The sequence below is a fragment of the Boleophthalmus pectinirostris genome, unplaced genomic scaffold, assembly GCF_026225935.1.
Source record: "Boleophthalmus pectinirostris isolate CB_2022bp ecotype Guang Dong unplaced genomic scaffold, ASM2622593v1 HiC_scaffold_2, whole genome shotgun sequence".
Taxonomy (NCBI): domain Eukaryota; kingdom Metazoa; phylum Chordata; class Actinopteri; order Gobiiformes; family Gobiidae; genus Boleophthalmus; species Boleophthalmus pectinirostris.
Window position 1 is genome coordinate 31,265,607 of NW_026571152.1, and position 72,089 is coordinate 31,337,695.

At 37.5% G+C, this 72,089-nt stretch overlaps 1 protein-coding gene across 1 annotated transcript; it reads left to right on the plus strand.

The window, feature by feature from the left end:
- Positions 1-35,095: 35,095 nt before the first annotated feature.
- lrrc4ca (leucine rich repeat containing 4C, genome duplicate a) lies at positions 35,096-37,033 on the plus strand. Its single transcript, XM_055155621.1, has one exon. It carries the CDS (start codon positions 35,096-35,098, stop codon positions 37,031-37,033), a length of 1,938 nt encoding a protein of 645 aa, XP_055011596.1.
- Positions 37,034-72,089: the final 35,056 nt, after the last annotated feature.

Sequence of the window (72,089 nt, forward strand, 5' to 3'; positions counted from 1 at the left end):
ATATATATATATATATATTATATATATTATATATTAGTGCTGTCATGCGATTAAAAAAAATTGAGAGATTAATTAATTATGATCTGTAATTAATTAATCTAATTAATCTCATTTTAATCTCACCTAAAAATTGCTGAGAAAAGCCTTCAATTTGAGGTATTTTTATTTTAAATTCATTATTACATTATTGTGGCAGATCAAAAGACTGATATAGATTTAAAAAAAAGTGACTTTATAAAGTCATTTATTGTTTAACAAATCTCTCTAAATTGGCTGTTGAGCCCAAGTCTCCATGAATAAGAAACTGTTTGCTGTAAAGTAAAGACGAGGAAATCTGAACATAATAACTTTTGTCTACTTAAAGACAATAAAACGTCCAGTCTTTCCTTAACCATATTAAAAATATTATTGATAGAGAAATGCTTTATATATGAGATCACTGGTTTTAGTCCTGGTTTAGACCTGGTTTAGACCTGCTTTAGTCCTACTTTAGTCCTAGTTTAGTCCTGGAATGGATTAATCCTGGTTTTAGTCCTGGTGTTAGTTCTGGTTTATTCCTGGTTTAGTCCTGGTTTAGACCTGGTTTAGACCTGGTTTTAGTTCTGGTTTTAGTTCTGGTTTAGTCCTGGTTTAGTCCTGGTTTAGACCTGGTTTAGACCTGGTTTTAGTTCTGGTTTTAGTTCTGGTTTAGTTCTGGTTTAGTCCTGGTTTAGTCCTGGTTTAGACCTGGTTTAGACCTGGTTTTAGTTCTGGTTTTAGTTCTGGTTTAGTCCTGGTTTAGTCCTGGTTTAGACCTGGTTTAGACCTGGTTTAGTCCTGGTTAAGTCCTGGACTGGATTAGTCCTGGTTTTAGTCTTGGTGTTAGTTCTGGTTTAGAGGCGCACAGGAGGAAACGCGGTTTACGCCGCGTACGCGAGAAAACACGATCCACACGCGGCTCACGGGAGCACGTCGGTGTCCGCGCAGTAACTACGGAAGGAAACATGGTCCGCGCGTTCTCAGGTTAATGATGATGATGAAGGTGTATGTTTGTGTGCGTGTCCCCTCATGTGGCAGGTCACTATAGGACAGTAGTGCAGACATCATCAGCCTATGCAGGTTGTTTTCACCAGTGACATTTAAGTTGTAGGCGATTTTATATTTGTTATTTTCTTTTATATTTCACTTCGGGAGAAGAATTTCCAAGACATGAGTGTGTTTTTACCTGTGCACTGCTGCCTCTGTTCTACTGGCTCTACGACCTCGTCCATTGTGTGACTGACGCCGCCAGCGTGAACATGACGTTTATATCGCTCTTACTGCGCACGTTTTGTGTGGGTTTCCAGCAATGAGTGGAATTACCGAAATTACCGAAATAAAAAAATGTATAAATGTGTTTTTGTGTGTGTGTGTGTGTGTGTTGTCCCAACAACACATAAAAACAGGTTTTATAATAAAGCAACTCGCATACAGAAACATAAATAAGCAACTCGCATACAGAAACAGTAAAGTTAGAGATTAAAAATGAGATTAACTCGATTAAAAAACATAACGCGCTAAATATGACTGTAATTAATTAATCGCAATTAATGCGATAATTTGACACCCCTATATATATATATATATATATATATATATATATATATATATATATATATATATATATATATATATATATATATATATATATATATATATATATATATATATATATATATAGATTTATATATATATATATATATATATATATATATATATATGATTTGGATTTGGGCTTTGGGCAAATGGGGGGATTCAGTACAGGCCCATAACCATTGACCTTAGTCCCAATTTGAACCCTCTTTAAGATTAGCAGTACAATTCGGTTTGGTTTGATCACCATGACGATAAAAAAAGGTTTAATGTCATACTGTGAAACATTCCAGACAAAGCCTTTGATTGAACCTCCACTAGAAAAGTTACACAACGCACCTTTAAATCTAGTTTGTTTTGAGTTTTCAGATGTTCTTTAAAACTTTTTTGCAGGCATTTTCTACATCTAGCATAAAATAAAGAGAAAGTCTTAGGGACAGAATGACAGCAACATTTGTGTTTCTTTCCCAGATGCGTTTCTTATTTCAATGAAACATCAATACAAATTACAGTTATAACATGGCTTTAACAAATAATGTGTATAGGGTCCTTTAACAATAAAATCACATCAGGAGGCTTTTTACAATCAATGAGAGTAATATACATTAAGCATACACGCTCAATACAGCTGTTATTTTAAAATAAAGATGAACAGCGCGAGCAGCCGAACCCTGAGCAATCACTCCGCAAACTCCCTGGAGACCAACAGCTCTGTGGAGCCTGATCCCGCTATGCCGCGATTCAACAAACCCCAAAACTACACAAATCATTAAAATCCTATTATCATTTTAACATGGAAGTATCATGAAGCTTAAATCTTTCATTCATGGTGATTTTTAACCAAATACAAACCTGCGGAATAAAGAGAAAGTCTTAGGGACAGAATGACGGCAACACTTGTGTTTCTTTCCCAGATGCGCCTAAGGGAGACAGGAAGTACATATTTGGGTGCACCACATGATGATACAGTATTGATATCGTGGGCTGCTGTATCGATATATATTGCCAAGAGTAATTTTTTGTATATTTTACTAAATTATTTTGGTTCAGTGCTACGGTTTTGTTCTTTGTTTAGAGGAAGGAAACTTGTTTATGCGACACATTTGACATTTTCACTGTTTTGATGATTAAAATGTTTGTGTTTCATATTCACTTTGCACAGGAAGTGGTTTAACAAAGACTTTTATTATCACAGCCAAGATAGAGACTTTTTTTTTTTTTTTTTTTTTTTTATCATATTGAATCAGTTTGAAATACATCATATTGAATCATGTTGAACCGAAAGCTCACTGTATCGTATCGTGGCCCATGTGTTGAGATACGTGTTGAATATGTAGTTTGATAAGTTTTTAAAAAATGGTTAATTCATTTGGTATTACATGGTTAAAATTACAGTTTGATAAATAAATATATTCAGATTGAATTCATTACAAGACTACAATAGGTTAGTGTTTAAAATGCTCTATATTATAGCTGAATTTGTTATTTAAAACCAGAAAAAGGATTAATTATTTAGTTAGCTAGTCAGAGAGAAAACATCGCGAGTTGTAACAGAAAATGATGGATGATGATGATGAATGATTTGACACTGGCAGTATTTTTTCTGAAGTTATCGCTCGGACGTTTTTTTCATTGTAGTTGTAGCTGAACCCACAACAGCATGTATCGTATCGGTAACTTCTTAATGATACCCAGCCTTATTGGTAACTGTTGAGCATTCTGCCACTAGAGATACATGTAGAACACCCCCCTGCATCATGTCACTGCAAAATATCAGTACTTACCCATAAATTCTGTATCACAAAACAATAGTCACTTAGCACAACATGTGTTTACAACATGCCTGCGGAAATAATCACTGTCAGAAATAGGGTCAGTGTGGGAGAACAATGACGCTCTATTGTGGCCCTGGGTCCAGTAAAAACGCCTCATACTGTGGCCTTATTTTACGATCATAAAGAGCAATTATTGGCTGTAATGACTCCCCGTAGATGGCTCTCTATGCCATTACCCCCTAACAATAACACCTACCTGCCGTTAAACTGCTATTTTCTTTTCATCGCACAAAGAAAACAAGATTTCTCGAGATGGTAGAAGCCAAAGATAGATTTGTGCTTGTGCGCCATGACCTGAAGAATCATAAAAAAATACTCAACATAAAAAGAGCCACCGCTTTTCAAGGCTTACATCTAATCAGGCTGTGGATTCTGTATGCCATGTGACAGTGCAGATGCATTATAAAGAAGTTTGTGATGCGTAAAAATAAGCAAAGTTATGGCCCTTAGCGGTGTTCTGCGGGATTTTGGCACCTCCACTGATGTTGCAGAAACGGGCCAGGCATTGAGCTCTTTTTTTATTTTTCTTTATTAGTGATGTAGAAGACAAGACAGATGCAGATGACAAGAAAACAGACACCACACAAATGAAAAACAGTATGATATAAAACTAAATACAATACAACACAGCATAAATTAAAAATCGCATTACAAACAGATGGACTGAAGATCACATTCAAAGACTGACACATTCTTGAGGAGTTGTGTGTTTGTGTGTATGTGTGGAGCATAAAGTATAAATATAAATGAACATTTCTAACCCTGGCTCTCATTGACTTACTTTGGAATATTGTTGCCCCTCTTTCTGTAACTGCTGCTATGAGCCTTGGTCTTAAAATGTTCCTACTAACCTGCTCTACATGATCCTGGAGTTTTTATTTCGCTATTTGGTCCATTAAAATGCTATTCATAACATAGAGTCACTCTCCAAATTCTTCTTTATACAGTTCTTTTTATAGAGGGGTAGGGGTATTGGACTTGGCAATGACTTTATGCAAGAAATTCGTGAGAAAACAAAATAAAAGTGAAAAGAAATTATGTTTATATTCAATTCTAAAAGCAGTTTGTAAGTGGACCAAACCGAAAGGCAAAGACAAGATATAAAAATGAGTTTAAATGTAATAAAGTCAAAAACAGATGTAATTTAACAAAGGCTCAAATTAGACAAATCATTAACAAAAAGCCGAGCCCAACTGGTGTAACTTAAATTAAACTGAACAGAACAAAACAAAACAAACCCAACCCGACAAAGAACGAGGTGTTTAAATACATAAAGGCTAACTTAAACTGAACACAAGATTAACTAAACAATTAACTAAAACTACTAACTTAATCAAAGTAACAAGACGGCAAATATAATACAGAAAATAATAAGCAGGGATGTAAAAATAACCAAAATATTATGATATTGTATCGTCAAAAGTCTCACAATAGTATCATGGGCTGTCACAATCTATCAAATTACAAGTTTCTTCTCTTAAATGCATTGTTTTACAGTAGCAACAGCTTAAAAACTTAGGAAACTACATATCCCATGATTCATTTTAGTGCAGACAACATGAAGAGATATGTTTTTTACTTGAATTCTTGGAATTATGACGGAAATAATTCGCACCAAAATCTTGTCAAGATATTTTAAAAGCAAAAAAGTGTCCTATCTACAATTATATAAGCCTCTTTAAAATATCACAATAAATATCGTACTGTGAGATGCATATTGTAATAATATCATACTATGAGATTTGGATATGGTTACATTCCTAATAATAAGTGAAAATAAAGTAACCTTAAACAAACTAGACAAGTAAAAGTAACTAAATAGTGCTCCCCCTTCGTTCGGCGCGGATGGTCTCTGCCAAGGGTCCTATGTCTGGTCACTCAAATAAACAAAAACAAAAGTAAATGTAATTATAAGTAAATAATTCAGACTTATATTACCTAAAATGTGTGCACCCAAATGAAAATATCAGTCTAAATAAAATAATTAAATTAAACTATGTGTGCTGTAATTAACTTAGTGTAAATTAAATTAAATGAAAAAAATATTAACACTGTGGAGTAGTGGCAGAGGTATCCACCACACAGTGCTTTTTTTTTTTTTTTTTTCTTTCTGAATTGCTAGAAAAGATGTTGCTGGATACATGCACACAGATTTCAGCCTCTGGTGTAAACATTGGTGGTACTACTCATGCATGGGAGAGGTACACGGCCGTCCTGGTGGTTGGGTGACAGTCTGTGGCAGTGTGAGGGACTTGTGAGTTGAAACCACTGTTCCTCCAGGCTGACGGTGCAGTTTGACCGGGTGGGCCATATGCTCTCTTCATTTGTGACTCATTTGGCAATATGCGCCGGATGTGAGAGGAGCACGAACCACCGAACCCATGACTACACACAACACAGTGATAAGAATCAGTCGACTGCAGTTACACTTTTAGAATATGTTATGGTTTAAAGGTTATGTATTACACTTTTTGTGTTATAATGTTGTTTCCTTATCACAAACAGACCTGGAGTTGTGTTTTGCTTCATTCACACACATTCAACACAGTAATCCTGCATATTTAGGCTGAGCAACAGAAAGCATTCTTTTCCAACTCATGATGTCATGTGGTAATATAGGAAGAGCTCCATACACCTTCGCTATAAACATTTGGATAAATTCAGCCCTAGAATTGACCATCTCTGTGAGCTGTTAACTTGAAAACTACCAGTGTGTTTGTGGCCATTCCAGCTTTCAAACCCTGAAAAAACTAAGCAAGGCTGGGTCTGGTTAGTATTTGGATGAGAGACCACTGGGAATTCCAGGTTCCACAGGGCCAGTCGCCAGTCGCCAAAACTGTCATTGTGTCCTTAGGCAAAGCACTTCACGCACATTGTCTAGTATGTCTAAGTGGTGTGTGCATGAGTGATGGTAGTGGTCGGAGGGGCTGATGGCATCGATTGGCAGCCTCACTTCCGTCAGTCTTCCCCAGGGCGGCTGTGGCTAGTAGTAGTAGTAGTTTACCACCACCGGCTTTGGAGTGAATGAATAATGCTCCGTAAAGCCTCTTTGAGTGTCCAGAATAGTGCTACATAAAACCAATGCATTATTATTACTCTTCTATCAAACAGAAAGCACACTGTTCCACCTTGTGATGTCATGTGGTAATACACTGTGCTTTTACTCTTTTTACATCTTCACTATAAACATTTGGATAATTTCAGATGTGGAATTGCCAATTTCTACTGAACAAAAGGTGGCTGTTAACTTGAACTACACTACATCACATGACATCACAAGGTGGAACAGAGCATTTTGAGCTTTGGAGATGAAGACAGACTAATAAACCAGGATTACATGAGTAAATGAAACAAAACACGACCCTGTGTATGTTTTTGAGGAGGTGAGCGTATTATAACATGACTTAAACTCACACGAATTCTGAACATCCTAACTATTCACAGTGATTAGTTTATATGAGCTTTTCACAGCTTTCAACGACCAATGTGGAGTTTTGACATGACAGTAATAACAACTAGCATGCTAACACACACTTGTTGATTGCTAGATTGATTATTAGATGCAGGTAGCACACAGTAAACGTTATTTTGACCTCAAAAGCTGCTAAAACAATGCATCTGTACTGGGGCAAGATATATTTTGCTCGAAACTTAAGGGAAAAAAAGTCACGTACAGGACTTTTTTTAATAAACACCTCACTGAGCAGTTTTCTGTAGTGCTAGATCTTGTTTTGTTTTAATACCATTACTTTGGATGACTTTTTGCTTGCTTGAATCCTCCATCAAGGTAGCTGCATATTTCCCCACACAGAGTAGATTTATATACAGGTGATATCTTAAGGTTTATATCAGATTTTCCCTGCTCGAGTGTTTACAATGCATCATGTGTTGTGTATTGCCAAGATACAAATCAAATATTTCATTCCTGTTTCATTTTACCCATTTCTGCAGATTCTTGGTATGTTTCGGTTGCTTTTCCAAGAAGGAAATTTGTCACTTGGGCAGCCTGGCGGGAGCTTTGATCTTGATCAGGATTGGGATGATGGATAAGCCTATCATGCATGTCTGAAGTGCATATTGGAAACATGTTTATACAGAGAACCACACATGAGGGAAAACATACAAATACAAATACAAACACCGTGCTGATACTGTATTACAGATTTGTAGGGCCTATATTCATTAATTGTGTTATTAATCTGTGAAATTAATTAATTTAGATTATAATGATTTGTGTAGGATAACAGCAGAATAGAGAAATTAGTGAGTGAGTTAGCTGAGATTTTGTGTTTTTTAGTATATGATAAAAGTCATATTAAACTAATGACTGATGATGAATAAATACATTGCCTCCTTGTACTTTTTACCTCTGCCAAGGAGGTTATGTTTTTGCCGGCGTTTGTCTGTTTGTTTGTTTGTTTGTTTGTCTGTTAGCAACATAACTCAAAAAGTTATGGACCGATTTTGATGAAATTTTCAGGATTAGTTGGAAATGTGAAAAGGAAGAACTGATTTCATTTTGGGGTGATCTGGAAGAAATCCTGGATTCTGGATCACTTTGAATTTTAGTTAACATTGTGGTAAATGGGGCCAAAAATTTTGTTTCTCAATATCTCGGTTAATTATTGACCAAACCCCATGAAATTTGACTCAGGGATGGACAATGGGATCCTCTTTCATATTCCAAAGGCTGATCCGGATCTGATCCAGAAGACTGATTTTATCGCAATTTATATAAAAAATGGGGGTAGTCCTTGGCGGAGGTCTGCGCTCTCTGACTGCTTTTCTAGTTTCTCAATAACTTAGACTCAGACAAACTTTATCGATTCACAATGGGAATTATTTGGACAAGGTAACTCACACATCCCAATATAACATGAGTGACAGTAGCTCAGGTGGTAAGAGCGTTTGTCCACTGATCAGAAGGTTGGAGGTAACTCTCGACGTAAACATCGTTGGTTGAACGGTCAGATCCACTGACCCACAGGTTGACGATCCCAACTCCCACAGATGAATGCTGTTGTTGTGTTCTTGGGGAAAATTCTTAACCCACCTTGCCCCTAGTGTCTGTGTACACTGCTGTATGAATGGATGAATGGTTCTTTGTTGTAAAGAGCTTTGAGTGCCTTTAAGGTGGAAAAGCGCTTTATAAAAATATACCCATTTACATAATAACAATGGGCAAAGATATGAATGGTAATAATACATTCAAAATAAACAGCAAAAATGTGTTGTACTATATATATTCTTATACTATGTATCTTTTTATAGTATGTATTTTTATACTATATATCTTTCTATGTATTGGTTGTTGGGATTTGTATTATTTATATCTTGTATTATATTTGAACATCCTTCTCAAGTTTGCCATGATGAAGACCGAAGGGCCAAAATGAGTTGGCGTGATTTTAACTTTGTCTGTCATGTGGTATTAAAGGCTTTTAATTATTTTGTGCTTTTTGAGTGCCTCTGAGAGGTCAAAAGGACAATTCTGCACAATTGTTGTATATCCAAGAAGCACTCCTGCCCCCAAAGCTTTGCATAGTAAGAGACTGGTGTCAGTAAGTCATATTTATATAAATGTATACACTACCAGTCAAACATTTTAGAACACCCACATTTTTCCAGTTATCTATTGCAATTCAAATTGTGCAAGTCCAATGAAGAGCTTGAAATGGTGCAAAGGTAAGTTCTGAACAGCCAGAGGTTAAAAATATATATAGTATATATATAAAAGATAACAAAACACAAGTCCAAGCTCTGCCAAAACTACCTCAAGAAAAAAGAACCAGCACAGTCTCAAGACTTAAGCCCCATCGCATGAACTGAACAGAAGCATGAATGAAGTGAAAGCCAAGCAACCTACAAGTGCCACACATTTATAGGAACTTCTGCAACAGATTTGGGAAGAACTTTCTGATTTCTATTGTAGAAAGAATGAGCCACGAGTGTGTTCAATTGTTATATCTGCCAAAGGTGGACACTTTCATGAATCAAAAGTTCAGAATATGTTTTGATCAACAGTAAACAGTAAAAATCTGGGGGGAAAAAAAATGTGATGTTCTAAAACTTCTGACCTGTAGTGTGTGTACAACAAAATGAAAATAAATAAAACTATAGAAATATGCTAATACAAATATATCTCAGTTGTATACAAGAGATCATAAGGAGAAAGGAGAAATAAGCAGTTGTTGGAAGCGTCTTGTGAATGCAGTTTGGCTCAGATAGTTTTCAGAGCTTGTGCCACGCCCCTTCACCCTCTCTTTAGTCAACCACGAACTTCTTTATTCATCTACATCCCTTCGGATCTGTTTACATGACAACCGCTCTAAAAAAGCATTGTATTTTAAATAGCTTCGGTTTGAAACAACTGTTCCACTGAGCTGACACTGCAGTCTGTCTCTGCCACATTACGCCCTCATCATTTCTAACTCCGCTATGCTGAATTACACCGAGCATTTACGATCAATACATCACAGAGGAATCAGCCGGTGAGTGTGTGGCTTCTTGAAAACTGGGTTTGGCTTTGAAAACACATCTGAAAGTGAGAATTGTCAGAGCTCTTTAAAACGCTAAATGGCCTTCATTTGATTTGACTGGATGAATAGTTGTTTTGTGATCGGCCGTCTTCAAAGCTCTTTTCATGTGATTTTCTCTTATTTTATCCAGCCTTTATATCACGCTCAGTCAGCCAGAAGATTAGCTCACTGTGTCAGTTACATTCAGCTGATATCGTAGAAGGAATTTCGTTTTTGATCTGAACCTATTTGTGTTTTTAGAAATTACTTTATATTTTTACCCTCACAAATGACTTATTTACAATCTATTTCCTTTCCAGCGCTTTTGCTTTCTTCAAACTGAGAATAAAGTGTCTTTTGAAGATACTATTTATGTCACAAATTGTCACGATTAGTTTTGTTTTTCCCTTCAAAAGATTTAAAACGCAACTCAGTGTTTTTGGTTAGAAGTTACAAGTTACAAATCCACACACTAGATTTAATAAAGAGCGAACAAAGAAAGACTTAATAGAAGAAAAGAAGAGTTCATTTGCAAAAACAGATGCCACGCCAAGTCCCTTTTTAAAAAGTGATCAGAGGCTTGCGGTTTAATCTTTGTATAGCAATGTTTTCTAAAGGCAGTTGTTTTAGTGTTCTGAAAATATTATTCCATCCCTTCTTGATAAAATCCACTATATTCACGGATAATATCTGTAAAAGATGGTAACAAAAAGAAAGATTTTGGACACTTTTTGGCAAGTTTTCAAAGTGAGATATTTGTTTTTGCTATTGAACTCAACTTCAAGTCGTTTATTTAAATGATTCAGTTTTAGTATCTACTTGATTAATATCCTAACTCCAAACTCTCACCGCTTAATTAAGAAGTCATTGATTCTAAATAATCTATGTGTTTATAATGAATTAAGTGATACCCTGATCTCTAATTTAAATGGCCCATATTTTGTTACTTTTCTAAATCTATGTTATAATGTTTCCTCTTCAAAACATACCCGGGGTTGTGTTTTGTTTCATTCACACATGTTTAAAACACAAACTGCATATTTACGCATTTAGAGTTCTTCTCTCAAACAGAAAATGATCTCCTCTACTTTGTTATGTCATGTGGTAATACAGGAAGTGCTCCACTATGTTTTTAAACTCCATACACCTTCACTAGAATAATTTGAGAGATGTGTGGATGGCGGTTACAGCCCCGGCTAAACCGCAGGTTGGACGGATGACATGATTTGAGCAGGTGGCGGTTTTACTCTACTTTCCATTCTTTCAATATGCAATAATGTGTTTAATGAAGCTTTGCACATTTGTTTACATATTACAGAAACAAAATTTAAAACCACATGGCTCATTTGCATAAATTATTAGAGGTGGAAAAAAAAAAAAAAGCAGCTCACTCCTTGTGTCCTGATGCGGTTAACTTCTGTCAGACCTAAAAATGACAAGGTGGAATATATGTTCTTTCTGTGACAAAGGGATCCACTAATGATGAGTCTGTTCTGTGCTTCTATCGTGTTGGAGATGGTTCATGTTCAACCTTTTCATGATGATTACGCATAGACCGTATAGTGTTGTGGTGGTGAATTACTTGGCGGCGCATAGACCTCGACGCAGATACATGAATCAGAAACGACGGCGGCAGTGTGCGCTGAGTCGACGCAGAACTATACTTCGCCCTTAACTGCTCAAATAAAAAACTGGGAACTCGGCGATCAATCTGTGGATGGCGGATGGGTGCGGTTTTGAAAATTGGTCACAAACCATGAATGCAATCAAAAATAGCCCATCTGCGCATCTTTACTGTGAACAAGGTTGCACAGAGCATTTTGAGCTTTGGAGATGTAAACAGACTAATAACACAAGATTACTCAAATGTGTGAATGAAACAAAACATAACTCTGGATAATGTTGGGTATGTTTTTGATGAAGTAAAAACATTGTAACATCTACAAATCACAAGAGTCAGTTTTGTGAAATATCGGACCTTTAAACCAAACCACCAGAGGTCTCCAAACTCTCAAATACTAGTAAGTCGTGTTGGGATGTATTTGGCATTCCACATCAGCCTCCTGCTTTTTCTTACTCAGTGTCTTTTGAGGCTAACCTTGAGTGCAGCTCATGGCAGCTCTGATACATCAATCAGAGCATCCTGCATCGGTGTCCTTGGATGTTTCGACAGGGAACAGTTGTCAAATTAGTAATGGAGACAGTAGGTCACGTTTCACATATGTGGAAATGTGTAACACGTGTTGTAAACTTGTGAGGCTCGGTCGCGCTTGGATTTACTCTACGTTGTCCACTTTGAATTAATTTGTGTACAAATTTTGCTGTGCAGATAAATTTACCTCACCTTGCTTTCAGCTTTTGCTCAAAATGTGTGCTCAGGTCGCCTACTATAATTAAGAACCACTACTATTTAGCACTATGGTTTTGGCTTTGCTCAATACGCAGAGTGGTTATCCTATGAATAAATGTATGCAAGTTTGAACCCTTCTTTCTCCAGTTCTTTCTGCCGTTGTGCTTTTCAGCCAGACACTGTACAGTCCTTGATATTAGAATTGTGTTTTAGGATGTAATTTATTGTGAATTATTGCAGCCAATGGTAAATATTTCATAGCTATATTAGTGCATACGTAACTGTGCAAATAAAGGAATTAGTCCTCTGCATTTGACCCAATCTCCAGTGCTGCTGTCTTGGTTGTACTATACACAAAGACAATCAAATAAATATACCAATAAAATAATTAAATAAATAAATTCATAGAAATTCAACAGTCTTTTTTTTCCTTTTTTTTATTTTTTTTTTATTTTTATCTCATATTGCACCTACAATGTATACAAAATAGCTTATACCAGGGGTCATCAAAGTAAGGCCTGTGGACCAACTCCGGCCCTTTTTTTTTAAATAATTTTTTTAATTTTTTATTTATTTTATTTTTTTGGCAAATAATAACATCTGCATCTTGTAGTTTGTTGATTTTTTCAATAAAAAAATATATTTATATGAAGTATTTATATTTAAAATAATTCTATGACATATTTACATTTGCCTCCGAGTTTTAGTCACCTGACAAGCTCGAGATCAAACAGTGACAGCCAACGCACCTTCTGAGTTCTGTAGTGCAGTTAAAGACAGCAAAATGGTGAGTGTTAAAGTACAAAAGGTTGACAGAGAGTACCGAGTTTTCAAATAACAGTGGACAAACGATTATTTTTTTGTTCAGTGTAAGGATCGTGCAGTTTGTCTGAAATGTAAAGAAAGTGTGGCTGTATATAACCTGCATCATCAGGGTCATACAATTCTGTTATACTCCCGACCCGACCCCGGCCTCCCATCACAGTCAGGAGCGATAATATGGCCCCCAGAGAAAAAAAAAAAAAAAAAGTTTGGTGACCCTTGGTTTATACTGTGGAACATTTCAAGCCCTAACATCTCCATGCAGACAAGCAGGTAGCAGCCCCCCTTCCACCCAACAAGAAAAACTACAGTGCATGATTAAACAAGTTAAAAAGTTTTGGTGCATAACTTTGCTTTATTAAACATAAATAAAAGTATGTGTCTATAAAAAAGCAGTTCATCTCTCCTACAAATCTTGCACCAGTCAAAAGCTCAATATGAATGTGAGAGGACTCTATGCCAGGGGAATCATTCATACAATATACTGGAACAGATTTCAATTTAAATGCATTTTCTGATTTATAGCCCTCTTATTAGTCTGTCAGGCTTATGGTCCTGTCACAGACTGTGGTGCATGGGAGCCGTGGTTCACACCTCTGCCTGACCTCTGGCCCGGGGTCAGCTGGGAGTGACGGATGCTCGCCGTGACCTCCAGCGATACCACGGTGACGCCAGCATTATGAACGCACCCCCTCCACCCCACATCCTTGAAGAGTAGTTAGCAGCCATTTTCTGCCCCGAGCTATTCTGTAAGGCTCGAGAGTGATCTTTTTTTTTTTTTTTTCTTCTTTTTTTTAATACCTCTTGTCCTCCATCATAAGCTCTCAACATCAGCAGACAGCTCTCTCCCGCTACAAAAACTCAAATCTTAAAAAGTTAAAATTACTTGCGTTAAAATTACTCGAATTATGTTACCCTAATTTGAATAAATTTCACATGACAACGCACAAGCCCTTTTGTACTTAAAATGGAAAAATACATCTTGTTACATTAAAGATAAGAAAAACAACTACCTTTTGTCCTTAAAATTAGAAACACGATCTTATGATGTTTGAATCAAGAAAGGAAGACTGATAGATCATTTTACTTGTCAAGTCAAATCTACACAAATCAAGTAAATATTTGAATAATTATGAATTTGTGAATCCAAAGCCTGATCCCATAAGATCTCAGAAGCTAAATAGGACAGGGCCTTAGATGGGAGACTGCTGGGAAAATCAGGTGTCACAAGGGGGCGCCAGTGGGAAAAAACCCCCCAAAAAAACAACTTTTGTTGTGTCCTTAGGTAAGACACTTCATCCACATTGCCTTTTATGAAAGTGGTGTGTGCGAGTGTGGGTCAGAGGGGCCGATGGCGCAGACTGGCAGCCTCACTTCCGTCCGGCAGCTGTGGCCACAATAGTATCTTACCATCTCCAGAGTGTGGAGTGAATGAATAATGCAGAAAAGTGTAAAGCAACTTTGAGCCTCTGGAAAAGCGCTTTGTAAGACTAATGCATTACTATTATTAATTTCCCTAGATATTTTCTTTTTACAGTGCAGATTTCATGGTGAGGGAGGGTCCTGGCAGCACGTGAAGATGTCTCCTGTTAGAAATCAGTTCACTTTACATGTTCTTTCTTTCTTTCACATAATGGTGCACAGATACGATCTCGCTTTTGTAGAAATAACTTTTTCCTTGTAGCTGGCAGGTATATGACCTTGCTTACACACACAAAGAGAAGATATAGTATTGTAGAGAAAAAAGGACTTTACCACTACCAGAGAAACTTTGAGAAATAATTATTATCGCAATAAAAATCTGCAGTTCATAGCACTCAAGTTGAATTGGTGAGGCCCACTGTATTTGGTTGAGTGGTCCATTGTAGAACTGGTTTCAGAGGTTTAGAAATTTCTCCAGTTTCCATCTGAAAATCTGAAGGTCCATTCTCAATCTGAAGAAAATGCTAGAATTCCGACTCTCATGAGCTAAATAATTTTGGCATCTCTTATTCACAAATAAACAAGTGTGTTTTACAGTGTGGAGTAGGCACTGCATGCACAGTGAGTGTACTCATACTAGTTGATAAGAACTGGTGTTTTTGGATGTAGATAAACATTTCACACCTGCAGTCATTCTATTTATGGTTTGTGGTACAGGGCTGCGCCAAATATTGAACTTTTCCCAACTTTAAATTACTTGTTTTTATTTTGTTTGCACTGGGTTGAAGTTTCTGCCAGCACCGTTGCCAACTTTTCAAAACTGAACATAAACAGTAAAAATACAGGTATGAGTCTCACCACAATATATGTGCCTGTAAACTCTCTAATCAGTATGCCAGTCCATGCACGTGTGGAATAAGATCACTTTAAGATCACAGTTTTTTTCTCAAATAACTCAGGCTGTATGGAAGTGTAAAAGTGTCAAAAACAAAAACAACAAAAATATGTAAATAAACTACTCTATGAGGGGCTGGAGGATTTGCCACTTTCTTGTCTCTTGAAGATATAATTGCTCAGATATAAATCTCTTCTCTTGCTTCAAATCACTGTTTAAATTCCCAGATCTGATCTGTAACTTGACCTTTTGAGTCATCTTCTTGTCTCTATGGCGATAAAGAGGTTTAAGTGCCATAATGTTGAACATTCAAGGCCATGACATCTCTAGACACAAGCAGGTGGCGAACCCTTCACCTGAAAAAAAAAGTTACATAGTTATACCTTTAAAACAAATCAGACTATAAAAGCTACTGGCAGCCTCATTTATGGCATGTAGCCCACATTGTGTTTACAGTTTATTATATATTCAAGAGAAGCTAAAACTGAGCTCAAGAAGGAGTATGTAACAAAAAAACAGTTATACCGTAAACAAATATTTAGATGTAAAATAAACTCTAACTACTTCTCTTATTGGAGAAGTGTTTTACTGGGAATTCAGTAAATTCCTCTATATAGTGTCTTTTTCACTTGTTTCTTTCCTTTTGTTGTACATAATAGAGACTAAGATCAGCTGAAGTTCCCTCACCTGGGCACATTTTGTGCTCTTTATCCTCGTGTCTGAAGCCCATTAGTGTTTTTGTCTATTTGAACCATGCACTCTCCTGACACATCTCCACAGTGCATTATGGCACAACAAAGGCCTTAAACCTCTCCTCTTTTATCCAGCCTCCACATAGTGACACCGACCTCACACTGAGCTCTGAGCTGATTAGACTAAATAACAGGAAACACATTGTGTTGTTTTGATTACACACAATAAAATGGTGGGCTCTGCAAACAGTGAGAATTTCTGCAGTGATTATTCCAATTATCAAGGAGTGAGAGAAGACTCTGACTTACAGGAACTGTAGATTATCAGTAAATATTTTTTTTCAGCAGCATAAAATGTGTTTTTGAAGACAATCAGCCATAACATTATGACCACTGGCAGGTTAAAGGTACTGGTTAAACAGCACAAGAATCACATCAATGCCAAATATTGAACACACGCAGCAAGTTTCCTGGCAAACAAAAGGAGGATCTCATTCTCTTTGCGAACAAAGCATAATCACGTAAAAGATCTTTTCAAAGGTAATCAGGAAAGTCAACATTTGTTTACTCTATTTGGGTAAATTATTGCAGCCTATGGTACAGGGTACAATGGTATTTCATAGCTTTGTCAGAACATGCTCTCCTGTGCCAGTAGGGAAATTAGTTTTATGCATTTGACCCAACCTTCAGTCTGGACTGGACTATATCCAGAAAAAAAATTCCCTCTGGTCTATGGCTGGAACATTAAGGACAGTGGTAAGAAAGTGAAGTTACTACAACTTAAATTTCAGAGTTCATATCAATCTGTTGGAAAAGCACCAGAATCCACATTTCCAATTTAAATAACCCATGACAACTGACCACCCCACAAACCCCATGAACCTGATACACAGCTTCTCATGAGTCAACTTTATTTATATGCATTCTATCACGCCAAATATTTGAACAGATGGTTTGACAAAAATGGGGCTTGCAAATGCGCTGCTTCATGCCCTAATTAATATGCATACAGGGTTTTTGCTGGTTAAAATCTGTGTTTGCTGGATGCATCAAATTCACCGGGGCATCTTGTTAGGGATGAGGCGAGCATGCAGTGAGTGAGAGGATGTCAGGGTTTGGGCATAGGGAGCAGCTGTCAGTTTGTCTCTCTTGGCCATTGCACAGATTCAAAGTACTTGGCACGTCTGTCTCACTTGGCTGCGCCCAACAAAAGACGCTGGGAAAGAGCTGCAGCTAGACCATCAACAACGCTGCCCGAGCTTGCAACATTCCCCCAAAATATGTCGTTTTATATGGGAGCATCCATCTGTAAAACTAACACGGACTGATGTTTTAACAGTTTTTGGCGGTAGATTTGGGAGGAGGTCTCTGCTCTGTACTCTCGAAGCATGCTCGCAATCAGGAATTTGCCTTTTTTTTTCCAGTGTGGAGATGGCAGAAGTTGAGGTAGCATTTGAAAATCAGTTTTGAAAAAGGTTAAAGATGCACTGTGCTGGTTTTCTGGTCTGTTATAATGTTTTTTCCTCAGCAAAAATAAATCTGGGGTTATGTTTTGTTTCGTTCACACATGTTTAACACACAAATTGTACATATTTAGACTGTTTTTCTCTCAAACTGAAAACATTTAGTTCCACCACATGTGATATGGTAATACAGGAAGTGATCCATTGTGTTTTTAAACTACAAACACCTTTTCACTGCAAAAAGCAATCTCAGTAAAATAACTTTTTACTTTATTTTAGCTGATTTGACTTGACAAGTAAAATGATCTACCAATGGAATAAGTGACTTTTTTCTTAATTCAAGCAATATTTGATTTAGTTTCTTCTATTGTAAGTGCACTGAGTTGTTGTTGTTCTTATTTTAAGTGTAGCAAGATGTATTTTCATATTTTTAGTAAAAAAAAAAAAAAAAGGCTTGTTCCACTGGCAGACAATTTTACTTGTCAAATGAAATTGACTGAAATCATAATAAAACTTTCTTAGTTGAAGTGATCTTAACTTGGATAGATTTTGTTTTGTTTTTTGTGGTGTTGGTGGTAGATTTGAGAGGAGGTTTCTGCTTTGTACTCCGTATGCAACTTTGCAACCGGGATTTGCCTTTTTCTAGTTTGGAGATGGTAGAAGCTGAGGTAGTGATTTAAAATGTATTTTGGTAAAGTGTTGAAGGTCCACTGCCCAAAATGTCTGGTACCTGCTTGTTGAGATGTTATTGTTTTGCCTGGATTGTTTCACTGTATGATATTAAGCAAATCCATCTAGAATGTATTCATTGTGGGTGTTTGTACAGCTCAAAAATACAGTAATTCCTTCTGTGAATAAGGGCGACTCATAATGGAGCAGAAGGAGGAGCTGTTTCACTGAAAGTTACTTAGTTCTGCTTTAACATAATGTGGCCATAAAAAAGCTGATTTAGGAAGTCCAACAGGTGAGCTGTGCTGTTAAACAAGTCCCTCTCAAATTACTTTAAAGAACAAGCCGGCATTAGCCAGCTGTTTTTCACACACTCAGGCCATCGAGAAACTTGTGGGCCTGTTCCTGCATACACAGTGTTACATTACTGGTATGTTTCAGTAGGAGAGGCAACAGTGGTATTAGTGTTTTTTGAAAGCAGCACACTTAAGTAATACAGATAGAATGTAGAATACACCCGAGGAAATAATTCCATTGGTTGCATTGAACCTCCAGAAGTAATTTCAAAATAACTAATTTTCTCCAGTTAAGTGTCTGAATAGTGTTTATTACCTCCTTTAAATTAATTCACTGTGGACCTTTTCAGGGCATTTAGTCGGCGGCATATATCGAGAAAATTGCATCTAAAAGACAAAAGATGCCAAGCGTGGAAATGTGTTTAATTACAAATTTAGCAGCAAACTCGCTGAGTCACACAGTTTCAGTTAATATCCTCACATACTGTTGCTAACAAGGCGGGTGCTATAGAATAAAGACTGGCTGTAAATACATGAATATCCGCCTATTTACTATTCATATGCAAACAATAGGGAGGTAGCAGGAGCCCTTGGGACTGAGCTTTAGTCATGCACTGCAGGTACACGCATATATATCAGACCTATTTAGTCTTATATATTTAGTAAATTACACAAGCTGAGAGTTATGATTGGGTCCAAAAATACCGTCCCAGTGGATGTAGGAACGCACACAGTGTGAAAGCAAACTAGTGTACTCCACGTGTGTGTGCTGTGTATGAGCAAGTATCTGTGAAGTAAACTATGAGATGTCAACGACACCTGCAATGGAGTATAAAACTAGGTATTATATATATATATATATATATATATATATATATATATATATATATATATATATATATATATATATATATATATATATTATTTTTTTTTTTTTTTTAGTTACACTGTTTTAAATGGCCAAGGTGAATGCATTCAGAGCTTTAATATTATTATAGTTTTTGCATTATTTCGACAAGGATATGCAGACCACATTTTAAAGGGCCCATATTATGCTACTTTCTCATATGTGATAATGTTTCCTCATCAAAAACATACCCAGGATGTGTTTTGTTTTGTTCACATGTTTAACACACAAACCCTACATATTTAGCCCGTTCTTCTCAAAAAAAAAAAAAAAAAAGTCGTGTCATGTGGTAATACAGAAAGTGCTCCCATGTGTTTTTAAGCTGCATACACCTTCACTAGAATAAATTTTAGCCCTGGAAATGGCAATCTCTACTGAACAAGAGATAAACAGTAGCTGTTAACTTGAAAACAATCACTTAATGACATCACGAGGTGGATGTCAGGAGCATTTTCAGCTTTGGAGATGCCAAGTCTGGTTTTACGTCGTTTCACTTCATGTAAACCGTCTGACCTTGCAGCCTTAGATTTCATTGGCTCAATGGTAGGCAGGTACTTTTTATCATTTAACCAATTGCTGCTATTTGGTCGTGACGTATGTAACGCGCCACTAACTGGGCAAACTGGTATATTAAGCTTTTCCCAAATCCTGTAGGATGAAGGGCAATAACGTCTTTAACCTTGATAAATTAACCAAACATTCTCTTTATTCTGGCTTTAAATCTTCGATCTCGGGAATCGGTGACAGCACTGAATATTATGGCTCTTTGCTGATTGACTGGTGCCCGAACGTGCACTTCTGGGGATTTTGCAAACCATCTATTGTATTTGGATTTCTGACCTAGTTGCTGGAGAGAAATGAAATTGAGCGGAGGCACTAGGTGGCACCAGCCTGGCTAGTCAAGTCTAGTCCAAAAGATGAATGGATCAACACTTAATAACCTTGTTTGGTAGTTTACACAAGATGTTTCTGTCTCTTTTTTGTCATTCTTTTGAGTTTTAATTACATTCAAATTCTATACTTTCTAATTTCATAAAACTCTACAATTCTTATTTTATTCTATTTTTTTTTTAACTATATTTCCTTCATTCCACATATAATGAAAGTTGTAATAGCATCAATGGATCAGTTTGAAGTTTTTGCACTTTTGATGAGCACACATTAACGCCAAGCTGTGAAATCCATAATGTAAAGGGCACAGTGTAGCTATAAGACTGTGCAAAGATTTTGGACTAAACACAGAATTCTCGTTGCATCTGTTAGTATTGGCTGAAGCACTCGGAATACTGCAAAAAACATTTATCTTTCTGATGGCATTTTCTTGTCCATTGTCTTAGCATTCATACAGTGGTTTATATTTGGAGCTGCTACAAGATTGCACTGGCATTATCCAGAAGTGACCTGATTTGATTTAGATCTCATTAATCTTTCCCTCTCCAGCTTTCAGTCCATCTTCATTTCTGCGCGCTTGCCTGCTCCAACTGCGCCTCTCAAAGCTCAGACCTCCATGCCGACCTCTGTCTATCACACGTAGCGCCGTCTGCCCGTCTCCCTCTCCTGCTGTCCTCTGTGCCTCGTCAATAGCCCAGCACCAGCCATCATCTTCACTGAAAGTTCATCATTAGCAACCGCTCAAGCATTAAGGTCTAGAAGCAGCAGCAAGGCCCATCTCACTCTCTACACCTGACAAATTATGTAGTAGTAGTAGTAGTAGTAGTTGTAGTCATAGTAGTCATAGTAGCAGTAGTCGTAATAGTCATAGTAGTTGTAGTAGTAGTAGTAGTAGTAGTAGTAGTAATAGTAGTAGTAGTAGTTGTAGTCATAGTAGTAGTAGTAGTTGTAGTAGTTGTAGTAGTAATAGTTGTAGTCATAGTAATCTTAGTAGTAGTAGTAGTTGTAGTAGTTGTAGTAGTAATAGTTGTAGTCATAGTAATCGTAGTAGTAGTACTAGTAGTAGTAGTAGTAGTAGTAGTCGTCGTAGTAGTCGTTGTAGTAGTCTTCGTATTCATAGTCGTAGTCGTAGTAGTAGTAGTAGTCAGTAGTAGTAGTAGTCGTAGTCGTAGTAGTATTAGTCATAGTAGTAATCGTAGTAGTAGGAGTAGTCGTAGTAGTCATAGTAGTTGTAGTAGTCGTAGTAGTTGTAGTAGTTGTAGTAGTAGTAGTAGTAATAGTTGTAGTCATAGTAGTCGTAGTAGTAGTAGTAGTAGTAGTAGTAGTCATAGGCATAGTAGTTTTAGTAGTCGTAGTAGTCGTAGTAGTAGTCGTAGTAGTAGTAGTAGTAGTAGTCGTAGTAGTAGTAGCAGCAGCAGTAGTAGTAGTAGTAGTAGTAGTAGTAGTAGTAGTAGTAGTAGTAGTAGTAGATTAAATTAGTTTATTTGTCATTTTTACGTTACATAACAATGGAATTGTGCTTCACACAGCCACCACAATTTAGTGCAACAATAAAAGTAATATAGAACCCAATCAGACTCTGATTTAACAGCCTCACTGCTGTTGGCAGGAAGCTCTGGAGAATTAGGAGCAGTAGTTCTGTAGACCAACTTTGGCTGTGGTGAAGTGTGGCACTAAAAAATGTTGTCAGTAGAGTATAGTAGTGTGTACCTTTCTGGAATACCTCGTGAATACCTCAGCACTGGCCGTCATCTTTAACATCCTGAGTAACCAGTCAAGCGTTCGCTTCTCTTAGGAAGTGCCCCACAAGGCCCATCTCACCCGCCAAATTAAGTCATAGTATAGTAGTATTTAGTGTAGTAGTAGTAGTAGTAGTAGTAGTAGTAGTAATAGTATTAGCAGCTGTAGTCGTAGTAGTTCTAAATTAAATCAAACTAGATCAGATTAGTTGTAATTTTTATGTTAGATAAAAATAAAATTGTGTTTCATACAGACGTCACAATTCTGTGCAATAACAGTAGATAATAAAAGTCATATAGAATCCAATCAGACCTGATTTAACAGCCTCACTGCTGTTGGCACAAAGCTGCAGAGAATTAGTAGTAGTAGTAGCAGTAGTTCTGTAGACCAACTTTGGCCGTGGACATGGCGACGAATCAAAGCGTTGCACTAAAAATGCTGTCAGTAGACTGTAGTATTAAATGTAAATGCAGTAAATGTGTACTGTGTAACGTACCTGCAATGTTCCACAGTACAGTATTAAATGTATCCACACCTCGTGAGTACATCATTGGTAATCACTTTAGCATTCACTTCTAGAAAAGAGTGCATACCACATCTCACTCACATCTCACTCTCTCCATCCATCAGTCATATAAAGACATAGTATAGTAGTATTTAGCATACAGTAGCAGAATTAATAGTAGTAGTAGTAGTAGTAGTAGCAGCAGTAGTAGTAGTAGTAGTAGTAGTAGTAGTAGTAGTAGTAGTAGTGATTGTCGCAGTATAATAGAATGTCATAAAATATTTCATAAATATTTCATATACACGTTCATGTTCAATACATTACAGATTTGTATGTGGTTAGATGAGCCCTATTTAACTTCTCTTCTGGAAAGTGCTTCATGGAGATGTCATTGCTTTGCCCGGAAAGTTCCACAGTACAGCATTTATTGTATCCGCACCACACAAATATTCCAACACGAATCAAATCAAATCAAATCAAACTTTATTTATAAAGCGCTTTTCATACAAAAACGTAACACAAAGTGCTTTACAGTGATTAAAAACAATCCCGCATTTCCATCCACCCACCCACTTATCCAACCCCCACACCTGCCCAACTCCACACAACCAAACAACCCAGACACGCACACCCACTCGCGCACACACACACACACACACACACACACACACACACACACACACACACACACGCCCTAAGATAGTAAAATACATAAAATCCCCTATAGTAAAATGTGAGGCTGAATACAGGCGAACCAGTTGAGAAAGCACCATCAGAGGAGCCGTCTACATCAGGAGCAGAGAGACGTCCACCACCACCAGGAACCACCACAGGAGCCAGGGGAGAGATGAAGCCCAAGCACCAACTCTCCACCAGGAGCCCACGGGACAGAACCCGGCAGCCACAGCCGACCTCCGCTCCCGATGCAGAGGCTCCTACAGAGGAAACACTGGAAATCCTAAAAAATATGCCTAAAATAAATAAATATACTAAAATGTGTACAATAGAAACAGGTAAAAGTATAGAATTTAATCAAAAGCTAAGCTAAAAAGGTGGGTCTTGAGCCTGCTCTTAAAAACATGAATGTTCTCTGCAGCCCTGAGCTCCTCCGGCAGGCAGTTCCATAGACGGCACGAGCCATCACATTCACTGAAAGTTCATCATTAGTAACCAGTCAAGCATTAACTTCTCTTCATTCACTCTTCTCACCTGCCAAATGAAGTCATAGTAGTAGTATTTATTTTTGGCAGGATATTATATTATATTTTAGTCTAATAGGATGCCATAGATACATATTGATGTGTCTTTATAAAGATCATTTAAATTGTTGTTATAATTGTAGATTTTAATTGTAGTTAAATGTGGATTGTGTAATGTTTCTGCTGGAAGATTGTCCATGGATATTTCTTTGCTTTGCCTAGAAAGTTCAAACCTGGTTCATCAGCGGGTTTCACTTCGTGGAAACCTGACCTCACAGCATTACGATTCGTTCGCTTGACGGTAGGAGGGTACTTTTTTATCATTTAACCAATCACTGCTATTTGGTCGTGACATATGTAATGTGCCGCTAAAGCTTTTCCCAAATCCGGTAGGAAGAAGGGCAATAACGTCTTTCCCCTTGGTGAAATTCACCAAACATTCTCTTTATTCCGGCTTTAAATATTCGATCTCGGGAATCATTGACAACACTGTATATATGGCTCTTCGCTGATTGACTGGTGCCTGAACTTGCACTTCCAGGTTTTTTTGCGACTCGTCTATTGTATTTTGATTCCTGACCTAGTTGCTGGAGAGAAATGAAATTGAGCGGAGGCACTAGGTGGCTAGGAAAAGTTCCACAGTACAGCATTTATTATACCCACACCTCGTGAAAGCCCCAACAGCGGCTATCATTTCAACCCGAATCATTAGTAACCAGTCGAGCATTAACTTCTAGGAGAGAGTAGCCATGAAGTCCCATCTCGCTCTCCTCACCTGCCAAATGAAGTCATGAATCCAGCCGGTAACAAGGTTTGACATGAGATGCTTGCTGACCGCAGAATGGGGGCAGGGGAAACGTGCGTCGTGCCAAGAGCTGCTGGTGGCGTCACTAGAACTATTTTTGGGGTCCGGATTTTGAATTTTCTGTAGCCTTGTTCAATAATTAAAGTAGCCTTCCCGCTCGGTTTATAACGCGAAAAATACGATACGTGGGTTTAAGGAGGAGTGGAAAACGCAGCGCTGTGAAATGTTCAGCTGCAATACCACTTTGTTAAGATTAAAGTTTCAACTATCCTAAATATTTAAAGGACGTTTGAGGTTTTAACCATATAACAGTGTTCCCTTATTTTTCATGTAATCTAATTTATATTCATAACATTTTAGGTGATTAGTGTGCTTGATTAATCTTGTATTGTCTTGCATTCGAGGCTTGAGTGCTCAGATAATTCCTGTTTTCAGCCCCCATCTCAGACCACTGCTCTGTGTTTAGTAGCTTTTATTTTTTTTAAAATTCGGACTCCTTGTCACATAGTCATTTAACAGTAAAAAAACAAGTTAATGAAAATCTGCTAACAAACAAAATCTGTTTAGTGAAATGCCGCTTGACCTATCAATTTTGCAGCTCTGAACAGAAAGACAAAGGAACTGTTTCTGTCATTAAGCCGCTCTGTTTTAATTTGCACATTTTCAGCTGCAATATTTATCTTAAAATAAGTCATAAAATGGGAGCTGACATCACCGTAAATGTCATCTAAACAAAGAGCTGTGCAGATGTCGGCGCCTCCAGTGGATAGTCGCAGATCATGCTTGTGTGTAGTGGATAAAAAAATAAAATAAAATAAATACTACGCAGCTCTATCAAACCGTATGCATATCACAGTGTAAGGAAATTAAATTGGAGAATGAAGTAAGTATAGAGCAGTGGGAGTACGCTGGTGGTGGTGAAAACTGAAGTTGATTTGTAAAATGTCAGCTTGAAAATAAGTGATTAGAGTTTGCTCGAACTGTGCAAATCTGCAACAGCAACTTTATTCATAACACACTTTAAAAACAATACAGTTTGACCAAAGTGCTACAGAGCATAATGAAATAAGAAGCAATAAAAACAATAAAACAACATATGAATAAAAACAGAATGTAATAAAAATAACGAATAAAATGTCAACATCTCAAACTGTGTCAAAAGCCAAAGTGAACAAGCGCGTTTTAATAAGATATTTAAAAACAGATACAGAAGTGGTAAAGGCAGCTCATTTCGCAGTTTTAGAGCAGCCACCGCAAAGCCTCTGTCCCCTCACTCCAAATAAAAACATATTTTGAACACGACCGAGCTTGTAATGTAAAAACTTACTGTGATAAAATATAAAGGAGTCAAAAAGATCGAGGCAAGATCTGTTGAAATTAGAATAAAAGTTTCTTAATGGTTACATGGTTAAGCTCATTTCGACACACGTGGCGTCTTTGTCAGGGCATATCGATCGACAAAAGCTTTTCCATTACAAGCTTTGTCATCTTCACTATATGTTGAGATTTTGAGCCTTGAGGTACACCTGCTGTGGACTTCTATTAAGAAACCCTGAAGTTCTCACTTTTTTTCTCACAGTTTTTTTTTTTTCACTCCAAGTACACTCTGAGTGGGTAAATGGTGAAGGGAAACAACTATAATATGGTTAAAAGCTCTGAGAAGTGGCTTTTGTATAATTGGCCCATTTGAAAATCTAAATTCAGTTCACAGAGCACATTTTCAAATTCCAGGTATTTCACATTTAGGACACAGCAGCATGGACTGCTAAAATTAGACAACACATTTCAGAACAGTAATGGTCAATCCATGTAGACACAAATATATTTTTTGTTTTGCTAATTGTTATTATTCAAAGTGTGGTTTGCATAACACTGTAATTTGGCATTTCATTGACGCCTTTTGTGTTTTTGTTTTCTTGTTTTGATTTGAGAATAAATGTCAAAAAAAAAAAAAAAAAACATTCAAAAATCAAAATAATGTTGAAGGGTGATGTTTTAAGAATGATCCTGTATGCAGTTGTGTGTATTAACAGTAACTAATGAAAGATTTCTAGAATACATGTTGGTAGTACATGTTCAAATACAAATATTATTTATTCTTTAAAGGTGTTATTCGCTATCTACATCTCCAGAGGTTAAATTGCCCTGTTCCACCTTGTGATGTCATGTTGTGATCAGGGGTGTAGTGGGAGTGGTACACGGGGATAGGCTGTCCACCCATTTCTCCCAATGTGAAATATTTAAAAAAACAGGACTAAACCAGGTCTAAACCAGGACTAATCCAAGTCCTGGTTTAGACTTGGATAAGTCCTAGTTTGGACCTGGTTTAGTCCTGGTTTAGACCTGGTTTAGTCCTGGTTTAGTCCTGGTTTAGTCCTGGTTTAGTCCTGGTTCAGTCATTACTGGTTTTGTCCTGGTTTAAGTCCTGGTGTTGTCCTGGTACAGTCCTGGTTCAATTCTAGTTTAGTCCTGGTTTTGACCTGGTTTAGTCCTGGTTCAGTCCTGTTTCAGTTCTGTTTCAGTCCTGGTTCAGTCCTGGTTCAGTCCTGGTTTAGTCCTCCTGGTTCAGTCCTGGTACAGTACTGGTTCAATTTTGGTTTAGTCGTGGTTTAGTCCTCCTGGTTTATTCCTTCTGGTTTAGTCCTTCTGGTTTAGTCCTGGTTCAGTCCTGGTTGAGTAATTTTTGTTCAGTAGAGAATGACAATGCCATGTCTGAAATTATGCAGTGAAGGTGCATGGAGTTTAAAAACACAATAGAGCACTACCTTTAGCATCACATGACATTTTCTGTTTGAGAGAAGAGCTCATCACGAGGAAACAACATTATAACAGATCAGAAAATAGCGTAATATTGGCTCTGTAATGCGAATAGTCGTAAATGAAGGATATTCTTGTTAGTTATGTCATTTAGGTTACCATGCCACTCACTGTAATTGTAAAAAAAGAGAGAAAAAATAAACCCAATCCTGTCTTAATCCACCGTAAATTATTCATTATGTAATCTCACAGCGCTATATGCCAGCAAGGATAGTGCGTAAAAAAAAAAATCTGTACGTATCTGGGTTATGTCTGAAGCTTTACATTTTCAATTTACAGCACTTCCTTTCTTTTGCCTCAGTGAAAGCCAAAGCCAGATATTCCATCAACTATAATTTCACTTTGATATAGTATGCACATGTTCTTGTTAAAAATGCATTATCCTGGAGTGGTTTAACATACATGCGGACTTGTACAGTGTGAATATTACATGTATCAGCCCAGTTCATTTAAAAACATAAGGAGAGGCAGTTGACCCTTAGCTCCGGGAGTCAAGGACAGACTCGTGATAGATCATGAATAATGGCTTCGGAGGGTGACGCCGAGAATTAGTTTTGGAGATTTTGTTTCTATCGCCGCCAAAGTTTGTCCCTGTTATCTTCCCCTGCTTTAATGGCACATTCTCCCGAGGCTTATGGGAAACAAAGTGAAGAATGGCCAAGCTGATGTACTGTTACTAAGTCCTGATGTCTGGAGGATTGTGCCACTCAAGTTCCTTTGGAGACGCATTTGTTCTATTGGGGCTTTAAGAATGGCCTATTTAAAACCATTATAGTGTATATAGGCTTGCATACAAATGGATGTATATAAGCAGAGCCAGAGTTGTTACTATATTTCATCGCAAACACATTAATTTCTTTATTTCAGTACTGACTCTCTCATGAATCATTTAAAACACATGTAATTTAGGTATTATATGAACTGATTATTTGATTCATTATTAGGATTTCATGAAATATCTCATAAATATTGTGGCATTGTATTATAATAAAATACAGTATATAACTTCTCTGGTGCCATGACTTGTAAGTAAGTAAGTTTATTTACATAGCGCTTTTCACAGACATTTGTCACGAAGATGCTTTACATACTTATTCACTATATACCCGGTGGTACTATTGTAGCCACAGCTGCCCTGGGGGAGGCTGACAGAAGTGCGGCTGCCATGACCATTAGCACCATCGGTCAATCTGACCACCACCATCACTCACGCACACCACTTTCATACTAGGCAATGTGGGTGAAGTGCCTTGCCTAAGCACACAAGATTTTTTTTTTTTTTTTTTTTTTTTTAATGACAAGCGCCCCCCTGTGCCACCTAATTTTCCCAGTGCTCTCCCATCCAAGTACTGACCAGATCCAGCTTTTGCTTCTATGATATGATGGGATTATTATTTTATTTTATTTTTTTTATCTGGAATGTTCCACAGTATGGCGTTATTTAAATATGGGCTATTATTTATTTATTTATTTTTTTTGCTCAAACATACTTTAAAAACATGTATTTTTACACCTGCTTTTGTGTTTTGTGCCATCCTGTGGAACATTCCAGACAAAGTAATGGCATCTCCATGGAGATAAGTAGAAGAAATAGTGCATATCTTTTTTTTTTTTTTTTTTTTGTTTCTATCATTGCCACTTTTCTTTCCTATATCATGGACCAGTGACACATGATGTTACTGTTACATTAATTTGTTTTTTTTTTCTCAGTTGCCATGTTTACACATTCAGGTAACTTGGATTTTTTATTTTTTTTTTTTGTATAATTATATTTTTGCACGTTTCTTATGAATTTATCCTGGTAATTTAGTTCTTGTCTCCTTTTGTAATTCCCAAATTAAAATCACCTATCTCTCTTTGTAGTCTCTTGTCCCTCTAATCTGGGTCACGCATTAATTATTTTTGCACAAGATACAGTCAGTGGTTTAAAAAGGAAAATCTCATGCATCCTTTTCTTAATTTCATTTCCTTATCTTTTTATTCTATCCCATTCTTTTAGTACATTATGCAAATCCACTTAAGCCGAGTTCTTTGTCTCTTAGAAAGTAGTGTTGTTTTTTTTTGTCTATTACGAACCAACATTTTGTGCATCTGCGCATTGAGTTTTCTTGCTGATTCATTGTTTATACCTTGGCCTTCAAGGGATTTATCAGTTAAGAGCAAAGAGAGGAAAAAGATACAGCCTGTCCTTATCTGAGAAGCGGTAATTCACAAATGTAAAATGGGCTGTTGTCTATTATAATGAAGTGTACGCTCGCTATAGAAATACATAATACATAAACATAATACATAAGAGAAAATACTGTATCCTCTACGAAGATCCACTGTGCTATTTTACTTTCTTATTTTAATTCAAAGCAAATTAAAGGTGTCATGTTGCGTGGTGACTGTTAGTGCCATGTGTGATCCCTGTCATGTTCTCTGGTCTTGAATGGAAAGACACATTTTTCCTGCTCCCTCGGGCTGTCAGCTCTCGGAATTTAAATTTTCTAATTGAAGAATTAATGGAGTCAGTAATCAAGCAATTAATCCGTAGTTACAGTAATAGCATGCACGTTCTTTCTTAAGAGCTTTTTGTTGCAGATTAGTATGAGCACAGAATAGAAAGTCACATTTTTTGTTCATATTTTCCCGTCTTCAGGGGTTAGAAGTGAAGTGCATGCAGTAGGCTGTGTGCATTACAATGACAGTGGATTTATTTCATAGTTGAGACAAAAATGTAAATATTTCATAAATATTGTGGTATAGTTTTGAAGTTAAATGTGCTATGTAACTTTTTTGGTGTTACAGCTTGTAATGTTATGTTTTGCCTGAAATGTTACACAGTATAGCATTACTTAAACAATTTTTTACTATGAGCTCCACAGATTTGATCTGTAACTTGGTGAATTGGTGTCACCTGCTTTTGTGTTCTTGCCATATTATGGGACATTTCAAGCAAAGTAATGTTATCTCCATGGAGACAATTAGAAGAAAAGCTATATACACTTAAAATAAATAACTACTACTACTACTACTACTACTACTACTACTACTACTACTACTACTACTAATAATAATAATAATAATAATAATAATAATAATAATAATATAATAATATAATTATTATTATTATTATTATTATTATTATTATTATTATTATTTATTTATTTTTTTTATTATAAAAAAATGATGTAACATGCTATTTTGCTTTGAAGATTTAGATTTATTTCTGCTAATATTTTCTAAATAATTTTAATCTATCTACCATTTCCCTTGGCATTATTAAAGTCATATCTTATTTTATTATTCTGCTGTAGGTGTCTGCTATAATAATATATTATAAATCAAATGGAACAATTACAAAGAAATTGCAAGGTAAAAGAAGAATTTCCATATTTCAGTACGGACAGCTCCTATACCACTCATCCCTGCTTTCTGTTTATGGTCAGTTCATCATCTATGCATAAAAAAGTCACATCATCCACATAAAGACAGGGAAGGGCATCTGACATAATAGCCTGCAGATTCATTGTACTGTACATACATCTTAGAAACAAATACTATCACTGCAGCAATATTGTTTTGAAGTGTACTGTAGGAAATACTTATCTTTTTCTAGCACCATGGACAGCTCCAGTTTTTTTTCAGTTCACCATTTTCATATATAATTTTACATTTTTGACCTGATTGTCTCCATGGAGCTGCTGATGCTTTCCCTTAAAAGTTCCACAGTATGGCATTAAACATGTCTGTATCCATGGAAACAAGCAGATGACACTAACAGGCAAAGTTACAGGTTAGAAATGTGAAGAGGCGACCCTGCTTACATGCTTTTCTGTGTATTTTTGAGCATAAACACATTTAATTATTAATTGTATAAATGCAACATACATAAGTCTAATGCCATACTGTGGGACATTCAAGGCAAAGTAATGTTACACCAGAAATGTTACACAGTGCAGCTTTAAAATTAACCACAAGATCTTCAAAAGTATCACTTCAGTGTACCCTCAAAAATAAATAAATAAAAGTATGTTGTTTATGGAAATACGGGAAGGGCACCCAGCTTAAAAACCCTACACAATAATTGTACAGACAAATAAACAGACACAATATAAGCAACAATATGCTTTTGTTTGAAGTAAACTTGCAAAAGAAAAGATAAAAGAAAGTTTATTTTGGATAATTCTGCTGTTTAATCATCAAATGCATTCCCCAGAGTGCACCTGCTGTTAAGAGCTTGTGTGAGTTCTTCTTCTTCTATTTTTATATTTTTTCATTTTTGTGTCAAAGTTCTTTTAGTGGCACCGCAAACAAGAGAGTTTACCCGTCGTTTTTTTCTCCATGTTCCGACTGTAGCTGTAGAAGCAAGGGCCACGTTAAGTTCACTGTACTTTCTTTCATGTTCACATTGATTTGCTCACTCTGCTCTACTTTTCCTCCCACATCCACAAACATTCAGGTCAGGTAGATTAGAGATTCTATAAATGTTTCTCTCAGCTCCGAGTGAGTGCAGGATTCACCGAAGACCCAGGCCTGTCTCTTACACAGACAAAATGGCCACCTTTCAAGCTCGGTACTGTAATGGATTTAAAAGAGGCAAGTCAGGTCAGAAAGAAAGTTTGTTTAGATGTGGGATGCGGATTTTACTATGAACAGTTATTGGACGGTTTCCATTGTGACAGCAGTGACTTCTGAATTGTACTCTTTTTGTTTTTGTGTGTCTCTGTATGCATGTGCGTGCGTGTGAATAGATTGTAGTTTAGAAAATAGACTACTGACTGCTTAGCAAAAAAAAAAAAAAAATCATATCTTTTTTTTACTTGCGAAAGTGTTGCTTATGCACGTGAAGATGAATAGTACACAAAATGTTCCTCTTGTCTTGTCGTGTCTTTATGTCAGCATACTTGTTATCGGGAGAATGTGGTTGCTAAGACTTGACTCCATAGCCAGATGAACAGTTACATGAAAGAAGTTTAATAACATCAGGATGTTCCATGTTACATCTTCGTGAGCGGCCCAGGGAGGTCGAGACGAAAGAAAACCAACAGTACTTATAGTTTTATGATAATGAGTAGAATGGACGTGTGTACACATGAAACCTTGGTACAGAGAATATACATAGAAGACAAAAGTACATATAGGAAACTCATGGCTGCTGTATCTGCTCCAGTGTAACGGAGGCATGGAGATGTCTGTAGTATATCACTTAACGGAACATTGTAAGCTCCAGTTAAACATAGCGGTAAATTGTAACATACAGCTGGAGAAGAAGTTTCATGCTTACAATACTTAAAGGTGCACTATGTAACTTCTTTGCCCGGAATGTTCCAGGGTATGGCATTAAACATATATCTCTTGCATTTTAAGTTCTTGGGTTCTTTTTAAGGACAATACAGTAAAATGTATTTACCTTGTTGACATGTTTCGGCTGCAAGCCATCTTCAGAACTGTCCCCGGTGTTGGTGGTGACGTGTCATGTATCAGCTGTTGTTATTTCCTGTAGGCGTGGTCAGCCTGATTGACCTGGGAGGTGACTCAGACTGACCACGCGTTCCATTGCCCAGTGTTCTCTGGAGGAGGGTGTCCCAGGTGTGTGAAAGGAGGAACGTTCCGTCATCACAATCAATGCTGTCCGTGCCTTGTTTCCTGATTTCAATGGCCTCCCTGATCCAGCGACTGAACTTATTGTTTTCCAAAGATCAATGACCCATCTCAATCCATAATGTGGTTATTTCTTGGTCCGATATGGATTTAAGGTTTACCTGTTCTGCCTTGTCTTCTTTTTTTTGGTGTGTTCTGGTGAGTCTCCTTGATGTTTTCCTTTCACATTCCTTTTGGTGGTCCTTATTTGGATGTGAAATTCTCGACCCGTTTCCCCTATATATGACTTATTGCATGATTTGCATTGGATTTTTTTTTTTTTTTATATGGTGTTGCATTTTTGTTCTTGTGGGACTTTATCTTTGGGGTGTACTAGCTGTTGGCCGAGTTTTGTAAATGCCTTTAAAAAAATTTGAATTTAAATGTATTTATTTGGAGGATAAGCCCCTTGAGATGTGTCACCATCTCGTTTTCAAGGGGGTCCCAAAAGATCCCAAGAAGTTAAAACACGTAAGAAGACAACATGAATATCTTTGGCTTTATATTTCTTGCATTTGTTCAATTGCAGGTGTTTTAAAGCTCAAAAATACCTAGCTCCATTTTGATGGCCATGTTTATTTCAATACTGTGGAATAATCAATGCAAAACAATAAAATCTCTAAGAAGACAAGCAGGTGGCGGACCCTCTACTAGAAAAGTTACACAATCCACATTTAAGTTAGAGCAATCTATTTTGTATTATACTGTATTTATTATGTTATTTAAAATGTGTAAACGACTCCTTTAATCCAAGTCCATAAACGTTCATATTTATTCTAGCTTTTGAGACTTTACCTCTTTCTTCCACAATGCTGCAACAATTAACACAGTCCAACGGTTTCACAGAAGAAAACCATACAGATCTATAACATTTTGATTAGCTGTCAGCAGGGATTTAGCTTTTAAATACCTTCTACAAAATGACTATATTTCTCCTCACCTGTCATCACAGTCATTGCAACTACCTGCGTTTAAACACTGCACCTTATATTGCATAGACAAGTAGAAAAAAAAAATCATTGCAGACAGAGTTAATCACTAAAGGCCTATCAATCACCGCTAAGGGGAGTCATAACATCATCTCTCCTGTGCGCGGTAAATCTTAATCAAAGTTGACGTTGTTTGTATTCCAACAGTTTCCCGGGGCCCCATACGTGTTCCAAAACAAATTCCCCACTTCCATTTGGACTTGCTCTACAATCTTCTCACATACGTGCCTTTGAGGAACCGTCGCTGTAATCAGGCATTTCCAGATTTCGCGACTCGATTGAAGGGGTGGTGGGTGGCGAGCGGGCCTATTATTTATGTCCCCAAGTCTCTAATATAAATCACACTGTGCCAGTCAAAACAGCTTTCCTTTTCCGTCCCTTCTTCTCGCTCCTACAGAGATATAGCAGAGGAGTAGCTAGTTTTATTGTGATTTTGTTTTATACCACTGAGATGGGAGCGCGCGAGGAGGACAGTGTTGCCCGAAAACAAGAATTGATGTTCGGCACTACATCAAGGTTGTGATTGTGTGTGTGGGTGCCAGTGTGTGATTATTAGTGGCCAGCACACGGAGTACGGAGAAGTAAAGCAGCTGTTTGGACACTGGAAGGTCTTAGAGATAACAGTTTAATGTGTGTCCACAGGTGTGAGAAACAAAACAAGTAACTTCAGTCAAACACAAGAAAATACTGGCTTGGTTTTGTAGTACACTTTAAAAATGTGATAAGCTTCTCACTGCAGAGTAAAAAAGAAAGATGGGAGAGTAAAAAAGAAAGATAGAATGAAGACAAGATATCTGTTGACCTTACACACTACAGTAAAACAACTGAAATGATGTTATGAATCGATATTTCCTGAACTAATAAAGTTTGGAAAGTTTTAATCAATCTCAGACTTAACAATTCTCTTGTTTTTTGTATTTGTCTAAAACATGTAACAAGAATGAATTGGGTTGTAGTGATCTAATGTATACTTTTTTGTTTCTTGTCTTTCAGCGTGCCCACATCCTCTTTCCAAAGAGTGGAAGACCAGTCAACGAATTATGAATGTTAAACAAGATGACCTCCTCTCAGCAGCAGCAGACGATGCGAGGTCCTAGGTGGAACCGGGCCTTGACCGACCCTTTGTTCGTGCTGCTCTTGGCCCTCCAGCTGCTGGTGGTGGCAGGGCTGGTGCGCGCTCAGACCTGCCCCTCTGTCTGCTCTTGTAGTAATCAGTTCAGCAAAGTCATCTGCACTCGTCGGGGCCTGAGGGAAGTCCCCGATGGCATCTCCACCAACACGCGCTACCTGAATCTGCAAGAAAATCTCATTCAGGTCATAAAGGTGGACAGCTTCAAGCACCTCAGACATCTGGAGATCCTACAGCTAAGCAAAAACCACATACGGAAAATTGAGCTGGGGGCTTTCAATGGACTGGCCAATCTCAACACCTTGGAGCTCTTTGATAACCGCCTCACTACTATCCCAAACGGGGCGTTCGAGTATCTGTCCAAGCTGAAGGAGCTTTGGCTGAGGAATAACCCCATTGAGAGTATCCCCTCCTATGCTTTCAACCGTGTGCCCTCACTGCGGCGCCTGGACCTTGGGGAGCTCAAACGGCTCTCCTACATATCCGAGGGGGCCTTTGAAGGGCTAAGCAATCTGAGATACCTAAATCTGGGAATGTGCAATTTAAAGGAAATTCCCAACCTTATTCCCCTTGTAAAGTTGGATGAACTGGAGATGTCCGGGAACCAGCTGTCCATCGTCCGGCCTGGCTCTTTTAAAGGGCTCATACATTTGCAGAAACTTTGGATGATGCATGCCCAGATCCAGACCATTGAGCGTAACTCTTTTGACGACCTGCAGTCACTGGTGGAGCTAAATCTGGCCCACAATAATCTTACTCTTTTGCCTCATGACCTGTTCACCCCTTTGCATCGCTTGGAGAGGGTTCACTTACATCACAACCCTTGGAATTGTAACTGTGACATTTTATGGTTAAGCTGGTGGCTAAAGGAGATGGTACCGGCTAACACAAGCTGCTGTGCAAGGTGCAGTTCACCCACACACCACAAGGGACGCTACATCGGCGAACTGGACCAGAACTACTTTCACTGTTATGCTCCTGTTATTGTGGAGCCCCCTGCGGACCTGAACGTGACCGAGGGCAGCGCTGCGGAGCTGAAATGCAGAGCCAGTTCTTTGACCTCTGTCAGTTGGATTACGCCGAACGGTTCGATCATGACACACGGAGCATATAAAGTCAGGATATCAGTGCTAAATGACGGGACGCTGAACTTTACCAACGTCACCATGCAAGACACTGGAACTTACACTTGTATGGTGAGCAATTCGGCTGGCAACACAACCGCGTCCGCAACTCTTAACGTTTCTTCGACGGAGAACAGCAGCTTCAGCTATTTCACCACAGTGACAGTGGAGACTATCGAATCGCCGCACCAGGAAGGAGTGACTACAACTGTGCATCAAAGAGTCGGCCCCACCGCATCCGCCGGTATGTGGGAAACAGTGTCCCCAACTTCAACCACGACGACTACAGTTCGAACGCCAATGTCAACACGCGCTACCGAGAGAACCTACACTATCCCTGTCACGGATATTGACGGTACCCTGAACGGTCTGGATGAGGTGATGAAGACAACCAAGATCATCATCGGTTGCTTCGTGGCGATTACGCTCATGGCTGCCGTCATGCTGATCATCTTCTACAAAATGAGGAAGCAGCACCACCACCAGAACCACCACGCCCCGACGCGCACCATCGAGATTATAAACGTGGACGAGGACTGCGTGACAGGGGGGCCCGGCATGGAGGGTCACCTGACTTTGCCCCCTCTGGAACACGAGCATCTAAATCATTACAATACGTACAAGACTGCGTACAACCACGCCACCATCAACTCTATACACAGTTCTGCTCATGAACCTTTGCTAATCCGAGCCAGTTCAAAAGACAATGTTCAAGAGACCCAGATCTGAAACGCTTTTCTTTTCTTTTGTCTCTCCCAAGACTTTATCGCTGATGACTGATGGGAATTACAGCAAGACAATGCAAAAAGATACTACTCTGAGGAAGAGACTAGACTTTTGGAAAGCAGTAGTTGGTGATGTTTATTCAATGACTTTGGGAACTAGGGTATGTCTACTGTTTCAAAGTGTCTTTACAAAAACAGAAGTTATTTATTTAAGAAAAACTATTGTGATTAAATCAAGAAAAACTGTATTCTGCAATTATTTTTTCAGCACTTATTTCATGTGTTGTCATTCCATTCTCGCTCATTCTGATGGGATTGGGTTGCTAATATGCGTTCAAACTCTTCAAGACATCTGTTGAAGAAAAAAAAAGAATCCTTGAGCGTTCGTCTTTTTTTTAATAAACCACAGACTTCAGATCAGACAAGATAGTGACCTAATTTCCCCCCATGTATCAAAGGAGTAGCGCACATTAGTGGTTTTCTCCAGCTGTGGGTTAAGTGACGAAATCTTTTGTGACCATCTGTACAACTGAGATGAATGAAACACTAATTCATTATTTTACAGTGAGTGGCAAGACTGTTGAGTGATGAAATTTGATTATCAATGTTTAATTCTAGCCACCACATGCGCATTAGCTAATTTGTTGTCGCCAATAGCCCTGAATGTAATATGTCCTTTGTTATTTCATTTGTACAATCAAAGATCACACATTACACAGAGTTTTTGTTTGATTAAATTATATTGATTCACAACAATGAGATACTTTTACACCTGTTTTTGTTTTGCAAATGTATATAAGACATATCTGACTTGTTTTTTTTTTATGTTAGGAAAGATGTTTATGTGCATTCTGAGGCAACCCTGTGTAACTTGAAAATTTCCCTCTTGGGGCTTCAAATTTATAGATGCAACCACACAGAGGAATAAAGTTCAGCGTAAAGTTCATCTTAAATTTATGGCAACATTTTCTATCCTTCAAACATAAAAATTTGTGACCTCTTATTTAGTAAAATGTCAATTGAAATTGTCCGTGAAGCTCCAAAAGTACCAATTTCAAAAGCGGATAGTAAAATATGTTAAAAAGTTGCACAGCGTTGCTTCATAGCCCTATCTTAAAATTAATAAAATGAAGTTTATAAAGTGATGAAAGTTTTAATTATCAGAAGAAACTAAGATATTATGGGCAGTAGGTGAGAAATGCATATAAATATATATTTTTTGAAGTAAAGGTACACTGCATGACATCTGCTGCCTGCTTGTCTCCATGGAAATGTTGTTGCTTTGTCTAGAATGTTACTGCACTACACCACATTACAAGTCAGATCTTTGGAGAGTCTCCCCTATTCACAGAAGGAATTACTGTATATTTGAGCAATAGAATCAATAAACGTAATGAATAAATGCTAGATAGAAGAGTTTTAAGTTCAGGCCATGGAACAAAGCAGTAACAGCTCCATGGAGACAACCACAAAAGTTGCGCAGTGCACTTTTAAAGACTATTTTAAACATATTGAAGCAAGTGAACTTCCCCCGGCTCCTACAGTATATATGTCCAATGTAATACCAACAGTTAGTTAATGCATTCACCTTTACCTCCCGCTACTTTGTACCATTGCATCTGAAGGTAATTGCTTTGAAACCGCCTTTTTCACGCTGGGCAGCCCCTCGCCTCATCTCTGGTAGAGCAAACTCATGAGCTGAAGAAAGACCTTAAACCTTTTATACAGTGGTCTGAGCCGCCTGTCATGTCTGTGCCACTTTTCCACTCGGGCAAACGCCTGGCAGCCTCTACATCCCCGCTGCCTGCCCTGCCAACCACAGCTTTTGGCCCACAGCTCACTACAGCTTATGGCCACTGAAGGCTTGGTTTTTTTAGGGGTGAGTGAGTACGGATCGGGCACAGACCAGATGTTTGGGTTGCACCTGCCTTCTCCCCAACTCTCTTAGCAACAACAGCATTTCCATTTTAATTGATGTGCCCATAGGCTTTGAATGGACACGGCTCTGCAGGCGACCCATATTCTGCAAAGTGTTTTGAATCCCCCGCTGTGCACAAATGGTGCCAAGGTCCCGTAAATACACAGGTTAGACTGCATTTTTCACAATAAGGGTATATTTTTAGGCTTAAAGGGGCAGGATGTAATCATTTTGATGGAAGAAGTCTTTTTTTTTTCCTCAAGCAGTGAGAATTGTTTGAAGAAAAAATCAAAATAACTGATTTGTTGTAAATAAGACTACTATACACTAACTATACATTACACTATCCTTTTAATCAATGCAACATTTTTTATTTTATTTTTTTCACATTGACATAAATAGACACATTTAGGCCATAAAAGCTTTTGACTGCTGTGAACAGATAATATCTTGGGGGGTATTTTTATTTACTTGAAACATAAATTATACAATCTGACCTTGAGGCAAGTAAGCTCGAGCATCCCAGTAAGCAATTTAATGCTCATGTAAGCCATAACATTTTCTTTTTCATCAAGAGAACACAATGTTAAAAATGCGTCTTCACTGCAGCTTTCACCAAATACTCTATTAAAACTACTGCCCCCTTGTGGTTGGAATCCTTGCAATGGTACAAAATATAACATATTTACTTTTTTAAACCAACAAACCAACATCCTGAATTGCCTCAGTATCGCCCCATAAATCAGCCTTTTCAATTCAGCTAATGTGTTTGCTCGGGAAGGCGACCCCTTGTCTATTTTACTAACAAAAATATGTTTTATGTTTATCCTTAAATCTTCTGTCTTTCTTTTTTTTTCCATCTGAACACAGTTATTCTCAGTGTTGTACTTTTGTAGAGTTTGGCACATTTGTAAACCTTGGAGGAAACCGGGCTGGTGTCATTTTTGGTGTGTTTGTGTTTCTGGAGGCTGGAAGCTTTGTCATTCTTCTCCATCAGAAATCTCAGCCATTCCTTCCTTTCTGCTTTTTCTTTGGAGGTAATTGTCTGAAAATGTCAATGGTAAATTTGTTGCATTTTAGTCAAGCTGTCTGCTGTATGTAAGATATCTAAATATTTTGAATCTATTTCTTTTTTTCCCACACATTCTTTTCTTTCCAAGAGGGAATGCTGTTCTAGTGATAGATTTCTATAAAAACAAATAAATATAAATAAACACAAAAAAATATATATAAAAAAGAAAAAAACATTTTGAAAATAAACAAAGCAACTTTTTGGGGAAGTTTCATTTTACATGTGCCAACAATCTGTTGAACAAGTGAAAAAGAGAAACACACTGTAAAAGAATACAATTGATTTTCATGTAAGCATTCTTTCATGACCTTTAAAAGATATGGAGACCGATTATAGCGACCAGAGTTTGTAGTTCATACACAAATATGGTTCAAATAAACTATTGTTGTTTTTCGGTATTGTCCGTCTCTTATTTTGATGTTAACACTTCATTCAGTATTAAAACAAGTTAGATTACTGTTACCTTTATTTTATAAACAGGTTTTATACACAGTTTCCTTTGTAATATCAGAATTGGGGAGATCATTTTAAAGATCCCATATTACACAAAATTTTAACATTGATTGTGAGCTTTAAGGCATATACTGCTGAACAAACACATACTTGGAGTTGTGGTTTGTTTCATTCACACATTTTTGAGTAATCCTTTATTATTATCTGTCTTCATCTCCAAAGATTAAAATACTCTGTTCCACCTTGATTCTAGTGAAGTTGTACGGAGATTAAAAACACAGTGGAGAAGTTTTGTGTGTTAAACATGTGTAAATGAAACAAAACACTTCCTTTAGATCTCCTTTAAATGTGCCCAATGTAACATTTACGGTAGAGTGTCCGTCACCTGTTTGACTCCATGTAGATGTTATTGTTTTTACTGGAATGTTCTACAGTATGGCATTTAATTCAACTATCTCCATAGAGACAAGCAGGGCAGATCTGTGGAGAAATGGGCCCGTTTACAATAAGAATGCATTGTGGTAGTTCTGAGAAATAAAACACCAGTACATGAATAATATAATATTTGTTTAGTGCCATACTGTGGAACATCCCTGGCAATGCAATGACATTACCATAGAGACACGCACATTGTAAACCCAGACACTGAAATAACTCATATGTTATTTAAACTCTCCAGTCATAATTTCAAAAAAGAGTTCTGAAAATGCAAATCATATGAGTTTTAAATGTCCATACATGGATTTAGTTCCATCTGAGGCTTTATGAGTTTGCTGTTTGTTTCTGTCAGAATATTTGAGTTAATTATGATTTTACGTCATACGTCTGCCTGATGCACGGAGTTGGAAAATTCACGATGGCTCACCGAAGCAGAGAAGACTGTTGTGCAAAAAAAGTTCAATATCTGTTTTAAATTGAATATTTTATTGTAAAGTTCTTGATTTCTTGAGCATAAATAGAAGTACAAACTTTATTTAACACAGCTAAGTTTGCCGTTTCTAAGAACCTGTGGTGCTATCAAGTTTAAGTCCACATGGTTCATTCCTCATGCTCTGCAGATGGTGGACTCTCCACCAGAAAAGTTACACAGTGCACATTTAAAGCCCGGGACCAAAGAGGAAATAATGTATCTTTTTTACAGTATGAGTTAGTACTGTATATAAAACAGGAAACATCTACATTAAAGTTCTTCTAACACATATATGAAACAAACACAACAAAGGTACATTTGTGATGAGGAACCAACAAACAGTATAACACACTAGGAGATCAGAAAATAACATAATATGAGCCCTTTAATGAAGACAAATGCAACATTGAGTTTCAAGAGGTTTTAACCATCGTCCAGTTTCTTTTTTCAATTCTTATTTACCCACTCAAAGTTGTATTTAGAGGGATTTATGCATGTTAAAAACAAATTTACTCAATGCATACATAGCCATTGTTGACTCTCTCTCTCACACACACACACACACACACACACAATAAAAACTCACAAATGTGAACTCCAGCTATCCATGTGGGCATTTAAGAAAAGCAAGCATTTAGGACAGGGGTCTCCAACCTTTTGTTACAAAATGAAAATTCTGGAGAGCCACTCATTTTAGTGGTTGCAAGAAACTGATTCTATATAACAGGACAAACCTTAGAAGTACAGTTAGATGCCTATAAAACATTACACCATTATCCATCTATTAGTGCACAAAGTTCAAAATAACACATTCACAGTGGTAATCAAATTTAATTTATTTAGTACAATACATATAATTCAGAAATCCCTTGGCGAGCTACTTGTAAAGGAGTGGAGAGCTGCTGGTCGCACCCGAGCTATAGGTTGGAGACCCTTGGTTTAAGAAAAGCTCTGAAAATTAGATATGAATAATTGATGTATGTTCTATGAATGCTAATGTAAATTTAAAATCTACTTAGAATTATGTAATAAATTTATCCATATTTATAATAGTATATACAAGAGTCATGCCCATCTCTCTGCCCATACAGGCAGTGTTGGGGAGTAATGGATTCCATGTACAGCAGTTACATAATCAGAGTACAAATTATGAGTTACAGTTACTGTTTTAATGAGTGGTAATTAGATTACAGTTACTTTGTTGAAATAAATGGATTACACGGCAGTATTTTCCTGTTTTCACATTTCAGGCTATATCCCTTTTTTTTTTTTGTTTCCCAGTAATTACACTCATTGCCGGACAATAAACCAGGTCCAAACCAGGTCCAAACAAGGTCCAAACCAGGTTTAAAACAGGATTTAACAGGACTAAACCATGCTGCGTGGACCTCCTCTTCTATCAATAATATTTTTTTTTAATACGGTTAAGTAAAGACTGGGCTTTTTTATTGACTTTTAGCAAACAAAACATCTTAAGTGAAGATATCCTCGTCTTTGCTTCTCTACAGCAAATCAAGTAATCCAAAGTAGTCAGATTACGTTACTCACTTTATGTAATTTAATGGATTCCGTTACAAACTACATTTGGGATATGTAATCTGTAATCTGTAGGGAAAAACATTTTAAAAGTAACCTTCTCAACACTGCTTACAGGCTAAAATTGTCCCTTGAAGTCCATCTCAGATCAGCTGGATCTGGACCCAGCTCCTTTAACATGTGGTAAGTCGAATGAAGAGTTTTGTATGTAACCTGATCTTTGAATAAATAGTGTTTTTAAAATGTTAACCTCAATAGCCTGTCATTAGCACAGTGAATAAACACACTTACTTATAAGGGGATAAAGTGCATTAAAAGCATTGTGAAGTGCTCTGTTTTCCAAGTTATGTCAGGATGCTTTTCATAATAGTTGCCTATTCACAACACAGCCCAGGGTCTGTTCACCCAGTCCCCTCTAATGCACTGCTAAACGCCTCATTTTCTTATTTACTCTGCTCCTCAGGCCTAAATTAATGGATGCCTAATGCAAGAAGTGTGCCATGGATGCTAGTATTCCTTGGACATAATAGGTATAATTTGCACTTTTTATTATTTTTTTTACACTTTTGCTACTGACTCGACATTGCAAAAGGTTCTGGCTGCAATTGTGTAAATGTATTCCTGCAGTATTTTTAGCCAAAGAAAAATCTGTTCTGTCAACTGGACATAAAATAATAAATCTAAATATGGAATAAAAATAAAAAATGTCTCATGTGGAAGAAATGAAAACTTGAAAAAAATATATATGGCAATGCCCAACTTCTGTTACAGTTTCTTGTTCTAGATGCCATTTTGAGCATTTTCCAACATTCAACTTTTTGTCATTAAACAATCCATAGATATAGAAACTGTAGAAGTATCATCATGTGATCTAGAAAAACAAGTATATGCAAGAAGGATGCCATGGATGCTAGTATTTCTTGGACATAAAAGGTATAATTGCACTTTTTACACTGTTATTACTGACTCAACAATCTAAAAGGTTTTGGCTCCAAAAGCATGAAGGTATTGATGTAGTATTTTCTAAAAGCGATTAAAATTCTTGTCTTGAAATATCAGGACCTAAAAAAAAAAAAAAAAAAAAAAAAAAACATAAGTAAAGCAGTGCCCAGCTTCTATTACATTGTTTTCAGCTTCTTGTTTTAGGTGCAATTTCCACCATTCAACTTTTTGTCATTAGAAATCCTTGGATATAGAACTATAACATGTAGCTTCATGCAACATAGGAAACCAATTACAGACACTTTAGTTTGTCAGAATAACATTTTGGTTAAAACAAATTCATGTTTGGCAGGCAGTCCAGAGGGCTGAGGGGCTTGAAACAGCATGCAGTACATGTATATAAATATGCATAGATGTGTAATCCCTCAGTCGTGCATGTAGGTTCCACAACAGAAGTAAAAGTAATTCTGTCAACTAGGCAGTTCCAGTTGACAGAATAACATTTTCTTTTGCAATATGCATGGATCAGTTCAAAGGTCCTACAGTATATTTCACAAAATTGACTCTTGTGAACCATTGGAGTGTCGTTACCTCCTCAAAAACTTGTAGTTGTGTCTTGTTTATTCTTAGTCTGTCTACATCTCCAAACTTCAAAATGCCTTATTCTACCTCATGTCTAAATTAAACAAAACACAACTCCAGGCATGTTTTTTTTTTTTTTTTTTTTGGGAACAGGCCCTTTAAATCTTCTTGGTGGTTTTCAGATCCTAGAAAGTGATGATGTCATACTCTCAGATACAGACTTGGCCATGAAATATCGTAAAGGTAAATTCAAGAATGTTGAACCAGATAATTTCTATTAGTGACAACACACGTCTGCATTTCAACAATATACATTTTAGCTGCCCCACCTGTATTAAAGATGCAGTATGTAACTTTTTGGTTGGGGGGGTCCATCACTTGCTTGTTTCTGTAGACCAGAGGTGGGGACTTGCAAGTTGTGACTTGGACTTGAGTCAGACTTGAGTCACTATTTTTAGGACTTGACTTGATTAAATGGATTGAGACTTGGAACTCAACTTGGACTTGGAGGTCAATGACTTGGGACTTGACTCCGATTTGAAGCCTGTAACTTAAGCAGACTTAAGAAGAATTTTTAAATCTGAATTCTTTCCCTTCTGACCATAATAATTCACTCTAAGATATTGCCAATACATTTCTAAAACTCTTATATACCCTACAAATACTCATATATAAAAACACCATTGTTACTAACTGGCTCAGGGTTTGAACAAGGGACAGTCCACACGTGTTTAAAAAGGCGGTTCAAAAATAGATATTTATTTAAAAACAGGAAGCTAGATACGCTGTGGCTGCATGGTGAAGAGAAGAGAAGAGAAAGAGCATTCTCCAGCAGTCAGCTTTTAAAGGTGGTGGACCACGCCCACAATCAGGTGCAGCTCATTATGTTGGCCCTCCCACTCAAATCTGGAAGGGAGGGGGAGAGAGAGAGAGCCAACAGCAGCACAAACACACCCATAACACCCATATTATCTTAAAAGTCATATAAACTGTAAAAATCTAAGCTGTATTGGGTACTTTGGTTTAAAGACTTGAAATGACTTGAAGCTCAAAGCAGATGACTTGGACTTGACTTGGACTTATAAGTCAGTGCTCAAGACTCGACTTGGACTTGCCTGTATTTGACTTGGGACATGACTCCGATTTGAGGTCAAAGACTTGAGACTTACATGAGACTTGCAAAAGGACGACTTGGTTCCACCTCTGCTATAGACTGTATGACATTAAACAGCTCTACCTTACTTTTTACCTCCGTCAAGGAGGTTATGTTTTTGCCGGCGTTTGTCTGTTTGTTTGTTTGTTTGTTTGTCTAGCAACATAACTCAAAAAGTTATGGACCGATTTTGATGAAATTTTCAGGATTTGTTGGAAATGTGAAAAGGAATAACTGATTTCATTTTGGGGATGATCCGGAAGAAATCCTGGATTCTGGATCACTTTGAAATTTTAGTTAACATTGTGGTAAATGGGGCCAAAAATTTTGTTTCTCAATATCTTGGTTAATTATTGACCAAACCCCATGAAATTTGACTCAGGGATGGACAATGGGATCCTCTTTCATATTCCAAATTGAAAGATACGAGACAAATATTTATGGAAAACACAATTAATATGATTTTTAATTTTTATATATATTTTTTTTTTAGTTAGGTTTATTAAAAATACTCAAAAATAGGCAAAGCTATTTTGTAGGCTTTGAGTCTAACTTGTACTTTGGTCTGGTTTGATCTCCATCAATATAGAAAGATTTAAAACCATACTGTGAAACATTCCAGACAAAGTGATAACATCTCCACTGAGAAAAGCATCTGACAAACCCTCCACTAGAAAAATTGCACAATGCACCTTTAAGTATTATCAGCCTGTAAAATGTCCGTGATGCCATCTGAAACACCACAGCAATAGAAGCAGGTCTGGCTGATCCAATGTGAAGTCATAGGTGTGCAAACTGCAGTAAAACGTGCACTGTATGTGGGCTGCTCGACCGGCGAGGGGAGGTGCCACATCAAAGCGAGCCTAGCGCTGAGATAGAGCTAATCACCTCATTTGTCTTGCTGCTCTTTAAGTCTCTTAAGCCAGTTGGTGTCAGGTTATGGTATAATGGCGATTTATGATGTCCGCAAAGTGCGAGGCTGCTGGCACAGTATAGGTTTACCCTGACTGAACCAGCACATGCAAATTTTACCTCTCACCACTGTGCAGGGGAGGTGAGCAAGTCTGCACAGTGTTATAGCCTGCAGCCGGCATGAAATATAGCATGTTTAAGATGTTGCTTTTAGTCTCTGAGGTACCAACCAGCACGATCCCTCTTCTTTTTATGAAGCCTGACTACAAAGTGAATATTTTTACTCCTCATACCGACATTCAAATCTAGCTTTCTTTTTGTGATGCATATTGAAGGTGATATTAAATTTATATTTTGGAAGCTGGGCCACACTGGTTACTTGAGAAGGATTCTTGCCAAAGGGTCAAAGTTTGGAAATAAGGAGAAAGTGGATGGAGCGTGTTTGAAATGCAAAAATAAAATAGGAATTGAAAATGAATTAAATAAGAAAGGCTTTGTAAGCAATAAAAACTGTATTTGGTTATTTGGGGCAAAACAAGAACAGGATGCACCAAGGAAATTATAAGCAAAATAATTCTTTTAGATCTCTTTTAAATGTGCCCAATATGACTCCATGGAGATCAGACATGTCAGACTCAGGCTCAGGGGCCAATATAATTATATTTGGTCCTCAAGATCATTTCAAATATGTATTAGAGCTGGCCCGCTGGCTACAGATAGGCTATAGAAACATTATTTATTGAAAATATTGTTATTATTTTATATTATCCTTGTTCTGGTTTCAATGTTTAAGCAAAACTATTATGAAACATTTATTTTAGTAAGAAAAGGTTTAATATGACCTATATTTAAAGAAGAGAAAACATGCAGGTGCTGTTGAAATTGTTCAATAAGTATTTAGTTTGGCCCACAACTTAGTCCCAGTTTTTTTATTTTGGCCTTCTGTGAATTTGAGTTTGACATGCCTAGTAGATGTTATTGTTTTTCCTGAAATGTGGCATTTAATTCAACTATCTCCATAGAGAAAAGCAGGCCACATCGCCAGGCCAAGTTACAGGTCAGATCTGTGGAGAAGCTGGAGAAGTTTTGAGAAATACAACACCTGTACATGAATAAATACAAGATTTTTTTAATGCCATACTTTGGAAAATCCCAGACAAAGCAATGCCATCACCATGGAGACAACCCTTTACCAGAAAAGTCACACAGTGCATAATTTAATATAATATTTAAAGCCAAAGGACCAAAGAGGAAATAATGTCTATTTTTTTTTTATTTTATTTATTTTTTTTTTTTTACAGTATGAGATATGTATATAAAACAGGAAACATCTACATTAAAGTTCTTCTAACACAAATGTCAATCAAACAGAATCAGCAGTAATAGTGTGCAGTATTTGTAGTAGTAGTTGTAGTGGTCTTAGTATCATGATGACCACCACAGTATTACTAAAGTACTTCAAAGCTACACAGTTCAGTTTCTTTTGTGCGTTGAAGCAGAGAGAAGCTCCTGCTAATGTGAGGTCAACACTTACCTTCTTGTCTGTTTTATTCCCAAAGCCCCTAAATCCAAACAGCGGAATCTCAACAACTGCGTTATCGGAGTTCAACAGTATACAGTTTCAAGATAAAGCAGTAAAGCCTGCAGGGTCAACACTTTCACTGATATGGGCTGTATCTAGGTCTAATTTATTGGAATATATTTGAAAACACCAGATCTACTTACGGTCTTCTCTACTGAAAGAATCTGGTCTCTGCAACTGGTGTTTTAATCCTTGCCTCATGAGAATGACAATAATGTGTCTAAAATGTTTGCTGAAATGCAGTAGATGCTCTGCTTCAAGGCTGGACACAGACCTGAACTGAGTCTTCAAGATAATGTATGTATTTACTATGATTATAAAGCTTGCCTGCAGACATTTCTTGATTTTAGCAGTGTTTGTGGCTCAAACAATCAGAGCACTTGTGATCTGCAGCACTTTGACGCTATGTGACTTTTTGGATGTTGTGCACATTCACAGTAATGCGAGTTTTCTGATTGGCTGTGATGTGTCAGCTCTGAAGCGCATACATGCAAATATAAACCAGCCTTTAGAGACTGAGACCATCATGGACCAATCAACTGTCAGCAAATTATTCAACACACATTATACACAGGGAGTAAAAAGCGCAATCACATTACTGCAATTCTTGTGGCGCTACACTGGCTTCCTGTTCATTTTAGAAGTAATTTTAAGATTTTATTATTTGTTTTTAAAACTTTGAATGGACTGGCCCCACAGTACATCTGCTCTGAGGTCTGAGGGCAGCTCCAGCTCATGGTGCCTAAAACAAGAGTTAAAACCATGGGGGCCTGGACCTTCTCTGTGGCCGGTCCCAAACTCTGGAACGCTCTGGCCCCCCACGTCCGAACAGCCCCCACAGTGGAGTGTTTTAAGTGTTGTCTTAAAACCCACTTTTATTCTCTGGCTTTCATCACTGTGTGAGTTGTGTGGTCCTCATTTATTTATTTATGTATTTATTATTTTTTGTCTATTTTATTTATTTTTTTTAGTACTGATTTTATGTATTTATTGTATTATTTTTTTCATTGATTATTATTATTATTATTATTATATTATTAGTAGTAGTAGTAGTAGTAGTAGTAGTAGTATTGTTTTATTTATTTATTATATTTATTTCCTCATAGTTGGAACATAATTCTGCAGATTCATTTATTTATTTATTTTTTTGTAAAATGTTTTCCATTGCTATGTAAAGTACTTTGGAAACTGTCTTGTTTATAAAATGTGCTATACAAATAAAGTTGGATTGGACTGGACATTATGTCTAAACCTTTAATTATTGTTGACTTGTTTGCTGAGCCATATTAATCTCTTAATGATCCTGTATAGTTTCTGTAGGTGGCAGTAATAGATTTTGTTGAATGTTGTCAACTGCCTTAAAGCTCAAAGAAGAAGAAATTTAAACACTTTGGATTTGTTTGGTTGTGTCAATTTGTTTTCCTCTAACTAAAAGAATTTCCCTGCACCTCTGGCCTGCAACCCAGCTTGAAGAAAGATAGTTCTCTTTTATTCTGTGGTAGAACAAAGAATGTAAAATGCATTAAAAAGAAACTGGACAAAGAAATCTAGTTAAAACAGTGAGTGATGATCCCAGCTAAAGGAAAGACTGCTCAAATGGATTGTGGACCACTTTCCTCTCTTCATGTCAGCAAAGATGTGTAAGTTTCTTTCACAATGTTGTAACCTGACTTTCAACTCCTGGTTTCACTTTGTTGATAAAATTGTGTTTGCTCGGTTAGACACTGCATCTATGGATAAAGAAAACCCAGAGGACCTCTTCAAAAAGGTAGGCATGTTTTTAATTACATATGCACTTTGCTGGAAAGACCTGGAAGATGTTTTTTTTATCGCTAGAGGTGTAAGCAGAAGTTTATCGCTTTATGGGATCATGCCTGGTAGAAAGTGCTAGAAGTAATTAGATTTTTCTCCTTTTCTCATTGATTACTGCGTTGGTCTGGGAGCATACAGTTATTCATGTTAGTAGGTTTGTACTTGCTGTGGCAGGTCCAGTTTTAGTTAAGACTGTCTTTGTTAAAGATTATGCTGTATATTTTGTTGTAACTATGTAAGAGTGTGATTCTCAGATGGCGAGATGTGAGTTTGTTTGTGTTGTTGAAGGCCAAAGACTGCACAGTGGCTTAGACTCCTCCAACGCTAGACATAGTGTATATTTCATTTATCATTACACTGTATTTCAAAAAACATCTGCATTTTAGATGTTGTTGTTTGATGTGCATATGGCTTTTTACTGACACTGGATTGCAAACAACTACAAAACTATAATACAAAATAGAGACACTGAACATATGGCATTTTGAACGTGATAAAAAGTAAAATTTCAAAAGAACATTTTTAATGTAGAACTAAATGAACCGCCATCCCTGCCTTTGTGGATGGAAAACCACATGTCTATTGATACTTTGTAGTGGTATCATACTTGTGTGTTCCATTGGTGAAATGTTCAGCAGTTTCCATGGTGACACAATGGACACATTAGCAAACACAGACTAAAGAGTAGAGGTGTAACGATATCCAAGTCTCACGATACAATATCGTCACGGTATGAACCTCATGGTACAATATTTATTGCGATATCGTGGGAAAGAGCCGCAAACCATTAATAAGCATTGCTGACTTGGCACGTTCAACCTTTTGCAAAATCTTGTTTCGTATTTATAATACTACTTGTACTTTTTGGCAAACCTGCCCCATATTGACTCGTACCGTCCCTGTAGAATAGCGTGCATATGTCTAAGTGCACACAGTGCTTTGGTATGTGTCTCTGGCTCTGTGTGGGAGGTGTCCGGAGGCGGCAGTGGCCAGAGCTGCTGCTGGGTGTGAGACTTTCTGTGTTGGAAACTATGATTGTGGTTTGCGTGTTTACATGGGAAGAATTAAATGCATTGTACACAGGGGTTCTTTCTTTACACCACTGTCTCAAGTTTCCAAGCAACACATTCAGTATAAGTGAAAGCAAGTACAGTACAAAGAAAAGTATGAATGAGCTTTATTGAATGGCTCATCCTTGGCACTCAGACCCCAACAGAAGACATTGTGATGAAGAGCGTGGTCAGTTAGATGGAGATGGAGATTAGAGGTCTTTCTTCCAAGGCCTGGACAGTGGAAGTGATAGAAATGAGAGTGTTATTGAACTTTATTTAACCAGGATAGTGTCGCTGAGATTAAGAATTCCTTTTTCAGGGGAGTCCTGGGTCCGTGCACCATTCGTTCTTTGGAATTTCAATTAAGAACGAAAAACAATAAAATGGGAAAACAATTTATTTTATTATTCTGTTTTAGTGTCAAACCAAAAAACAGATTTCGACCTCTATTTCTAATATTAATTTAATTTTAAGTTTAATTCAAATAACACCAACCAAAAACTGTCTCGGTGCCTATTTTAATTTTGATATTTTATTCTCTCTGGTTTATTTGCCCTTGAAGTTCTGCTACTAGAAGGACTTTCTTGAAAAATCATTGCAGTTTTGTAGATAAACTTTCTTCTTTTATAGCGACACATTTACTTTCGTGTCTCAAAAAGTAATTGTTGAACTCCATGACGAGAAACAAGTAGCAGCGATAAACTTTGTTCAGTCGACACCATAGAACTATAATAAAAAAAATATATTTTTTTATTATAGATATATGGTTGAGCAGCAGAACAAAGCAAATAAACCAGAGAGAATAACATATCAAAATTAAAATAGGCACAGAGACTTTAAACTTTAAATTAAATATTGGAAATATATAAAATATAATATATATTTTTTTTCTTGACACTAAAATGGAATAATGAAATAACAAACTCTTTTCCCATTTTACTATATTTCGTTCTTTATTGAAATTCAAAATAACGAACGGTACACACGGACCATCCTGGCCCATAGGTTGCTGTATTGTACATGTTTTTAGTGCTAGGGGAGACCATGCAAACTTCACACAGAAAAAGCCCTGTCCACCCCAAAATCGATCAGGAAAAGTCTGGAGAAGTGGTGAGGTGAACAGGAGCGCAGTCAGGTCTTCCAGGCTGAATTTATGCTGGCTGCATTTAACCTGCAGACTAAGAAAAAAATAAAACATAATAAAAAATCTAACTCTGGCTTTTGATGTCAAGGTTTGAATGAGTTATGGTGAATGGTAAATGGTCACATTTTTACAAAGCAGTGAGTAAAATCATCCATCAACCTTCAACATTGTCTGACAAGGTTAGTACCACATCTTAAGAAAAAAGGTTTGAAGTGAATAGAGTGACTCTTCGATTCTGACACAATAGAGATAAGATTGAGAGCTGATTATAGAATATTTGGATAGTTGAATTAAAATGTATATTTCTCTATTGTCCTTATCAATTGACTAAATGATTCAGTGTCATAATGCTAACTACATTGCAGTTTTACAATTAATCTAAGCTATGATCCATTTTACAGTTTCCCTGAGTGCGCCAACTCTTATGTATGCCAACAGTAACTCTGCCAAAGAACGATTAGTTTCACTCACAATATTTGGCCTTCTGTGCATATATGCTAAGTGTGCAACCTGGAAACTGGCATCCAGGAAAACTCTACTTAGAATACAAACCTCAAACTGTCCTTTATGTAATATAATCTTTATGGTTTATTGGACTCTTGTCAACTTGGACCTGCAGATGGGATGACACTTAACAAAGGCTAGTTTTTCGTCAATTCATCTTTGTATAGTTTTGGGAAGAGGCCTGATAAAAAAAATATATATATAAACACTAAGAACTTTAGTAGTGCCAACAAAACATACATTAAAGCCTAGATTATACTATTTCCAGTAGGGATGTAACATTAACCGAAATATCGTGATATTGTGTCGTCAAAGTTCTCAATAATACCGTGGACCATCGAATTACAAGTCTCTTTGCTTAAATTGTTACGGTGCAGCAATAGTCACGGCATTTTAAGAGGAAAAAGTAGCATATCAGAGTCCTGCACCGGGTCGGGTACCCACAGGTACTGGTGAGGGCAAATAGTTGCTGAAACGGGCGGGATTTAACATTCTAGAATTTTATGGGCGGGTATGCGGGCAGGTAGTGATTACACACGGACGGGTCAGGACTAAATCGGGACGAAGCCAGGACTACACCAGGACTAATCTTAGACTTAAGAGAGAGAGAGAACCTCGAGTCTGTGTGGAGCAGGGTGTCTGCAAAGTGCAATAGGGCGACGGCTGCGCTCCGTGCAGGGTGGATCTCTACTCCGGTCCTTTCTCCTCCGGTCTCCCGACGGTCTACATGGATGCACCTCTGAGCTCGTCTCGACAGTGAGTCGTGGTTCAGTCCTGTTTTAGTCCTAGTTTAGTCCTCGTTTAGTCCTCATTTAATTCTGGAATCAGTCCTAGGTTAGTCCTGGGTTAGTCCTGGTTCAGTCCGTGGCATGTGCGGTGCAAAAGTCAAGCACCTCAATCAATGTTTCTTGTGCTCAGTAAATAAAGCCTGTGAAGTCATGACAGTAGAGTCCGTCTGTGAATTTGTTTTCATACTAAAGACCATAACTGTTTCATTTCGTTTCGTGACTGTAATTCTTGAAGTTGTAACTTTTCAATTCGTGTTCTGATGGATGATTCAGTTAGAATACTTTTAATTTGTGTTTGATTTGTCATGGGCAAGGACGGGTAACGGGTGAAATGTTAACAGGTCCAGGCAGGTGCAGGTTTAACTGATAAAATCACAGGTTAACGGGTGGGTGCGGTGCTGTACGGCGTGGGTGCGGGTAGGTGCGGGTCTCCAAAAATTGACCTGTGCAGGACTCTGTAGCATACTAACAGTTTTGTTAGCCTCCACAAAATATCAAATAGCAATAAATATACTGTGAGATGTATATCATGAAAACATCGTACTAAGAGATATGGATATCGTTACAACCCTAATCATGAGCCTCACAGTCATATCATGAGCTTTCCCATGATATTGCAATAAATATCATACTGTGAGGTTCACACTGTGATGATATCATATCTTGAGACTGGGATATCATTACACCCCTAATTTTCTGATCTGTTATAATATTCTTTCCTCTTCCAAAACATACCTGGGGTTGTGTTTTACAAGAATCAATGATGTATATTATAGGATCTTTAATAGGAATCTGGACACAGTCCATATATATATACACACTACACTGAAAAAAAAAGGTTGCTGGATTTGCGTAAAAAAGTTATGGACAGCGGTTGCACGCAATAAAATTATGTTTAGGCTTTGAAACTTTTTTCGAACCCCTCTACACATATTTTTCTCGGAACATGAACATCACTTTTTCATGTTGATGAAATTTGAACAAATCATGCTGAATATGCATATTTATCTTATGGTACCTTATCATGAAATGTATAAGTATGTATAATTTAATTTAATTGATCTTTAGTTTTCCACAGTTCTGTATTGTCTTAAACAGAATCAAACACAAAGAGAGCACAGGGACAGAGATACACAGTTTGGAACTGGACAGTGTGAAGATTTATTCCAGTGAAGAAGCTCTGGTCTCTGCCTGTGGACACACGAATAACACATGATGATCACATTCTAATGATCTACTCTGTTCTACATGTTTAAATACACTTATAGCAATTATTACTACAATAATGGACCAGAACAGAAGAACAAGAACATTAGAAGTGTATCTGCAGAAACAAAACTCACCATGTGCTGCTTTTCTTCCTCTAAACACAGTAACAGGGAGGGCATCTGGTATAAAGTCTCCTAATGCCACATCACCTTGTACAAGTACGGTAACAGTTTCAATAGGAAGTTCATTTTGAAAAATTTTAAAATAATTTTAGTTGGTTTACTTACTTTGTTCATCTGTGCTCTGTGTTTTGTTGGTTCTCAAACATCTTCCTTTTTTCTGAAACATCAACTATAACATTCATGAACTTCCCCACAGCTCCAGCAGAGCTCTGGACGTCACTCTTTGTAGACGACTCTGGAAGCAACACATTTAAATCTTAGTGCAACTGTCACACTCTTGTAGATGGACAGTCAAAGACAATTTGTTTCAAGGAGTCCTTACATTAACTCTAATTTAAAATAAAACAACACAAACATGTTTTAACAATGACATCATTCTAGGCCGGAGAAGCACATAATAAAATATTTGAAAAGTCTTACCTCCAGATGAGCTCTCATAATCCACACTGTGTGTCCTCTGCTCCTGTAACTGTCCTGTGTCCTGTTACATTTGAAGTTTTGGGGAGGAGAATTCCAGAGGGAGGAGCCTCACCAGAGATTATAATAAAGTCATGTTTCCTCAACCTGATTAAAACATGCAGGTCTCACATCAGCCACAATCAAGCGATGTTTGTAAGATTTAAACATGCTGGACAGAGAAATGTAAAAAAGTGATGTTATTGTTGTCAAATTTGTTTTTGCATTTTGAGCAACCCCTCTCGGACCGTTTTTTCACTGTAATAAAACTCCACTTGTTTTGGTGTGGGTCGACAATACGGCAGAGAAGCATACTCCTTCTCAAGTAATCCATGATGTTCCTGATGCCCTTCCATGTGCTTACTGGTTTATTGTTGAGAAAGTGCCCCTCAAGCCTAAGAAGCTTTGCCTCTCTTAATACCCCAGATCCCCCTGGCTGCTCTGACAGTAAAAGTCCAGATCCGAATCTTTGTCACTACACAACTTTCACTTTCCACTGTAAATAACTGTACCAAATAGTTAGAGAAGTTAGATTCAGCTTTCAAAGTCTAATATGCTAATGTAATATGAAGAAGATGGGTGACTGTAGGTCAGTTGGTGCATTTGTCCACTGATCCGAAGGTTGGTTGTTTGAATCCAGGTCTCAACGTAAACATCATTGGTAGATTTCTCAGATTCAATGTCTCACAGGTTCTTGGTGTGATTCCAGCTCCCACAGATGAATGCTGTTGTGTCACTTAACCCACCTCACCCCAGTGTCTGTGTACAGTGGTATATACGGATGTAAACATATCCAAATCTCTCGATACAATAATTTCATGATATACATCTCATGGTTCGATATTTTTTTCTGATATTTTGTGGAGTGTTAATATGCTACTTTTTCCTTCTAAAATGTCTTGACAAGCCTTTGGTTCTGGTATTATGCAAAGAACTAAGATTTAAAAGTGCAGTTATTTCTTCATGTAGCCTGCACTGAAACCGCAAAGGATTGTGATCTATATAGTTCCCTCTGTTCTTTTAGTCGTCACTGTGCCAAAACAACAAATTTAAGCAAAGACACTTTTAATTCGATATATTGAGACGATATTATTGTGAGACTTTAGACGATACCGTATCACGATATTTCCGTTATTGTTACATCCCTACTGGTATATAAATGTGTCTGTGTGAATGGGTGAGTGGTTAATCTGTGTATCATTCGTTCATCTGTTTTTCAAAATAAAACCAAAAATAAGAAAATAAAAATAAAATAAAATAAAAAAATAAAAAAACAGTTTACTTCATTATTTCTGTCCAAAACCAAAATGAAAAAAAAAAAATGGATAACAATTTGTTTTTTCAGTTTTGTGTTTAAATGCATAATAGAAACAAGCTGCCATGCCGGATTTTGCTCCTCATACGGACTGAACCAGGACTGAACCAGGACTGAGTGTCGGTACGGGCCCGGAGGTGTGCCCGTGTACACTGTAAGGTGATCAGGACTGGGACCAGGACCAGGACTGAGACCCAGGCCGGGACCAGACCATGACTGAGATCGGGATTGAGTGCGAAATTGAGTGCGGGACTGAGGCTGGGACTGAGACCGGGACTGAGGCCGGGACTGAGGTTGGGACTGAGACCAGTTCAGTCCTGGTTCAGTCCTTGTTCAGTCCTTGTTCAGTCCGAAATCACAGATTAAGTCACATAAGGTCGTTATCCTTTTTTTCCATTATTCATTTAAGCACAAAATTTTCATCGTGGTTTTGGAGACTAAGAATGAAGAAAATAGAAAATAGTTGTTTTTTTGTTTTCTTATTTTTGGTTTTATATTGAAAAAACGAATGAACGAATGATACACGGACTGTGGTTCTCTAATGTAAAGAGCTTTGGTAAATGGCCACATTTTTATACAGCTTTTCCACCTTCAAGGCACTCAAAAACTTGAATGCTTTGAAGGTGGAAAAGCACTTTGTAAAAAAAGCTGACCATGTGACCAAGAACATGGTACTGTGCAGAGGTTTTGACATGCCATGACAGACGTTTTCCATCAGCGGCTGTAGTCGTATTCAACACGTTATTTGTCCATCACACTTTTCTGTATGTTTTCTCCAGTGCCAAGTCTGAGGCAGTTGTATAAGGGCAGGGCATCTGGCATAAAATCAAACTTCAATATCACACTGGGAGCCTTATACATTACACCCAAAGCTCAGAAGGCTCCCAGTGTGATATTGAAGAGTGATAGATTTTATGCCAGATGCCCTGCCCTTACACAACTTCTTTAGACTTGGTACTGGTGAAAACAACAGAAATGTGTGATGGACAAATAACATGTGTTGAATCACACTACAGCTACTGATGGAAAACCTCAAGTCCCAGATCTCGCACGGAAATGATTGACAGTAGCTGGCAAAACAGTGTATCTCAAGTTTTGTCATGACAGATAAATCAACTGAACTTTTGTGTATTTTTCTAAGTACGCTGAGCTCCATACTGAAGAATTTATTTAAAAACAGAAGAAACAAGCAAGTATATTTATTATAATTTGCAACTACTGACACATTTGGCTTTAGAACTTACATATTCTAAACATTTTTTAAAGTTTCTAAAGATAAAACTGAGCTCAAATCTTCTTAAAGGATGATTTGTGCACCATTTGTTCTTTTGAATTTCAATTAAGAAAGAAAAACAATAAAATGGGAAAACAGTTTATTTCATTATTCTGTTTTAGTGTTAAACAAAAAAACAGACTTTGACCTCTGTTTCCAATATGAAAGTTTTTTTGTTTTTTGTTTTTTTTTCAAATAACACCAATCAGTCTTGGTTCCTATTTTAATTTTGATATTTTATTCTCTCTGGTTTATATGAAGTTCTGCTGCTAGAAGGTCTGACCTGAAAAATCATTGCAATTTTGTGGACAAACATGTTCTCTTCTTTTATAGTGACATGTTTACTTTCGCGTCTTAGAAAGTCATCGTGAACTCCATGACGAGAAATGGGAAGCAGCGATGAACTCTCCAGGTGACTTCATAGAACTATAATAAAAATTGTTTTGATTATAGATTCATGGTTGACACTGAATTCACATGTGGCTCTGAGCAGCAGAACTTCAAGGGCAAATACACCAGAGAGAATAAAATATCAAATTTAAAATAGGCACTTTTAGTTTTTGATTGGCGTTATTTGAAATAAACTTTAAATTAAATATTGGAAGTAGAGGTCGAAGTCTGTTTTTTGGTTTGACACTAAAATGGAATAATGAAATAACGAACTGTTTTCCAATTTTATTGTTTTTCGTTCTTGTCTGAAATTCAAAAGAACAAATGGTACACGGACCGAGGGCCAGTACTAATTTCTTTTCCTTTATTTGAGCAGATATACAGATATATTGTATAAGCAGCTCTTGAGGTCAAAATAAGTCTGCTGTTTACAGTCTCTTACCTTACTGTAAAGCTTTTATTTATTTATTTTTATGTATTTATTTATTTTTATTTGTCAGATAATCAGGAAGAGCACAGTAAGCATGCTAGTTACTTTTACCATTTTAGTGACCATTACTTTGGACCATTGCAAATGTTTAAAGGTGCAATTTTTTGGTGGAGGGTCCACCACCAGCTTGTCTCCTTGGAGATGTTATTGCTTTGCCTGGTATGTCCCACAGTATGACATTAACCATATCTATCTCCATGGTAACATGCAACTAACCCCGCATAGATGTCAGATCTGTGGAGATGTTACCCTGTTTACAGTATGAATTCATGTTTTTTTTGTTTAGTTTTTTTACTTTAAGTTTAATGTAATACTATGGAACATTCAAGGCAAAGCAATGTCATCTCTATGAAGAAAAGCAAGTGGCAAAAAGTTACACTGTGCACCTTTAAAATGGACCAGTTCTGTATTTCGCTTTTTTAATTCAGAAAAAATCAGTTAGTGCACATTGTATTACTTCTAGTACTTGTATAACACTATTCAAGCCTTCTTCCTCATTTGTTTTGACATTTCGTTGGCTTGTATCCAGAGATCTCTTATAGTGCGCATATTGTTTTATACCACTGGGCCCGCTGAAACTGGCAAGCGCACATTTGAAGGTCAAGTCTTAAGAGGCAAATCCTCCTAACTGTGCCAATTCATTAATCTAAGGCCATGCAGGTACAAAGTGTATTTGGATGATGAATGCCCAGATTACAGGCTCTCACAACCCCACAGGCACCACATTTAACTCTGGTAAACTCCTTCTCACCTTTTATTTGTACTTTTGGAAAAGGTGACAGCTAATCTTTAATATTGTCGTTTCAAATTGTTTCTCCGAGCCAATACAAACTGAGGCAGCTTTAAGAAAAACATTATTCATAGCACTGCAAAACTACAAAATTAATAGCCTTTCTATTTTATCATTTAAAGAACCCATATTATGCTTTTGTCCAATCTCTGTTATAATGTTGTTTCCTCGTTACAAACATACCTGGAGTGTTGTTTTGGTTTATTCGCACATGTTTAATGCACAAACTATGCATATTTAGACTGAGTTCTTCTTTCAAGATGACAATACTCTGTTCCATGTTGTGATGTCATGTGGTAATCCCTTGTGTTTTAAAACTCCATACACCATCACAAGAATCATTTGGATAATTTCAGGATGGAGTGTGAGATTGACAGGAGGATCAGTGTAGCATCAGCAGTGATGAGGTTACTGCATCAGACCGTTGTTCACCACAATGGTCTGATGCAGTGACCGCATCACTGCTGACGCTGGGAGGGAGCTGAGCCAAAAGGCAAAGCTCTTGATTTACCGCTCAGTCTACGTTCCTCCCCTCACCTATGGTCATGAGCTCTGGATAATGACGGAAAGAACAAGATCGAGGACACAAGAGGCCGAAATGAGTTTCCTTCACAGGGTGGCTGGGCGTTCCCTTGATGATCCCTGATGAGCTCAGTCACACGGGAAGAGCTTGGAGTAGAGCCGCTGCTCCTCCACATCGAGAGGACCCAGCTGAGGTGGCTAGGGCATCTGTTCTGGATGCCTCCTGGACGCTTCCCTCTGAAGGTTTTCTGGGCATGTCCCGCAGGGAGGAGGCTCCAGGGAAGACCCAGGACATGCTGGAGGGACTATACCTATATGACTTAAAGCTTGTAAAAGTCAGTTTTGTATAATATAGGACCTTAAACTTCTTCCCCGTCATATTCATTTGGCATTTCAGATATTTTTGAACATGAAGCAATATTGTATGTTCTCCCTTGGCAAATAACCCAATCATTACACAGGTCTTTCTTGGAATGTAGCCAGTTCTTATTTGAGATATAGACATGTACTTCTAAAGGTGAAATGTGAAGGTATAGCACAAGTTACAGATTCTCCTCTAACAAACTTGAATATCCGCCCACATAGGCTCTAATGAATCACTGCAGTCTGTTCCAAGTTTTTGTTTAGTGCATACCTTACTAATTATTATCTTATTAACTATAGCATGTAGAGTTTTGCAAATTTGTTGCCATAAAAACATATATAATTCTAAATTTTTATTCAAACCTTCTTATTTTTCTCTGCAATACCACTAATATGTTTGGTAGCAGTGTAAAGAAACCCGATTTCAATACTAAGGAATAGACTTGATACTCTAGACAGACCATAATTGTAATTAAACACTCATCCCTTACACAATATAATGCACATTTTAACATTAAATTGTGTTTCTTTTATATTACCATGTGGATGTAGCTGTGAAATCCCTCAGTCGTCCAGTAAGGTTTCATAGTGATCGATGGGTGTATACTAGTCTATGTCCTCTTATACTTGTTCTGATACAGCTCAAGATCATTCTAAAACTATTCACAAAAGGTTAATTTCTGTCCTGTAGTAGTATTAACACTTGCTCAAATCAGTACTGCTTTTTGATACTAGTTTTAGTATCAGTTAGTAGCAGATTTTCACGCTCCATCCTCCGCCACACGGTATCGAACAGTTGTGGTGAAGAGGAAGTTGAGTCGAAAAGCAAAGCACTCAATTTACTGGTCAATCTCTGTTCCTACTCTCACCTATGGTCGTGAGCTTTGGGTAATGACCGAAAGGACGAGATCGTGGATACAAGCTGCCGAAATGAGTTTCCTCTGCAGGGTGGCTGGGTGCTCCCTTAGAGATAGGGTGAGGAGCTCAGTCACATGGGAGGAGCTCAGAGTAGAGCCGCTGCTCCTCCATGTAGAGAGGAGCCAGCTGAGGTGGCTCGGGCATCTGTTCTGGATGCTTCCTGGACGTCGTGCCAGACATGTACTACTGGAAGGAGGCTCCAGTGAAGACCGAGGACATGCTGGAAGGTCTATGTCTCTGTGCTGGCCTGGGAACGCCTTGGGATCCCCTTGGAGGAGCTGGAGGAAGTGTCCAGGGTGAAGGAAGTCTGGGAGTCCCTGCTTAGACTGCTGCCTCTGTGTCCCAGCCCTGGATAAGCGGAAGAAAATGGATGGACGGGTGGATAGTATCAGATTTTTTTAAATACTTTTGACAACCCTAGATGAGAGCAAACAAGACATGCAAAGTTGACTTGACAAAAAATGGTTAGCATTTTACAACAATGACATGTGTTCAGTTTTATCTCAATTTCTGCACATTTTACATAAACAAATCCTGATAGCTGCGTGGTTCATTCATCACAGAGCTGCCTGCCTGTTGTCCCCCTGCCACTTATACGCCCTGATTTGAATTGTATGGATATATTATGTAATCTGCAGTTTGAATGAGCCCATGTGTGGACAGTAATGTGTTTTGTGAGTGCACCTGCTGTGTTTGTAGTTTCCGTGTAAACAGTGGGATTGTGTACCTATGGCTGACAGCGCGCTCCATGGCACTGTCCAGGGGAAACTAATTAACTGATGCAGCCCATTTCATCACAGCCCTGCAGACTATCCATCACATGCGGAGAGACAAACAAAATACTGTACTCATGTAAATTAAAGTCCTACACTGCCCCTGGCCCATGTGGCATCATTCACTTCTCTCACTTCTTCTTTATTTCTTTTTTTACAACTTTTCTTAAGTGACGTGACAGATTGTGAACAATGAGCTTCTGGGCAAACACTGAAATAGCTTTGATACAAAAAGCAATTATATTTATTCGCAAGAACTGACACCAAAATACACCGCCACTAGTCTTCCAAATGTATTCGGTGTTTACAAGATTGTCATTTGCACCTGCTTGTTGCAAAAACAGGATTTGCATTTTTTAAGAGGCCAAGATGAAATAGTTGGATTACAGTGAGTTAAGCCTATTAATGTTGAAAGGTATAGATTTGTAATAAGATGGGTAGGCTCAGCTTCAGTCTCTGTATCAAATGAAGCTGTCATCTACTATATACCGTGTTCATGCTCAAAATGGTGAGAGAAGAGGCATTCAAAAAATAATATCTTTATGTTGTTTGCCTGAAAATGACAAATGTATTTAAAGATCCACTATGCAACTAAATCTGTGCTACCTGGTTGTCTTGAATGTTAGACTTAAACAAACTGTATTAATCCACAAGGGAAATTATTTAGACACAATAGTTCACACATCACAATATATTATAATAACAAAGAGCAAAAATATAAACGGTAATAATAAATTTGAAATGCGTAGCAAAAATAACAAGATAATGTCACTGCATGTATTTATCCACAGGTGTTTTCAGACTCTTCTCTACAAAACTGCTCCTATAAGTTGTTGTTATATGTAGTCCAATAATGTTAATTTGGTCTTCTGATAATTTATGTTATTAGGTTCTTTTTTCAGACCCAGAATTTGTTTTCCTACAGTAAAACATACATTTGGGAGAGCGTTCAGTACATGAAAAAAGGAACATAGGACAAAATGCGAGAAGGAAACAGCGAAGGTGAAACAGGAGCAACAAAACACAAAGCAGAACAGGAACAACTCAAATTGGCCATTTCTGACCACAGTAAAAGTGAGAACCACATTATGGACTGGGACGAAGCAAACATAATTGGGACAAAGGAAAACAAACACCGTTGCTGGATAAAGAGTCAATTGAAATACGGAAATGTGCACACGGGACTATAAACCGGGACGAGGGGGCTTTTTTACTCTCACACACCTGGGATACTGTCCTGAGGAAGTCGGACTGCAGATGGCGCTATCGTCCTCCCTCCACCGGTAGAAGACAGCACCAAAACCTGTTTAAATCAGCTGACAGAACACGTCACAGCAACATCACGTGACCACTCTGAGGAAGACCGCAGGGAGCAGTCGAAACTGTCAGGTATGAAAACAAACTCTGGGTCTGAAAAAAGAACCTACTAACATGTTGCTATATAACTGAAAATCAAAGATGTGTGGACCACGCCTTGACTTCTGCTTCTCTGCCATTCTTCTGGTATACATTTTATTTCTCCACAAGTTGCATAGTTGTCAAACAGACCAGTCAACACTTTCTTTCCTAATATGTCTATCGTTGTACACGGTGACGTTAAAAAGCACTGGTGGTGGCAGTCAGGCATAAGAAAATGATTTGTGCTGGTTATCTCTGATTGAAATACTGATAACATTAATTGTACAGAGAGTTTGGGCACCAGCAGAGGACAGAGCCTATCGACTGTTGTGATGTAACTGCAATGTAAACAGAAATATGTGACAAAAATAAAAATAAAGGCTATATTTGTAACCAATATTTTTCTTTAAAGGGCCCATATTACGCTATTTTCTGTTATAATGTTGTTTTCTCATCACAAACATACCTGGAGTTGAGTTTTGTTTCATGCACGTTTAACATACAAAACCGTTCTACTCTCAAAAAAAAAAAAAAAAACAAAACAAAAAAACACTCTATTCCACCTTGTGATGTCATGTGGCAGTACAGGAAGAGCTCCACTGTGTTCATAAACTCCACACATCTTCATTTGAATAATTTGTTTGATTTCAGTCTTGGAATTGCCCGTCTCTACTGAATTATAGGTAAAAGGTAGCTGTTACCTTGAAAACTACTGCTTCATGACATCACAAGGTGGAACAGAGCATTCTGAGCTTTGGAGATATGGACAGACTATTAATAAAGGGTTACTCAAACATGTTTGAATGAAACAAAACTTAATTCATGTTTTTGAGGAGATAACAGCATTCTAACATGGCTTAAAGCTCATGAGAATCCATTTTGTGTAATATAGGATCTTTAAATGTTACACTGACTCACACAGCTTCTCCATAAACACGAGTCTAACCTGGTTTTGTGCTGTAAATATGACCTGCATGATTCAGATCGGCAAGTGTGAATATTGCCCTTTGAGCAAAATGACTATGAAAACAAACCCGGAAAACTCTGACGTGCTCTAAGGTCAAACTTCAAAGCACCAGGATGTTATTTCCAAGGGATATCCACTGTATCTTGTACCGTACAGTATATGCAAATAAAATCTGCTCTACGTGTTTTTACTCCCCTCAACCCAAATCCAGCAGAGACAAAGACGCCTGTGCCTCGCTCGCTCACTCAGAGGCATTGTTGTGATTAACCATGCAGAAGACAGTATGTACCTTGCATGAACATGTACAGCCACACTAAGGACAACTACAACTAGTCATACTACTACTACTACTACTACTACTACTACTACTACTACTAGTGCTGCTGTTAATTCTACTACTTCTACTACTACCACTACTACTACTACTACTACTACTACTACTACTATTACTACTAGTGCTGCTGTTAATTCTACTACTTCTACTACTACCACTACTACTACTACTACTACTACTACTACTACTACTACTACTACTACTACTAGTGCTGCTACTACTACTTACTACTACTACTACTACTACTACTACTACTACTACTACTACTACTACTACTACTACTACTGCTGTTACTACTACTACTACTACTACTACTACTACTACTACTACTACTACTACTACTACTACTACTACTACTAGTGCTGCTGTTAATTCTACTACTTCTACTACTACCACTACTACTACTACTACTACTACTACTACTACTACTACTTACTACTAGTGCTGCTGTTAATTCTACTACTTCTACTACTACCACTACTACTACTACTACTACTACTACTACTACTACTACTACTACTACTACTACTACTGCTGCTGCTGCTGCTGCTACTGCTGCTACTGCTATTACTACTGCTATTACTACTACAACTATTTCTCTACTTCTGCTACTACTGGTGCTACTACTACTACTACTACTACTACTGCTGCTGCTGCTTCTGCTTCTATTACAACTATTATTACTATGCTGCTACTACTACTACTATTGCTATTATTACTACTACTACTGTTACTACTACTACTACTACTACTACTACTTAAGCTATTATTACTACTACTAGCGCTACTGCTACCACTATGTTCTGCTGACACCCTAGTGCGACTAAAAGAGAATGTAACATTTGTAGAATCATGAAAGAAGAATCATGTCGACAACTTTGTCAAATCTTCAGCCGCCCCCTACAGCGGAAAAGTGCTTTGAAATAAATGTAAATGTTCAAAATATTGCAATATTTCAGGATCAAATTGTATTCAGTAACTTTGACACTGCTGCCACTATTTCACCTACACATCAACAAACCAAAATAAGGAGAGCAGAGATCTTTCCTTTTGTGTTTCCAGGTTCACCTGGCTGACAACCGGACATTGTCTTTGATGCCCGGGCTGCAGGACACAGAGGAGAGACACTTTTGTCCTAAAGGCAGTTACTACCCTCTCTGCTGACTCGACCACTTAAAGGAAGAGTCTGGAATTTTGGACTCAGGACCTCATTTCCTAGTGAGCCAGAGTTGGAGTGGTGTGGAGACACTTTTTAAGAGGTCACTGGTGCTAGGCTAGTGCATGTCAACGGCCATAGTTATCCTGCCACTAAAAACAGTTTTGAACACTCCACAAAACACCCGAAGCAAATCTATTATAACGCCAGACTGCCGATGTGAATGTCTGTGTCGATAGAATAATTTGAGAAGTAAAACCAACCTTGCATTTGAAGGATTTATGTCTGAGCAGCAGCAGTGATTTGTACTTCCTGATAGAAAATTTGACAGCGGCGAACTGGTATCAATTAGCATTTATCTTACCAGCAAAGTAAAATTCCGCTGCCTCAACATGCAACAATTCATGTGATTAGTTTTCAGTGTTGGGGTGTAACAGATTACATGTACCGGAGTTACGTAATCAGAGTACAAATTATGAGTAATTGTATTCAGTTACAGTTACTGTTTCAGTGAGTGGTAGTTGGATTACAGTTACTTTGTTGAAATAAATGGATTACATGGCGGTATTTTCCTGTTTTCAACATTTTTGGCTATATCCTTTTTTTTTTCCCGGTAATTCCATTCATTCCCAGAAACTAAACCAGGTCTAAACTAGATCTCAACCAGGTCTAAACCAGGTCTAATACCAGGACTAAAACAGGACTAAAAGCAGGTCTAAACTAGATCTAAACCATGACTAAACCAGGTCTAAAACCAGTCTAAAATCAGGACTAAAACAGGACTAAAAGCAGGTCTAAACCAGGTCTAAACCAGGTCTAAAACCATGACTAAACCAGGACTAAAACATTACTAAAACAGAACTAAAACAGGATTTAACAGGACTAAACCATACACTATTGATCTTCTATCAATAATATTTTTAAATACGGTTAAGGAAAGTCTGGACTTTTTATTTTCTTTTTGCAGACAAAATATCTTATGTTACGATATCCTCATCTTTGCTTCTCTACAGAAAATCAAGTAATCCAAAGTATTCAGATTACGTTACTCACTTACGTTACAAACTACATTTTGGTGTATGTAATCTGTAATCTGTAGGGGGATACATTTTAAAAGTAACCTTCCCAACACTGTTAGTTTTATTTCAAACATTTTTCTAACAACACAGACATTTACATTGATAGTCTGGCATAATAATAGATTTGCTTCATGTGCTTTGTGGAGTGGGTAAGAGTGTTTATAGTGGCAGGCTAACTATGGCCATTGATATGCACTGGCTCCACAAGTCTCCAACACTCTAGGAAATGAGGTCCTATGGCCAAAATTTCAGACTCTCCCTTTAAGTGGTCAGCAGAGAGGATAGTAACTACCTTCAGGACAAAAGTGTCTCTCCTCTGTGTCCTGCAGCCCGGGCATCAAAGACAATGTCCGGTTGTGAGTCGGGTGAACCTGGAAACACAAAAGGAAAGATCTCTACGCTCCTTGTTTTGGTTTGGTGATGTGTAGGTGAAATAGTGGCAGCAATGTCAAAGTTACTGAATACAATTTGATCCTGAAATATTGCAATATTTTGAACATTCACATTTATTTTAAAGCACATTTCAGCTGTCGGGGGCGGCTGAAGATTTGGCAAAGTCAATGTGATTCTTCTTTTATGATTCTACAAATGTTTCACACAATTTCTTTTCTTTCTTTTCTTTCTTTTTTTTCTATTTATTTGTGTATCTTAAATGTTCAATATGTAACTTCTACGGTAGAGTGTTGATTATTTGCTTCTCTCCACAAAGATGCTTTTACTTTGCTTGTAATGTTCCACAGTATGACATTAAACGTATCTACCACACATCAAAAATACCTTGAAAAACATGACGACTTTTCCATAGATCTGCCCAATAACTTGTCTCCATTGTGCTAAGTTTATTTCCATCCTGCAGAATATTCAAAGCAAAGCAATTACATCTGCATTGAGGTCCCCCAGAAAAGTCACACAATGCATCTTTAGCTGCTCAGTGTGATTAAAACTGAAGTCATATTGTTATATTGATTAATTGATTGGCTGATTCTAATAATGTGTTTACTATGCTATTACTTCTTAATTGAATAAACAGCTCCACACATTACAGATACTCTCTACTAATTACCACGCACTGAGTAGCACATTAAACAAAGCCGACTGTCACCTGCCCATCTTTCACACTGTCCTTTACGTCTATACGAGCCCTAGACGCTGTAGTGCATGTATAGATGGGGCACTCAGAAATCCACTCTAGTGTGTGGGTTTTGTTTGCTAATCATTTGCCTGTATTTTTGCTTCGCTCTGCCAATGCTTTGAGCCCTAATGTGAGGTTGAGGAACACTAATTAGCTGTTGCCACTAGTTTCATCCAGCCTCCATCCTTCACTCTTGTGTTATTTGCCCGTGAATGGCCTTCCTTCTCATTACTGTCATTCTATAGAAACTGGAACATGAGTGGCAACCAGTGACTGCAAAGCCCACAAAGAAGCCTGTCGCAGACTGCATATCTTGCTAATTATGAAGTCCCATTTGCCTTTTCTGTGTTAGCCTTACATTCAATTAAATTATAAGGACATGTGTGGGTGAGGACATCGGACCAATGAGGTGGTCTTTTCTTTCTCTGGCTGGAGATTAAAGTGCAGGGTGTTTGTGGACGGAAGGAACTCCAACCTTCTTGTTGTCTGTGAGTGTAAAAAAAAAGAAAAGAAAAGTATTGAGTGGATCAAAAGAACACTGAGTCTGGGGATGAAAGGAGTGGCATGTGTTTATTTTTGTAATCTTTTTAATTAGGCGTTATTTTAATGCTCAAACTCTGCCTTGGACACCATCGCTTGATATTTGCTGTAATAAAATGTACCAGTTTAAATGTCAGTGAATAAACCTCCAGAGCATTTTTGTCATGATGTTATTAATAGTTGTCAAACATCTGCCAAAAATGTTTTAAGGCCTGTATCTGTCACACTGAGATGCTGAGGAGAAATGTGGTTAGGTTAAAAACAATGCAGCACAAACACGGAAATAATCACAGGAATTATGGTGAAGCGTGAAAGGAAAGGAGGGGTGCGGTCAGGACATATGAGAAACAGTGTGATTGATTTAACAGGTATCAACATTTCAAACTCCACCCCTGCAGACAGATATTTGTAAACAGAAACACCAGGGTGTAATCAAGGCAGTCTCGCATAATGTTACTAACTACTTGAACTCACAGTGGTCACTGGAGGCAGCACATGCTCTGTTTTTGTAAGTGTTTGAGAAGAAAGCTGCAAATTTACCTACTGACTTTTAAGAATGAACTCAGAGTGAGAGTTTTCTGTTTCACTAAACAGAGTATGAAGTATGATCCACGACCGTAATGATCTGCACTTCCAAACACTTTGCATAAGCTGATGAAAGATCACACTTGTAAGTCATTTGTGTAAAATAAGTGTCAAGTATAAATGAATACAAGTCAGATCATTCAACTCTTGTCGAGACTATTTTAGTGCACCTGCTACATCTCCAGTCAGAGCTCTGCTTCAGCAGCAAACTCCTCTAAACTCTGGCTTAGAGGAATAAAACCTGTTCTGGACCAGGTTAGGCTCACAGAGTGAGTTGCCATGGTGACTCGGGGTTTAGTTAACCCTCTGTGAAACAGAAAACCCTGAGCTGACCTCTTTTCAGGGTTAACAATGTTTGAGTTTGGCCTAAACCTGCTTCTTGAACCAGGGTCATTGACATTAAACATTAAACACCACATTAAACACACTAAACACCACATAAAAAAAAAAATAAAAAAATGTTGTAGCAAAAATGTATTAGTTCCACTTGATAAAGCCTTGATAAACCACCAATAAGCTTTGTGGCTTGCACTGGGTTGATGTTTACCACCGGTAAGCATTAACACACTGTGGATCAAGGGGCTACTGTTTTGGTCTCTTGAATACTCTGCATCTCTGAGTATCCGGTCTTCCCTGATTTAATAAAGTCATTATTGTTGTTTATGTGATTAGGGATTCAGTACATGCTGTACCAGAACCGTAGATACAGAATAGTTTTCCATTGGCACACATGTGAGACAAAATGACGAGGTAATGAACAAATCTTTTTATCTACCTACTGAAAATCCAGGATAATAGCATCCCACAACTCATGTACTTAAGAACGAAAACACATTAGTTTGGGCATCCTTTGTTGTTTTGTTCACCTAGTTTTTGAAAACAAGCTGCCCAATTTTTTAATATCTTATAACTCTGAAACCTAAAATATATTAAATACTACCAATTTATTTTCGAAACCCAAGAAACAGATCGGTAGAAAAACATTTCAATTACAACAGACAAATTTCCCTATATTAATAGAGAAGGTTGGATCCATTCATGCATAATCATGTATAATTATTATCTACCTTATTCTGACCGACACACTTATAGTCCAGCTGCTTAAATGTACCTTTTTTGGATGGCTTTAAAATGGTTTTGTAGTCAGTAAATAAATTAAACTTACATTGTGTAACTTTTTCTGGTGGAAGGTCTGTCAGATGCTTTTCTCTGTGGAGATGTTATTGCTTTGTCTAGAATCTTTCACAGTATGGTGTTAAACTTTTTGTTTTCATGGAGACCAAACCAGACCAAGTTACAGGTCAGATCTGTGGAGAGGTGAAAAAAAAGACCAAATTACACAATGCACCTTTTAACTTATGAAATATTATACAACCAAAATGATAAATTCTTCTCCCAAAGCAACTTTCTGAAGGTCAATAATGTGTCACCAAGATTTTATTTTTAATTTTGTGTATATTATGTCTTATTTTTCCAACAAAATATAAATTGCAGGATGCAGGGTTATATTTCAGTGCAATAAAAAAACAAAAAACAAAACAAATGTTACATACACATAGAAATTAAACAGTTTATGTGTACAGAAGTATATAAATCACACAGTCATGCCTTATATAAAGAGCCTGTCTGTCACGCCAAAACTCCCTGCATTACTGGTGAAGATAAAGACCTGTTTTGGCCTAAATCAATGCATGCCTGCCCTTTCCCAATCCCCAACAGGTGTCCCATGATTCAATGGGCTCCCTGTCTCTGAAGCCGTGTACAGCAGCATATTGGCAGGCCCCAACTCACCGCTCCCTCCGCCACACCGCACCACAAGCAATGACCTCAATCTGTATTCACCCGAGCATCCTACTGTAGTCTGTTGCAGATAAATGCCAGTTGTCCAAAGAAGTCAGTTTATGGCATGTGATTTTGTGAGGGGGAAGATGCAATCAAAGAGAAATGTGCCAGTGGCTTTTCAAAATTGACTTTCTTTTTTTTTTCTCCATCTGATTTTGGCGTCAAATCTCGGCCAAGAAAATAAGGACTTTATGCTTGAAGTGATGTTTATTTGTTTTGGACATTTCTACCATAAGCCTGAAAGTGTTCCAGATGGAGCCTTTTAGATGTGTCCTTAGATTGTCAAGCAGCATGTGTGCAGAATAGATTTGAGATTTGAGGGCGAGCCGAAATCACAAGTGTTACAGGGTGTTTTTATAGTTAAGCTCAGTCTAAGGACCTATCTTGTTTACATCTGCTGTGGTAAAGGAATTAATGATAAGAAAATCCTTGGAGACTGTATAATCACATTATTAAGCTCTCATTGCCTTCTCTTTGTTTATGTATGTAGATCCCTTGCCTGACAGGGCCATAACGATATCTGAATGATATTTTTATACAGAGGGATGTGCAGTCTGGTCACTACTCCTGTCATCACGCTTCGAGCCAGACCCAAACATGACTATTTGTCAGTGACGCATGTGAAGTGAATGATTGGTCATCCATCATTTTACAACAAAGTGAATGTTTTCTCACTTCAGATTAACAGAGTTTAGAGTTTGCTCATTGATTCTGCTTCAATCAATGTGATATTTTTTTTAGAGATGCACGGCCTTTTTCAGTTCTGATACCGATGCCGATACTTTGGCTTTAAGTATACCAGGACAGAAACTGAACATAATTGATTTCCTTTAAACACAAAAAGCATAAGCTCAAAATGATTACAAAACAGCTTTGTAAAAATAATAAATCAATAAATCACTTTATTATTAGGGATGTAACAATATCCAAATCTCTTGGTACGATATTATCATGATATGCATCTCACTGTACGATATTTATTGCAA

Coding starts and splice junctions, on each gene's coding strand:
- lrrc4ca (XM_055155621.1), top strand. CDS start 35,096: ATGTTAAACAAGATGACCTCCTCTCAGCAGCAGCAGACGATGCGAGGT.